The following is a 60,440-nucleotide window of genomic DNA, read 5'->3' as shown; positions in this document are numbered from 1 at the left end:
AGAGGACCAAACGCTAAATGGTGCTGTGACTCGCACAGAGGAACACACGGCACAACATTCACGAGGGGCTGAAGGGCGCCTCGAATACTCTAAACCAAAAGGGCAAGAGGAGGACGACGACGTCAAGACGAAGTTGCTGGAGGGGGAAAAACAGCCCAATGGTGCTGCGAGTCCTACAGATAAACCTCCAACACAGTAAAGTGGCGTCGAGCGAACTCCTCCTAACCCTTGAGGAGGGTTCGTTTGACGTGGCGCTGATCCAGGAGCCGTGGCTCTCATCGGGAGGAAAGGTTTCTGGACTTAGCGCGCGCGGGTTTGGCGTTTACTACGCACAAACGGAAGGACGGGTGCGAGCTGTAGTAATGGTAAGGAAACAGCTGCATTCATATATGCTGCCTAATTACACCACCGAGGATCTCGTAGCGGTGGCCGTTGAGCAAAAGAATAAGCAGGCATTTATCCTGGCGTCCTGCTACATGGCCCATGCTGCGGAGGTTCCACCGATGGAGTGCAAAAGGCTAGTACAGGAGGAAGGGCGCAAAGGGCGGTTGGTCATAGGCGCAGATGCAAATGCGCACCACAATGCGTGGGGAGGAGCAGATACGAACGAGAGAGGCGAATCTCTATTTTGTTACATCCTGCAAACCAATTTGCAGATAGCCAACAGGGGAAATGTTCCTACATACATTGGTCCAACATCCAGCAATGTTCTGGATATTACATTGAGCTCCGAGCGTGATATATCAAGGTATGATTGGATGGTTCTCGATAGACCATCCTTCTCCGACCATGCGTATATAAGCTTCAGCATCACACTAAAGAGGGTAGAGAAGGGAGGAATCTTTAAAAACCCTAGGGCAACGAATTGGACTAAATTCCAGAAACATGTAGAAACGAAACTGGGACAACCCAAAGAGGTTGCTAATGTAGAGGAACTGGAGGAGTCGAATGAATTCCTAACAAGGACGCTTATGACTGCGTATACCAAAGCTTGCCCTCTAAGAAGATTCAGAGGAAAAGCAAAGCCGCCAAGGGAAACATAGTCCAGGGACTAATAAAGAAAGAGAACGGGGAATGGTCACGTGATAGTGAGGAATCCCTTGAGGTGCTTCTCGATACACATTTCCCATCGGGAGACGGTTTAGAAGAACCAGCAGACATCACTCACACTTCGATCACGGAGCTAGTGGTGCCGGGCTTGGTGACCGATACCAAGATCGAGTGGGCAGTGAAGACGTTTTCTAAGTTTAAATCGTCGGGCCCAGATGGTATATTCCCGGCCATGCTACAAGTCTCAAGTAGGGCGGTCGTGGAATGGCTTCAAATAATATTCGATGGGTGCATAAGACTGAATCATGTACCGCACTCTTGGAGAACTGCTCGTGTAGCTTTTCTACCAAAGGCGGGGAAGATCGGTCACGTGTATCCCAAAGACTATAGACCCATTAGCTTAACATCATTTCTGCTCAAAACCTTTGAGAGGCTGATAGATGTGTACATAAAGTCCAACGTGGATGAAAAGCTGCTCTCCACAACACAGCATGCGTACACCAAAGGCAAGTCGGTAGACACCGTATTGCATAGGGTGGTAATAAGCATAGAGAAATCCCTGGAATATAAGGAGTATGCTCTAGGAGTCTTCTTGGACATTGCCGGGGCTTTCAATAATGTTGCAAAATGGGCGATTATGGATGGTCTTAATTACATTAAAGTACATCCTGCCTTAATCAGATGGATCGGCTGCATGTTAAATTGCAGGAAGATTACATCACAATGGGGATTGTACGAGGCCACGAAATCAGTGGACAGGGGCACGCCGCAGGGAGGGGTGCTATCACCTCTGCTGTGGACACTGGTCATCAACCAACTGCTCAGGCAATTCGATGAGGGACCCGTAAAACTTACGGCTTACGCAGATGACGTTGCAATTGTCATAAGTGGAAAATGCCTTCCAACGATTAGTTCTTTGATGGATCGGGCGCTTCGGGATATTCATACCTGGGCATCTAATATCGGGCTGAAAGTCAATGCGGAGAAGACGGATATGGTCTTGTTTACAAAGAGGTACAAGGTCCCAAATTGGACCAGGCCTAAGTTAGGAGCGGTGACCTTACAGGAGAAACCTTGCACAAAATATCTAGGAATCATCCTAGACAGTAAGCTGTCATGGAAGCTCAACGTGGAGGAGAGGGTCAAGAAGGCCTCAACGGCACTCTATGCATGTAAAAGAATGCTGGGGTGTACGTGGGGCCTATCGCCCTCTCTTTCTCATTGGGTTTTTACAGCGATTGTAAGCCCTATTCTATACTATGGAGTTCTTGTTTGGTGGAAAGCCACACAAAAAACAACATACCTCAAAAAATTAGAGGGGGTATGCAGACTATCGATGCTTTGCATTACGGGAGCCCTGAAAACAACCCCGACGGCTGCACTGTATGCCATTCTGCACATTCCACCTGTAGACCTGGTAGCAAAGAACAAAGCGTTAACGACCGCAACCAGGCTCGATGCTTCGGGGCAGCTTGAGCGCCGACCATATGGCCATAGTAGTATAGCGTCCTCAGTCACAAGACGAACAGACTACATGATTCCCTACCTGCACTTTGAGGGAGATCTTAAGGCCACAATAGAGGTGGACGGTTGGCGCAAGGGTGCGCAAATGGCGGACGAGGCGATACATGTGTACACCGATGGTTCCAAAATAGTGGAAGGAGTAGGGTCTGCGGTATACTGCGCTGATCCGGAATTAAGCAGATCCTACAGGCTGCCGGATTACTGTAGCGTTTTCCAAGCGGAAATATTAGCCGTAACCAAAGCAGTAGAAACCCTGGAAGAGAATAGCTTAAGCTGCAACCGTGTTAACTTTTATATTGACAGTCAAGCAGCAATTAAGGCAATAATCTCGCATAGCACAGCATCTAAATGCGTGTTAGAGTGTAAGCAGTCTCTGGAGAGAATCGGGACAGGGAGAAGCATACATCTATATTGGGTCCCAGGGCATATGGGAATAGATGGGAATGAAAAAGCGGACGAATTAGCTAAAAAGGGCGCATCCCTTGAAGCTTGCTCCGTAGACGTCCCAATTAGATTGGGCGAGATTAAGCGAAGGCGAGAGGTGCACATGATCGACCAAGCAGAAAAGGCGTGGGTTCAAGCGCGGGGCTGTAAAGTGTCGAAGATTATGTGTAGGTCTTACAACCTTAGACTAACACAGTTGCTTCTATCATTAAAAAGGGAGGACTGTAGACTCATGACGGGTATTCTGACTGGACACTGCCTTCTGGCGTCACATGCCTTTAAATTAGGCTTGGTCAGTGATAGCAGGTGTAGGAAGTGCGGGTTGGAGGAGGAAACGATCGAGCACGTTCTGTGATCGTGCCCTGCACTTGCCAGGCTAAGACTCCAGCTATTAGGAGTGATACAGCTGTCAGATCTAGAAGCAGCAAGTGGCTTAAGTCCTAGGAAGCTTCTAGTATTTGCCAAGAGGACGGAGTTATTTTATAACATAGGTCCTGGTTTTTGATAGGGTTTTTCAGTTTGGTCGTTAAAACAAACTTCTGGTAACACTACGGACTCAATCAGTCTATGTGAGGTCCTCATGGACCGGCCAGTTCAACCTACCTACCATACCTACGAACTATAAATACAGGACAAATGACAACAACAGATCAGAACGAAAATCGACACTGATGATGGCACAACGCCGAAACCGGTTTGTCTCAAAACCAAATTTGACAAGGGATGACGGAAAATCGTTCCAATACACGTAATTCTTTACTTTAGTTCACATCTGCTAAAACACGTCCAAAAATTTTGCGAGGTGTCAAAAACGCGTTATGAACCCAGGACCACGAATCCGAAAGCGGAAATTAAATAATTAGTTTCTGTCAAAAGATATTTCCAAAACCGAAAAATGGCCCTGGGGAGTTCCGAAACCGGGGGTGGGATCCAAAGTAATTTTGCGCAGAACACCTTTCCTGGGTGGGTTGTTGTTGTTGTAGCAATGCTCGCCCCACCTAATAGCCGCGACCGATCACAAATTGTCATCAATATCCTCTAACGGGAGTCCAAGGAAACTTGCCGTTTCAACAGGGGTGGACCATAAGGAAAGGGGTGTTAGAGGCGTTGGTTCCACATTACAATTAAAGAGATTGTTGGTGTCATGTGGGGACACATTGCAAGCGGGGCATACATTTTGTATGTCGGGGTTGATTCTGGATAGGTAAGAGTTTAACCTGTTACAGTATCCAAAACGAAGTTGAGCAAGAGTGACACGCGTTTCCCTGGGGAGTATGCGTTCCTCTTCTGCGAGTTCTGGATATTTTTCTTCAAGTACTGGATTCACCGGGCAATTCCCGACATAAAGGTCCGACGCCTGTCTATGGAGTTCACCAAGGACCTGCTTGTGTTTTTTCGCTTCATACGGCTGGGTTCTCAGGTGCCGTATTTCCTCAAAATGCTCACGGAGATGACTCCTTAGGCCCCTAGGCGGTGCTGGTTCGTCAATCAGATGTCTGTTGGGATGCCCAGGTTTCTGGGTATTCAACAGAAACTGTTTGGTCAGCATCTCATTTCTCTCCCTGATGGGCAGTATTCTCGCCTCATTATGCAGATAGTGTTCTGGGGACAAAAGAAGACAGCCCGTGGCGATTCTGAGAGCAGTATTTTGGCAGGCCTGTAGTTTCTTCCAGTGGGTGGTTTTTAGGCTTGGCGACCATATGGGTGACGCATAGTACGTAATCGGCTAGCTAATTGCTTTGTATGTGGTCAAGAGCGTTTCTTTATCTTTTCCCCAGGTACTGCCAGCAAGGGATTTGAGGATTTTATTACGGCTCTGAATTCTTGGAACAATTGCGGTTGCGTGCGCACCAAAATGTAGATGCTGATAAAACGTCACACCCAAGATTTTGGGGTGTAGGACAGTCGGTAGCGTAGTGCCATCGACGTGGATGTTCAATATGGTCGACATTTGGGGCGTCCATGTTGTAAATAAGGTCGCGGAAGATTTAGTCGGTGACAATGCCAGGTTTCGCGAGGCGAAAAAACTGGAGAGATCAGGGAGATAGCCGTTTATTTTATTGCATAGCTCATCGATCTCTGGGCCTGGGCCTGTGGCCATTATTGTGCAGTCATCGGCGTAGGAAACGATTGTGACTCCTTCCGGTGATGAAGGTAGCTTAGATATGTAGAAATTAAACAAAAGCGGGGATAGGACACCACCCTGTGGCACCCCTTGTTTAATTCTCCTTTGTTTTGATGTTTCGTTTCTGAATTGCACCGATGCCTGCCGACCACCCAGATAATTTGCGGTCCACCTTTTAAGACATGGGGGAAGGGTAGACCCTTCCAGGTCTTGCAGTAACGATCCATGGTTGACCGTATCAAAAGCTTTTGATAGGTCTAACGCTACGAGTACTGTTCTATGGTGGGGATATTGATTCAAACCGCAATTTATCTGGGTGCTAATGACATTTAGCGCGGAGGTAGTGCTATGGAGTTTTCTGAAGCCATGCTGATGAGGGGCTAGCTGCAAATGTGCTTGGAAATAAAGGAGCAAAATGGCTTCAAGCGTCTTTGCCACTGGCGATAGGAGAGATATCGGACGATATGACTCACCTACGTTAGCTGGTTTCCCAGGCTTTAGTAGCGGGACCACCTTGGCCATTTTCCATTTCTCGGGTATGACAAAGGTGGAAAGAGACAGGTTGAAGACATGCGCTAAATATTTGAAACCCTCTTTCCCTAGGTTTTTAAGCATCGGCATGGCTATGCCGTCTGGGCCCTTTGCTTTGGATGGTTTAGCGCGACCAATGGCGTCCTCAACCTCTCTAGCGGTGAAGGTAATTGTTGACGCGCTGAGTTTGTGTTTATGTGCGTGTCTATTGGCTCTCCGTCTATCTTTGTCGACCGTAGGATGCATTATATATTGTCGGCAGAAAGCGCTCGCGCATTTTTTCGCATCCGACAGCACCTTATCGCGAAAGGCGATGGAAACTTTGTCTTTGTGCTTAGTCGGATTCGATAGGGACTTTACGGTGGACCAAAGTTTACCTACACCGGTAGAGAGGTTACAACCTCTTAGGTGCTCTTCCCATTTCGCCCGCTTGTGTTCGTCCACAAGCAATCTGATGCGTTGGTTTATATCCCTTATTTGGGGGTCGCCTGGATCAAGCTGTCTTATAAGGTCGCGTTCCCTCGCTAAGCTCGCGGCCTCCGCCGGGAAGTGGGGCCGGATTTCGGGAATTCTCCCGGCGGGAATGAAAATGTGCCGAGGCGGATTCAATGACCTTACGGAAGGCACGCTCCCCTTGGCGGGCATCAGTCGGGATAGGGAGGGCAGCAAAGCTGCTGTCTGTTGCAGATTTATATTCTTCCCACTTTCCTTTTTTGAAGTTTATGAAAGTGCGTTTTTCGGTGACGATGAAGTCGGCGGTACGCTCGAACGAAATAAGTATGGGCAGGTGGTCGGATGCCAATGTTACCATCGGCTGCCAGTTGACGCAGTTTACGAGTTCTGCGCTCACGATTGAGATATCTGGCGAGCTATGACAGCTTCCTACCATACGTGTGGGGGCGTCTCCGTTTATTGTGCAGAACGTCGTTTCGTCTATTTGATCCGCCAACATCTCACCCCTACTGTCCGCCCGCAAGTTTGAATGCCATAGGTCGTGATGGGCATTGAAATCGCCTAAGATAATGCGATTCTTGCCAGTGAGTAAGGTCTCGATATTAGGGCGGTATCCACTGGGGCAACATGTGACAGGAGGGATGTAGATGTTGATGATTTCTAGATTTGCATCGCCTGCCCGGACAGATAGGCCTTGACGTTCTAAGACATTGTCCCTGCGGTCGATGCCAGGATCAAATATATAATATTGCACAGAGTGGTGTATAATAAACGCGAGGCCGCCTCCATTTCCGCTCTCGCGGTCTTTCCTGTGGACATTATAACCAGAGCAGGTCTGCAATGCAGATCTTGCTGTGAGTTTAGTCTCTTGAATCGCAGCAATGCGGATGTTGTGCCGCTTAATGAAATCGACTATCTCCGTAATCTTCCCAGTTAGTCCATTACAGTTGAACTGCAGAATTCTGAAGTGCATGAGGGGTGATGCCGCCACTCTAGGGGTAAGTGACGGGTGACTACGCCTAAGTTGTGGAAGGCCAGGACGCAATTGCTGTTGTGGCCTTGGGACTGGGCGCCCTTGGGCAAGCATTGGGGTACCCGGATGATTTGGGTTTGCGACCTGGCAACATCGCGGAGACCAGAACATCTAGGAAAGTGGCACCACCCAAGGCAGGAGCTGCATTGAGCGGATGTCGCAAACCTATATATTCTGTGCTGGCAGACGGTGCAAACGGAGGCAGGGACTAAGAGTCTGTTTCCCTGACCTGCACGATTGCTGCCAGAAAAGAGGGGGGGAGAAGTAGACGGGGGCAGGGGCTGATGCTCAGCATTGCTACCAGCTCTACTACGAAGGTAGTAGTTATGAGTGGTATCAGCTGTTTGAGTTGTTGGCGCCGTGGGGCGCGAGCAGCAGCGGGTACTTGTTGTGGCTTGCTGAGCAGCGAAGCTGCTGGAAGGTAGTGGGGATACGCTTAGGCGTAGACTACGGGACGCCCTTGGGCGTGAGCAGCAAGGAGCCACAAAAGATTTATAAAAGTTACGTGGACGTCGGGTTTTGGGATCAAGCCCAGAACAACCTGTCCGATGCAACCATCCCTTGCACGAGACACACTGAACAGAGTATGACCGTCCTAAAAAGATTCTTTTCTGGCAAATGCAGCAAAACCATTTCTCAGGACCGGGGTCAGGAGACGGACCCGGTTGGGTTCGATACCTTCCCGGAATAAGAGAATATGTAGCAGTCCTGCTGCAAGGAGCTGCTGGGAGGATGACAATTTGTGGGAGGGACGAAACAAATTAAATGGGGTCACACTGAAATGACAGTCCTTGGTCGGGAAAAATCCCGAGTCGCTCCGGTACATAGAACCGACTGCCTTGGGTTGGTCCAACACCGGTTTGGAGACCAAAACTATATCTGCGCAAAACATTTTTACCCAGCTTTCTTGTGGGTTCAACAAAATCATCAAAATTACAACAACCACATGAAAATTTTCTAATTTGTGATCCTGGGCCCAAAGCACGTCTTTTGACACCCCTCCCAATAATTTTGCACGTGTTTTAGCAGTTGTGAGCTAAAGTAAAGAATTACCCTATGATTTAAACAAATTATATATTTGAAACAATGGAAACAACTGAAAATGTTACACGAATACCACTCTTATGATTTGCCCAAGTGAATCTGATTCTCAGGCTCCAAATAGTATTTTTTTTAATATACTTGTGCATTATTTTTTTTACAATGTAGCTATTGGTTACTGTTAATTATACTTACCAACAAAGGCTTTTAACTCATAGTCAACGCCACAAGATTTACCCGTATCGCCAGGTGCGGGTTGTAGTGACACAGAAACTGGACAATAAGGAGGAACTTCAAACGTTCAGTTTGTTGTGTCGGATATATTTGCTCATGCGCTAAATACAAGTCTTTACGAAATGTCAGACCAAGCACGTCCAAATCCTCACGTCCATATCTGAAAGCGGCAAGTACTTGTCCAAACACCTTGCGATCTTTTTTCGGGATCGATGAAAACTACCCCGTCGATAGGATCAACATGTGAAATGTGGTCGACGAAATCACGATGGGACCTTTTGGTGGTAAAGTTCCTTTAAACTTAATTCCTATTTTGGAATTCTTAGAAATATTGCAATCACCACCTTGATTGACCCACGGGTACCTCCGTAACGGGGGGTGGAATCCATAGTATTTTTGCGCAAAACACCTTTCTGCGTTGGCGGCCTTCGGCACCGCTTATAAAAAATAACCCTGGGCTACGCCATGCCAAGTCCGGGTGTGTGGTATAACCGTGGCTACCGCCACGGTGATGCACAATTTTTTTTGTGGGCACGAACACAACAACAACCACATGAAAATCACCAACTTCAACTGCAAATATCTCCGGACAGAGATACAATTTTTACTTTCCGCCTTCGGATTATTGTTCTCGAAATTAATACGCGTCTTCTGACACCTCTCTCGTTATTTTTGGTAGCGTATTAGAAGTCGACCCCTCAACTAGACTATTACCATAGGGAAAAATATTCGCAACGACCACCTTCATCAAAGCAGCGATAGTCACATTTTTCGCAATGTTCATTTATATACAAAAACAATTACCACACCGGATGCTGAGCGACTATTTTTTCTTGGCTTTCCAATAAACATGCATTAAAAGACAACATAAATTGAAACATTTTCTCCACAACATCTTTTCCACAATCACAAAAGAAATTGCATGCACGAATTGAATTATTCACTGTACGCAGATGCTACCAAAAATGCAATAACCTACATCCATTAAAACTCACTTGATTTTGGTTCCTTTGTGGAAAATCTAAATGCAAATACCGTAGCGCACACAACACTTAATTTAAATTTAGTTTTTATTATATCCGAAATTATTTGTAAATAAATTTTTATTACTCTGCTGTTGCGTTTCAAGCTGAAAATAACAAATGGCGGATTCGCAGAAAATTTTTGTGACGTATTTGAGGGTACATAGCATGTAAGAAAAGACAAGCATATATGTATCGGGCATTTCAATTAGGCCATCTCATTCTGCCATACTAACAATTGTTCTCTTGACCTGCGATATAAATCGAGCACTATTTTATATACGTGAGACTAATAAGCTCACTTTGGTAACAATCAAAACCGCTCAAGTAAAAAAAATATGCTACCTGGAGATCACTTACACCATGGTGGAATAACCAGGTGAAGTAAGCCGTCAATTGTCTCGCTCTAAATTCTTCTTTGTTCTGTCATTCGGCTATCTGAAAATTTGAAAATGTTGTCCCCGAAAAAGTGTTGTTTTTTTGCATTTTTCAGGAGCAAAATATGGTAGTTTTAGTACTTTTGCGTGAATATCGATGGACCTTTACCGGATTTAATTACAGAGATTCATATTTTGGTATCTTTGGTGTGGGGTTCCATAAGTAAGGTCGTGCTTAACTATTGCGTTCATATTATTGAAGTTCTCATTATATAAGTATGTTTAATTTGTTCCAAAAAAAAACTGTCGCATTACACCTTATGTCGCATTACACCTTATTTATGTAAACACTTCGCTAAAACAATGGATTTCTAAATACAATTACAAAAAAGTGTTACTCATTATTGTTGCTTTGGCCTAAAAATTAGACCACTAAGACAAGAGGAATGTTACAGTTATGGATTGTAATTTAGAATATATGAATCCGGCTCGATCGGATTAGCACCTTCTGGTTCTAGGCCGACTGCGATTATATCCCCTGATATATTTTGGTAATTATAACTTGAGAACATTAGTCATACATCATGAATTAACTATCAAGAGCTTATGGGAGATCTTCTGATCAAGTTTGTACGATATATTCTTAAGTCATATGTTTTACTTCCGACTCTCAATGTCAAATCAACAGAGCAGATGGAAAGAGCAATGGATTTTTAGAGATCGAAACACATTTAAAAGTATTACGATCATTTCCAAGTGTGACTGTAAAACTTTTCAACAAACCCAAAATCCATTTAAGTGCGCAAAGTTCCTACAGTTCAACTATATAATGGATAACGCCTCTCCCACTTATGTCCGGTTTTTCGATAAAAGCTTCAACTGCAGTTGAAGTTGAGGTCAGTTTACTTTAGACGCATTATTGAATTTTACTACTCATCGCAGTTTAAGTTTTTAATTTTATTCGATGCCTAAAGTAATATATGCTCGCACTGGTCCCGTGTATCTCTTTTGTATTGGCATTAGGTTGCACTGATATGCTGAAAAAAACAGTCTGTAATGGCTTTCGTAGCAAGGCATTTGTTTTTCTACTCCTACTTTTCCAAAGCGGGTAAACATTTTACCCTCTTCTGACCGTTGAAAATACATCCCTACCGTTTCAGATAGCGTGCATCTTCTATCTCTTTTTATTTACTTCACCTGCCCTACAAGAATACTGACTATCATATGACTATCATCTGATTGTCAGCAATGTCAACCTAACGTTCAGCGCCTCATACAAACTTTCTATCACAAACTTAAGGGGACTTGCGCAAATGTGATGTAAACAACTGTGTACGTGTGAGCTTTTGTCTCTTTCTTATACACCAACATGGCCTACTGATTAAGTATATAGCCGTACTGCCCCCTCTCATTCATTTTCCTGGATCAGTGCTGACACTCTAACAATCAAAAAGTGTCATAAATGATAGTTTACTGTAGATATCAGGTTTGACTGTTATACTATCATAAATGACCATTATTATATTCCGCCAAAAATTAAACAATGCTTTTTGCTTTTTATTTACTTTATTTCATTACGTTTTTAATTTTGTACGTGATAAAAGCATACGTGTTTCTTATTTGTTTAAAATAAATAGTTTTATAAGAATTCGAGTTCAGAATGTTCAATTTAAATTCAGAAAATAACAAAACAACAGAAGAGCGCTTTCCTCAAGCGGAAACACATTTAAAAATGAATCACCACTAACCACTATTATTTTTCGCGTATCAATTTTTTGAGTGCGCCCCACACATTCCGACAGCTTTTTGTATTTTTTAATATTATTTTCGATTTTTTTTCTTTTAGCATGGAGCTTTGAAATGATCTCTTTTTAATTTTTTAAACTTATTTTTTATATGGTTTTCGTCGGTTGAAAATCGCGGAATTTAAAAAATAACAAAACAAGCGTGATAATCATTTGATTGTCATATGACAGTCAGTAGCGACAATTTGATTAAATCGGATAAACTGTTCCCGCATACATAAAATTCCGTTGAGAATTATGTATCTGTCTCATATCCCAGTTTGAGTCCTTTTTCATGATTTTAGGCTGTCGTTGGGTACATGCGGACATGCGTGAGCGAACAAAGGAACATGCATAAATTTGAGTATCAATGTTTACGTCATCGCAGGATCAGCATTGTCAATTACAAGTGTGAGTGTATTAGTAAAACTATCAGCGTTTCTTGTAGGGTGGTGATTCCACCATGGTGGGATATTTTGTTGTTGGTCGCCATCTTTGGTCACTAGATTTTTGCTGGGAAATTACACAAGAAGATTGCGCATTGCGCAAGTAAACATTAGATCAGCTGTTTTGATGACGTAATAATTGCTTATTTTATTTTAGCCGCTCTTTTATATACGTATATTTGATGTTATTTGGGAGAGTTTTAATTAAACAAATCTGCATTTTTCTGTGTTTGGGTGAATATAATTATTAATAGCAGCCTAAAATAAATTTGATACATGATATCCTGTATGGAGTCTTTATTTCTGTTTGTTGTGTAAATGCTGGTTGTCCAGTGGATGTACCCGCTGCTGAATCTGATTTTCGTGTGTCTGTTTTTCGTGGTCTAATTGGTAAATTTTCTCGAAAATTTCACGTAAAACACGAAATTTGATTGGTTCTCCTATATTCACGAATAAATCATGCTTAGCACCATCTTCTAGTGGATATTTCCATACCCAAGCTTGTTCAGCTTCCTCGAAGGATGTTGTAGTGCAGATGGCGGTATTAATATATCATCAAATAAGCCGAGGGTATGTATGTATGGGAAGCGCCATTCCCCTGTAGGATTATTGAATCTTTAAGCGATAGATATCTTTGAGCGCAATGCAGAGACCCAAATTTAATAAAAACTGTTACAATAAAATGAAAGTTTAGTAATTTAACATACACATAAACATAGATTGAACTTTATTGGCCAATTTTCGGTTGATCTCATCCCTATTGCCAATTCCAAAAGAAATTGACCCGGTGCTATTCGGATGGTGTCCTTCAATTCTCCGCTCTGTAAAAATTAAAGTGGTTATTAACAGTGTGTAGGGCATTAATAGGCCCCTCCAAAGATAACCTAAGAACAGGACACTGTAGACTGAACAGTCACATGCAAAAGCTGGGTATAATATCGAACAACACATACCGATTTTGTGATAGAACAGGGGAGATGGCGGACCATATCCTCATGGAGTGTGACGTTAGTTAAATTTCAAACTCGGAATGCAATTTTTCCTAACTTCTACTACTTCTCACTAGCCAACAGATTTTACCCATCATTGGATCAACTGAAAATTCGGTCATACGTCTATCTAATTTCGTTAGTTCACCATGATGGTTGAGAGTACCCAAAGCGTATAATTGTTCTAAAGCTAAGACGAGCGTTTCATGTGGCGGTGGATCTAAAAAGTTAAAGTGAATTAGATCATTTATACCAAGTGCTTTAAGCATAAGCAGAGCATTCCTGTCGACGACGATGAATAAAATAATGCGAGAGTTTTTAATATGCATTTAAATTACCTTTAATTAAACACGATACAATTTAAAATAACATTCAACAAATTTAAAGGCAAATTAATTTGACATGGCGCTTTAAAAAAATTGCTGCCCTTGCTGGCCACTCGATTCGTCTTCTTTTCGATAACTGTGCTGCTACTCAATTTGGTCCCACACAATGCACAATGAAAGAACAGCAAAATCATACAATTATGCCGCTATGCATTGAAATTGCAGTAATGTTCAAAGCAATAAACAACATTAGCATGTATTTGTTATTGTATGGTTTTCTATGTTGGAAAGTGAACCGTAACTTGTATTAAAATAACTGAGCAAACCCATCAGACAATTAGATCAGCTCAGAAGCCCAGTAATATATTTTAATTTGCGTTGTTTGCTAAATTTATTGTGAAATGACATTCCACCCCCGGTGGATCCGCATGAGGATTCACCAACCATTAAAGCGGCTAGCTTACTGGCTGGTCGACGTATTAATCCGGATGCGGTTCAAACCACAGCACTCCGTACTTGGCCGTCTTTCGCATTGAATACCTCAGTCACCCGACCTCGCAACCACTTGCTTCGTGGTACAGTGTGATCACATACAATCATTAATGGAGGGTTTTACAATCTATACTTAAGTTGAATATAAGTTTTTGGTTAAGGAATATCTTAGCCAAGCACACCTTAAGTTTTTGTTCAAGTTTGCGTTTTACAATGCATACTTAAGTTTAGAAAATATTTAATGGTGAAATATGGTAACACTGCAATGAAGTGCTTTGTTGATATATTTTGACAGCTGTCATTGTACAAAAAACAGAAATTTTTGAAATTGTATGGAAATAAAAAGTTATTAAAATAATTGGTTGAAATGAAAGAAAGTAAAAGACGACAAAATTTTGCGGGAAAATTTTAGAATAGCACCCCCCGAGTTCGGGGTAAAACTTGGTATCAAATGAAAGAGGGAGTTATCCCGATCACAAATATATATATTCTAAAGTGCGCAAACTTATAATTTAAAAGTTATTTGTTGTTAAAGTTTGCAAATTTAGCAAATTTCTATAGCACATTAAATTACAATTTACATATCTTTCAAAACCTTAATCCACATACATATCTATATAAATTGGCAACGATAAACTTAAATAGCATTTTTGTATATTTCACATTTCATTTTTGCATTGTTTTTACTTATTATAAATGTTTTTATTAAATCAATCGCGCTTTTGTAGCAGCATGCACATTTATACAGATATGCATATTTTATTGATGACATTACAAAGCTGTGCTGCCACATAAACAAAAAAAAAAAACAAATATAAATATTACCTTACCACCTTTCAGTTAATAAAGAAAAAGGAGAATATATATTTTTACTACTCATTTTGAGAAGTTGAAACACCTTTCCGCGTAGGCGGCCTTCGGCCGCGCTTATAAAAAATAACCCTGGGCTACGCCATGCCTTCTGCGCAGAAGGGTGTACTACGCAGAAGGACATCGCCGTGGCGGTAGCCACGGTTATACCACACACCCGTACTTGGCATGGCGTAGCCCAGGGTTATTTTTTATAAGCGCGGCCGAAGGCCGCCTATGCAGAAAGGTGTTCTACGCAGAATTACTGTGCATGGCGCAGCCGGTGTTGGATCGGCTAACATAACAATAAACAAATTTTCGGTAAATAAAGACTAGAAAAGTTAAGGATATATATACATCAGATGAAAGGTATTTTCATAAGTTATTTTTAGATTCTGCACTTGTTCCGTTTTTTAGATGTGGCAGAACAGATATGTAATGTCATAAAATATATATACGTGTACACATATAAAAGTTGTATAGAAATTTGCAAACTTTAACAACAAATAACTTTTAAATTATAAGTTTGCGCACTTTAAAATATATATATTTGTGATCGGGAGAACTCCCTCTTTCATTTGATACCAAGTTAAACCCCGAACTCGGGGGGTGCTAAACTAAAACGCTGCCAATTTTGCTCCAAGTGAAATTGATTTGCTTGTCACTCGTGTAGCTAAATATAAGAACATAATTGAGTGCAAGAAATCGGATGTGGCGGTGCTAGGAAAAAAGAAAGCCGCCTGGAGAAAGGTCGAGGAGGATTTCAATTCTCAAAGTGAATCTTCTTTATTCCGGGATGAAAACTCGTTGAGAAAAAAATATAACAAAATAAAGACAGATTTGAAGAAAAAGGCTGCAGCAGAAAAAGAGTCAGTGTATGCAACAGGGGGTGGGCCGCCTTCCACACAACTCACAGATAAGCAAGGCATGCTTCTATCCATTTTGCATGAAAAGCAAATAAATGGAATGGAAAGTCAGAATTTCAAAATTATTGTTCAAAAAAAGGATTTGAAAATAATTTTGTTATTTTAAGAACAAATTTTTTATTCTTGAAGTTTTCAGTTTGAAATGTGAAATGAACAAATTTTTCTTGGCGCTGCGCATATTTATAACATTTCTAATACTTCAATATTTTTCTTCAAAATACATTTTCAGATAACATAACATTTTTATCAAGTAACAAATATTAAAGTATGTTAGATATTCAATAGTATTTTAACAATGTGTACAAAAGTCGGGACTTATACCATAGTGGAATGATTAACTAAGTGATAAACAAAAATAATCTATAATCTTTTATGATTCATATATAACACCACCCTCCGAAGATGCGTTCCAACTATGGAAATATTTATAAGTCACAACTTTTTCACACGATCTTTACAATAAAAATGATTATATTTAAAACTGAAATTGAGATTAATGAATTGTATTAAATTACATAGTTTCTTAAATAATTAGTATCAGTAGTTTTTGTAATATTATCAACATATACTATACTATATACTATTAAATAGTTCAATTCATTTAAATACATGTTGGATATTTATATGTACATATGTACATTAACTTCATATTAAAATCTTATTTATTTTATAAAGCTAAATATTTGTACGTATAAAGGAATTTTTAAAATGTGATTCTACATAGTATTTATATGTTTATGTTGATTTGTTGTTAGGTAAAATCTTTTGTTTCAATTTCATTAGTATTTTTTTTAGTTTTACACTCCCCTTGCACTAGTTCTTTGTCGAAATAGTTTGTCCAATATTTTTCCTAAAAATATTTTAACCTCACTTATCATTTATTAATTATATTTAAATTGTTAAAAAATTTGTTATGCTATCGAGCCTCGATTTACAATATTAGATTCATTGTCATCATTATTTCCAACATCACCTATAAATTTTGTGGAAGTATTTTGATACCTCTTCAGTTTTCTGAACTGATCTTTGTAAAATTTAGTAAGTTTAGCATGCCTAGAAATTTGAACTTTATATTCTCTATCCTGTTTTTCTATTAACTTTGCTTCCAAATATTTAGGTGCAGTTTTATTTGCAGTGCGCGCTTTATAATCGATTACCATTGTTTCATCAATAGGTTTGTCTGCCCTATTTTGCTTCTCATTAATTTTGTTAATTACTTGATCCTTTTTATTTTCTAATCTTTGATAAATAACTTCATTATTCACAAATCCGTGATGAACATTAATTGGGTTTTCTTTGGTAGATAAATGGATTAAGTTATTATAATCTGTCAGTGCTTTGTAAACATTGTTTGTTTTTAAAATTATGTCATTTATTGATTCTCTATGTTTCAAAATTCGAATATTTTTATTTAAGGTACTATGAAATCGCTCTATGTCGGAATTACCGGTATGTCGATTGGAGTTGTAAAGTGATATTGAATATTAAGATTCTCAAGAAATTTTAAGAATGGTAGTGTTTTAAATGTTGTTTCATTATCGAGAGTAATCAAGTTGGGTTTATTCATATAAGAGAAAATTTTAGTCATGATATTGATTAAATTTATGAAATTGTTTTCATCGTAAAGCTCTATAGCCGCAAATTTAGAAAATTTATCTATTATAGTAATATATTTTTCGTGATTATTAAGGTACCAAATGTCCATGTGATAGTGTTGAAATGGTTGTGTAGGAGTGGGTGTTTTCTCATATGGTAACTTAATTGCATTTCTTTCAATTTTCTTTGAACATATTTTGCAATTGTTAACAATTTTAGTGATTTTTTCTTTTAGATTTGGAAAATAAATTTCCCTTCTTAATTCTTCATATGTTTTATCTATGCCTGGATGATTATATGTTTCCCTGTGTTTTTGAAGAATTATTTCATATGTTTTTTCTTCTGAATATTGTGGTAATACCTTTCAACACCTATATATTTTATTTGGACAGGATTTTAGATCATTACATAATTTTTGAAAATATCTAAATACATCATCGTTATCAATGTATATGCCTGTGTTGTTTGTTCCACAATTTTTCAATATTTCCTTCAACTGGTTTCTAGAGTATGTAGGTTGTTTAAATATAAGTGTATCGCGGAGCGATAAATCTTCTGTGGTTAATACTAAAATTCGTTTTTTAAACATATTGAGCGGCTTTTCACTTTTATAGAATCATCCTGTGCGCTATGAACAGTTTCTAATTCTTTGGTTTCTTGTCTATTGCTCTGATTATGTACTCGTATCATATGTTGTCTAAGTGTATCTATGCGCTTATAACGTTTATTACATAAACATAAGTATATATTTTATTATTTGGGAAAAATTTAAACAACGTGACATCAGGACGGACAAGGCGACAGCTGTTTCGATTATACCTTGTAAATCTCTTCAAAGCCTTTTCTCCCGGGAGTGGGAGTCGAACTCGCACCCCTACGATAGTTGAAATGGTTGTAAACGCATTCAGCTACGTCATGCCTGTTGTGAAGTCTTTCCCAATTGCCTTCTTTTTGCATATTTTAATCTTTTACACATTGCATACTTCGTATTCAATTATGTGTTAAAGCTATGCTTGGTACGGCGGTTTTCAAAGAAATTTTGGTTTTGTTGCTGTTTTCGTTCTATTTATAGAACTACAACGAATTAACCAATTTTGTCTGTTTGTATGATTTTTAATAATCGGGGATTGCCCATATTGCTTTTTTTTTTTTAAATGTATGAAAACATTTATTTGAAGCAATTTTTTAATTTTATAATTTATTATTTGGGAAAAATTTAAACAACGTGACATCAGGACGGACAAGGCGACAGCTGTTTCGATTATACCTTGTAAATCTCTTCAAGGCCTTTTCTCCCGGGAGTGGGAATCGAACTCGCACCCCTACGATAGTTGAGATGGTTGTAAACGCATTCAGCTACGTCATGCCTGTTGTGAAGTCTTTCCCAATTGCCTTCTTTTTGCATATTTTAATCTTTTACACATTGCATACTTCGTATGCAATTATGTGTTAAAGCTATGCTTGGTACGGCGGTTTTCAAAGAAACTTTGGTTTTGTTGCTGTTTTCGTTCTATTTATAGAACTACAACGAATTAACCAATTTTGTCTGTTTGTATGATTTTTAATAATCGGGGATTGCCCATATTGGTTTTTTTTTTTTTAAATGTATGAAAACATTTATTTGAAGCAATTTTTTAATTTTATAATTAATTATTTGGGAAAAATTTAAACAACGTGACATCAGGACGGACAAGGCGACAGCTGTTTCGATTATACCTTGTAAATCTCTTCAAAGCCTTTTCTCCCGGGAGTGGGAGTCGAACTCGCACCCCTACGAAAGTTGAAATGGTTGTAAACGCATTCAGCTACGTCATGCCTGTTGTGAAGTCTTTCCCAATTGCCTTCTTTTTGCATATTTTAATCTTTTACACATTGCATACTTCGTATGCAATTATGTGTTAAAGCTATGCTTGGTACGGCGGTTTTCAAAGAAACTTTTGTTTTGTTGCTGTTTTCGTTCTATTTATAGAACTACAACGAATTAACCAATTTTGTCTGTTTGTATGATTTTTAATAATCGGGGATTGCCCATATTGCTTTTTTTTTTTTTAAATGTATGAAAACATTTATTTGAAGCAATTTTTTAATTTTATAATTTATTATTTGGGAAAAATTTAAACAACGTGACATCAGGACGGACGAGATTTACAAGGTATAATCGAAACAGCTGTCGCCTTGTCCGTCCTGATGTCACGTTGTTTAAATTTTTCCTAAATAATAAATTATAAAATTAAAAAATTGCTTCAAATAAATGTTTTCATACATTTAAAAAAAAAAAGCAATATGGGCAATCCCCGATTATTAAAAATCATATAAGTATATATTGTTACGAATTTCACATTCTTTTTCATGTCGAACTTTACTTTCATCATTTTCAAGTTTGGCTCTGCAATACTGGCATTGGTATACTTTTTTTTTGTGCAAGATTATGTGGTTATTGAAACTATGCCTATCTATAAAAGATTTGCTACATTGTTCACATTCGAATACATTTACTTCATTTAAACTAATTTTTACTCTAGACAATGCATCTGCTACTTTATTCTCTTTACCTTCTAGGTATGTAATATCAAAATCATATTCACTAAGTAAGATTTTCCATCTCTGAATTTTAGAATTTGGCTCTTTCAAATTAGTTAACCAAATCAATGGCCTATGATCAGTTTTTAACTGAAACTTTCTTCCCCAAAGATAATGTCCAAACTGCTTAGTCGCCCAAAAAATTGCCAATAATTCTTTTTCAATAGTAGAGTAATTAATTTCATGTTGATTCAAAGTCCTAGGTATAAAAGCTATTGGTCCATGTGTTTGAGATAACACATCTCCTATCGCAAATTCACTTGCATCTCTAGTAAGTGTAAACTCCTTTTGAAAATTGGGATATTGTATCACTAAATCGCTGGATAAGAGACATTTTAATTTTTCAAATGCTTCCTTAAAATCTTTATCGTTAATATTAATTTTTGTTCCTAAAAAAATTAAATTAATTAAAAAAAATAAAAAAAAATAAAAAAAAATTTATAAAAAAAAATTAAATTTTTAATATATCATTTCCTATCAGTCCGTCAAATTTGGAATGAAAATCATAAATATGAAAGGTGCAATCATTTTTTAGTAAAATAATGTGCGAGTTAGAAGTATCTCAAAATTTACCCCGAATTTTCAGAATTTTTTTGCCGACGGTTTTGAGTATTTCTTCCATACAACTCATGAACGAAAAGTGATTTTTCAATCAAAACATTGGAAAAAATATTCAACACCTCAACCGAAAGCCTATGCTTCTAGCGCTGCGTTATTTTTGTTTATAAATTGTATTATTATATAAGCTTTTATAAAATTAAAAAAATTAAAAATATTCAACACCATCGGCAAAAAAAAATTCTGAAAATTCGGGGAAAATTTTGAGATACTTCTAACTCGCACATTATTGTACTAAAATAGAATGAGCATACTCAAAAAGTTGTTTGAAATTCGGATAAAAAAGTTTAAATTTTTGATACAAATTTTTCAAAATTTGATCCATTGTCCTGAATTCTAAGTAAGTCGTAGGGATTTTATTTATTCAGTTTCTACTATAGATTTCTCTATATTTTAAGTGAAAATTAGAAAAAAACCCATAAGTAAATATACGTTACGAATAAAATCATTTCCAATTTTGTACCTATTAATATGAGCCCACGCTTCCCAAGGCAGTCGGTTCTATGTACCGGAGCGACTCGGGATTTTTCCGACCAAGGACTGTCATTTCAGTGTGACCCCATCTAATTTGTTTCGTCCCTCCCACAAATTGTCATCCTCCCAGCAGCTCCTTGCAGCAGGACTGCTTCATATTCTCTTACTCCGGGAAGGCATCGAATCCAATCCGGGTCCGTCTCCTGACCCCGGTCCTGAGAAATGGTTTTGCTGCATCTGCCGGAAAAGAATCTTTTTAGGACGGTCATGCTGGTGGTTGCATCGGACAGGTTGTTCTGGGCTTGATCCCAAAACCCGACGTCCACGTAACTTTTATAAATCTTTTGTGCCCCCCCCCCCCCCCCCACTACCTTCCAGCAGCCCCGCTGCTCAGCAAGCCACAACAAGTACCCGCTGCTGCTCGCGCCCCACGGCGCCAACAACTCAAACAACTGATACCACTCATAACTACTACCTTCGTAGTAGAGTTGGTAGCAATACTGAGCATCAGCCCCTGCCCCCGTCTTCTCCCCCCCTCTTTTCCGGCAGCAATCGTGTAGGTCAGGGAAACAGACTCTTAGTCCCTACCTCCGTTTGCACCGTCTGCCAGCACAGAATATATAGGTTTGCGACATCCGCCCAATGCAGCTCCTGCCTTGGGTGGTGCCACTTTCCTAGATGTTCTGGTCTCCACGACGGCAACCCCCCCGACGGGTTTCATCGCGCCATGTTGCCAGGTCGCAAACCCAAATCATCCGGGTACCCCAATGCTTGCCAAAGGACGCCCAGTCCCAGGGCCACAACAGCAATTGCGTCCTGGCCTTCCACAACCCAGGCGTGGTCACCCGTCACTTACCCCCAGAGTAGCGACGTCTCCCCTTATGCACTTCAGAATTCTGCAGTTAAACTGTAATGGACTAACTGGGAAGATTACGGAGATAGTCGATTTCATGAAGCGGCACAACATCCGCATTGCTGCGATTCAAGAGACTAAACTCACAGCAAGATCTGCATTGCAGACCTGCTCTGGGTATAATGTCCACAGGAAAGACCGCGAGAGCGGAAATGGAGGCGGTCTCGCGTTTATCATACACCACTCTGTGCAATATTATATATTTGATCCTGGCATCGATCGCAGGGACAATGTCTTAGAACGTCAAGGCCTATCTGTCCGGTCAGGCGATGCAAACCTAGGAAATCATCAACATCCCTCCTGCCACCTGTTGCCCCAGTGGATACCGCCCTAATATCAGGACCTTACTCACTGGCAACAATCACATTATCTTAGGCGATTTCAATGCCCATCATGATCTATGGCATTCAAACTTGCGGGCGGACAGTAGGGGTGAGATGTTGGCGGATCAAATAGAAGAAACGACGTTCTGCACAATAAACGGAGACGCCCCCACACGTTTGGTAGGAAGCTGTCACAGCTCGCCAGATATCTCAATCGTGAGCGCAGAACTCGTAAATTGCGTTAACTGGCAGCCAATGGTAACATTGGCATCCGACCACCTGCCCATACTTATTTCGCTTGAGCGTACCGCCGACTTCATCGTCACTGAAAAACGCACTTTTATAAACTTCAAAAAAGGAAAGTGGGAAGAATATAAATCCTTTACAGACAGCCGCTTTGCTGCCCTCCCTATCCCGACTGATGCCCGCCAAGGGGAGCGTGCCTTCCGTAAGGTCATTAAATCCGCCTCGGCACATTTCATTCCCGCCGGGAGAATTCCCGAAATTCGGCCCCACTTCCCGTCGTAGGCCGCAAACTTAGCGAGAGAACGTGACCTTATAAGACAGCTTGATCCAGGCGACCCCCAAATAAGGGATATAAACCAACGCATCAGATTGCTTGTGGATGAACACAAGCGGGCGAAATGGGAGGAGCACCTAAGAGGTTGTAACCTCTCTACCGGTGTGGGTAAACTTTGGTCCACCGTAAAGTCCCTATCGAATCCGACTAAGCACAAAGACAAAGTTTCCATCGCCTTTGTCCACAAAGTGCTGTCGGACGCGAAAAAATGCGCGAGCGCTTTCTGCCGACAATATATAATGCATCTTACGGTCGACAAAGATAGACGGAGAGCCAATAGACACGCACATAAACACAAATTCAGCGCGTAATCAATCACCATCACCGCTAAAGAGGTTGAGGACGCCATTGGTCGTGCTAAACCATCCAAAGCAGTGGGCCCAGACGGCATAGCCATGCCGATGCTTAAAATCCTAGGGAAAGAGGATTTCAAATATTTAGCGCATGTCTTCAACCTGTCTCTTTCCACCTTTGTCATACCTGAGAAACGGAAAATGGCCAAGGTGGTCCCGCTACTAAAGCCTGGGAAACCAGCTAACATAGGTGGGTCGTATCGTCCGATATCTCTCCTATCGCCAGTGGCAGACGCTTGAAGCCATTTTTCTCACTTATTTCCAAGCAAATTTGCAGCTAGCCCCTCATCAGCATGGCTTCAGAAAACTCCCTAGCACTACCACCGCGCTAAATGCCATTAGCACCCAGATAAATTGCGGTTTAAATCAATACCCCCACCATAGAACAGTACTCGTAGCGCTAGACCTATCAAAAGCTTTTGATACGGTCAACCATGGCTCGTTACTGCAAGACCTGGAAGGGTTCACCCTTCCCCCATGTCTTAAAAGGTGGACCGCAAATTATCTGGGTGGTCGGCAGGCATCGGTGCAATTTAGAAACGAAACATCAAAACCAAGGAGAATTAAACAAGGGGTACCACAGGGTGGTGTCCTATCCCCACTTTTGTTTAATTTCTACATATCTAAGCTACCTTCACCACCGGAAGGAATCACAATCGTTTCCTACGCCGATGACTGCACAATAATGGCCACAGGCCCAGGCCCAAAGATCGATGCGCTATGCAATAAAATAAACGGCTACCTCCCTGATCTCTCCAGTTTTTTCGCCTCGCGAAACCTGGCATTATCACCGACTAAATCTTCCGCGACCTCATTTACAACTTGGACGTCCCAAATGTCAACCAGTTTGAACATCCACGTCGATGGCACTACGCTACCGACTGTCCTACACCCCAAAATCTTGGGTGTGACGTTTGATCAGGATCTACATTTTGGTGAGCACGCAGCCGCAATTGTTCCGAGAATTCAGAGCCATAACAAAATCCCTCGCTGGCAGTACTTGGGGAAAAGATAAAGAAGCGCTCATGACTACATACAAAGCAATTAGCCAGCCGATTACGTGCTACGCGTCACCCATATGGTCGCCAAGCCTAAAAATCACCCACTGGAAGAAAGTACAGGCCTGCCAAAATACTGCTCTCAGAATCGCCACGGGCTGTCTTCTTATGTCCCCAGAACACCATCTGCATAATGAGGCGAGAACACTCCCCATCAGGGAGAGAAATGAGATGCTGACCAAACAGTTCCTGTTGAATACCCAGAAACCTGGGCATCCCAACAGACATCTGATTGATGAACCAGCACCGCCTAGGGGCTTAAGAAGTCATCTCCGTAAGCATTTTGAGGAAATACGGCACCTGAGAACCCAGCCGTATGAAGTGAAAAAACACAAGCAGGTCCTTGGTGAACTCCATAAACAGGCGTCGGACCTTTATACCGGAATTGCCCGGTGAATCCAGTACTTAACGAAAATTATCCAAAACTCGCGGAAGAGGAACGCATACTCCCCAGGGAAACACGTGTCACTTTTGCTCAACTTCGTTCTGGATACTGTAACAGGTTAAACTCTTACCTATCCAGAATCAACCCCGACCTACAAAATGTATGCCCCGCTTGCAATGTGTCCCCACATGACACCAACCATCTCTTCAATTGTAATGTGGAACCAACGCCTCTAACACCCGTTTCCTTATGGTCCACCCCTGTTGAAACGGCAAGTTTCCTTGGACTCCCGTTAGAGGATATTGATGACAATTTGTGATCGGTCGCGGCTATTAGGGGGGCGAGCATTGCTACAACAACAACAGCAGGAGTGTATATTTGACTGAATAACTTTTCAATTTCTTTAAATGAACTAAGAATTAAATTATCCGTAAAAACTGACATAGGTGTTTTATTGAACTAAAACTGACATAGGTGAATATTAAACCATTATGAATTTTATTTAAAATTGAACTTTTTACATATCCGCAAAGTAGTTATTTATCAAAGACGTTGTTGTGGAGCTGCAGAACCTTTGATCGGCTCTAGAACGATTGCAAGGTACAGAGAGTACATTATTAACCGCACTCTCCAAATCTCCTGATAGTTGCGGGCTACCTCATCCCGATTGTCACAGCAAATATTATGCAACACAGCAGTTGCTACAATAATGCTCCCGTATGTGCATACGTAATCCTACTGATAGATAGCACTGGAAACCGGCGCTTCCAGATACCATATTACCGCTCTATACAGTTTCGTGTGCGAATTAGGGATGCATTAAACAAGTTTTCAGCTGGGGTATTAACCTGTAAGAGTGGTGTAATAACTCTATTAGTATTTTCGTATCCACTGTCGGCGACAACAAGTCCGTTTTTAAACTCCCCAGATTCTAGGCGAAAATGAATTCTTGAGTTTCGAAATATCATTGCATCATGGGTTGAACCTGGCCATCGAGCAACAATATCTTGAATGCGAAGCTGGCTGTCACAAAGCGTCTGAACATTAATGGAAAAAAATCCTTTCCTATTCCGGAAAAGTTCCGCATCTTCGCCGCCTAAAACAAGTATTTGACTATATAGTATATGTATATCAACTATTAAGATATTTTATGTATTTAAATTTACCAGGAGATAAAATCTTAATGCGTGTACAATCAATTGCGGCAAATACTCGTGGAATTTAAAAAAATTCTTTTGACACTCTTTCATTCCTGCTCCTTTCGGAAATTTTATGAAATATTTCCCTAAAAGTGCAAAGTGGTGTGATGTTAATGTTATTGCCTTTGACGCAATTGCTTTGGATACCCCAAATAAGTCGTCTCTGGACACAAAGCATAGTTCCTGAAAAAAATAAGATAGCTCATATGCTTCAGGAAATAGTACGAAAGGCAAACACGAACCTTTAAGTTTTATGTTTTATAGCATTTTAATTAAATTGAGGACACTCCAAGCTGTTTGTTTGCTAAGTCGAAGCGGTCGCGGAAATCTTTTTCATCGTATAGTTGGAAATATTGTGGACGCTCATGAATTATTTTTATTCTCTTTAACACAACAATATTTATTACTTCCTCATATTCCGAGTCACTGTTTTCATCGCTACTCCAATCAAAATCCATATTTTAATAAATTTGTTTAAATTGTCTCAATTAGATCTTCCCATTTGTATTTTGCAACATATAGTCAGCTGTTAATAAAGATAAGAACAACTTAAGTTGTCAAAGTTGGAGACTTAAGTTCAACTAACGAAAATGTTGGTTAAACGCAAAATCTTAAACTATACTTAAGTTCGACTTAAAAATGCATTGTAAAATCAGCCTTAATTGCCCCGGTTTTAAAGGCGTTGTCTGATATCTCCATTTAGAGCGTCGTAAAAGTTGAGGCAAGTATTCGGTGGTCCATCTCTTCCACAGTCAATCTTTTATGTTTTGCGATATTCGCCATTGTTTTCGAAAGCATACATGCTCGTCGTTTGCGTTGAGGTTAGGCATCCTAACAGAAAGTGGTTGGGTGTCAAAGGCTCCTCGTCTTGTGGCGTTACAGGCAGTTCAGTTAGCGGGCGACTGTTAACGATGTTTTCGGCTTCTATCAGTACGCTTCTGAACGTTACCAGTCGCGGAGCTTCTTCCTTTAAGACCCGTTGTAATAACCTTTTGATACATTGTACGAGGCGCTCCCAGCAACCTCCTACTGATGGGTTAGATGGACAATTGAATACCCACTGAATATTTTGGCGAGACATTTCCTGTTCAATAAGATTAAAGTCAAATAAACGGGTTTCTTCATTAAGTTCTTTTTGGGCTCCCACGAAGTTAGTACCGTTGTCGCTTCTAATCTTCACTGGCACTGCTCGGCGGTTGACAAAATTTCTAAAGGTAATAATAAATGCGTCAGTCGATAGATCTTCCGCTATTTCTAAGTAAATGGCTCGTGTTGTCAGGCATGTGAATAGTGCAACCCATCGCTTCTCCCTTCTTCGACCAATTGCAACAAAAAATGGCCCACAATAGTCGACACCGGCGTAAGAAAATGGGCGAACGTATGGTGTAAGGCGATCTGTTGGCAACTGACCCAGGAGTGGTGTAACTGGCTTCGCATTGTTGTAAATGCACACTGGACACTCCCTCTTGATGGATTTCAATACGGCACTTAGGCGTGTAGCCCAAAATTTTTGGCGTTTTTCATTTATTGTCAGACGATCATTTTGGTGATGCAGCTTACTATGATATTGCTGGACGATTAGACGCGTGATGTGGTGATTTTGTGTCAGAATTACAGGACGACGCGCGGAAAGAGGTAAACAATAGGCGGCATCAATTCTACCGTTGACCTTCAACAAACCATCATCGTCTAAAAATGGCGTTATCTGATAATTAGTTACGTTCCATTGAGACTTGAGCGAGATACGGATAGAAATTTAACATGCAAATGCAACAACAACGTTGTGATCCTCATATTTATCTGGTTCAATTTCTGATCCGTATAGCAGTTCTGTTCGTTTCGTTTTCTGTAGTAGATTTTTTGACAGCTAACCACTTTTGAGTTGGTAGCACTCATGGCTCAACTATATGGTTGGCTCATCTCTACAGCAACAACACACCTTTGTTCACATTGCCAAAATCAGCATGTAGGTGTTAGACGAATGGAATGGAGTGAAAACATAAAACTTAGCAGCATTTGTATGTAGTAAGAAAATGTTGCAAATTCGTTGGTTTCATTTTAAATTTGCCATCTCCTTCTGACAATCCCTACTCCAGTGAAATGAAAAAAATGAAATCAGCTGGTGAGATGAGCGAACCATTTAGTTGAGCCATTGTAGCCTGAACTAAATATGTGTACATTTGTGTATACATACAAGATTTCGCAATATTTAAAAGCAAAAACAATGACAGAGTAAACAACTTGAAGATGATGTAAGGAAAATAAATAGTTTGCTTACGTGCAAAACTATTTAAATGTTAATAATTCTATCAGCATCTTAAAATTTTGTGTACGTTTATACTTATTTTCAACAAAACAGATGTTTTTTATTAGTGCTGCTCTCATAAAGTTGATCCAGATCGTTCCAATGAGATTTGAGCCAGAGCCAGAGCTCGATAAACCAATGGAACGGCCCTTATGACTGATGACTTCGATATTGACTTCTTCGTTTTAATAGGATGTATTTCTTCGGCGAATGATTCGGTTTGAACTTGACGTAAAACTGTTTTTTCCGCATCTACAATTTCTAAGGCGTATAATTCCCCCTTGTGGCGAATATCACATCTGGTGTTTTTAGCGGACCCTAATACCCAGGCCAGAACTCTGTTGAGCTTTAAATATAAATAAAAATTACAAAATTTGATTGTGCACTCCCCTTGGTTTGTAAGCATGCCTCTTTTAGGTGCTTCCTCCAAAGCACATTTTTCAGACATAAATTCGCATGTTTCCCGTGGCCAGCGTGCTTCTTCTTCATAGAGAAAGGATGGACAATTCAGCCATCTCGACCGTGTACCGTACTGAAATGTTGTAGACGTTCTCGTTGCTTCGTCTGCTACGTTAAGCGCTGTAGGAACCCATCGCTATTGATCTGATGTTGTCGTACTTAAAATCTCAGCTATGCGGCATGCGATAAACTGTTTGTAAGTTCTGATAGTTGAACGAACCCACAATATGACAGTTTGGGAATAGCTCCAAAATATTGTACTATTGATGCCAAAGTCGTGACAGTGCACCAATGATTCTTTTAGGCGACACCCCAAAACTGCGGCTTGTAGCTCTAAACGTGGTATTGTCATACCCTTGAGTGGTGTGCATCTTGCTTTGGCCGAAACCAGCGTAACATCGACCTCGTTCCCTCATTTTATTCGGAGATATCCGACGGCGGCATCGTGAAATTCTTCACCGACTGAAAACTTTCCCACCATATCTTCCATTGGTGTGCCAAGTCGCCATAATGACTGAACTAACAGCTTCAAAAATATGGTGATGTTTGCCAGAAGTCCGAATGGGGCATAAATTGACATAGATATGCCTAACAATTATCGATTTTGTAAAACTGAAATTGAAATTCAAGAGCATCATTAGTGGTATTCCAATACATACCAAGCACCTTTTCAGTTTTTGTATTGCGATCCATTTTGACGAGTTCCGAGTTACTCTCTAAATTTTCTCCATTTAATTTGTATGGAACCTCTTTATTGTTACATATAAAATTGCGTAATTTAAAACCCGGGGTGGCATTTATTTTAATGGCTTCATATGTGATATTTAGAGCTTCTTTGGCGCTATCAAAGCTTATGACCAGATCGTCAACGTATGTGTTAGCTATGACAGCATGACTACCACCTGGCATGGCGGTCTCAAATTTAGCGGCCTTGACGTTCTTTATATATACGGTGGAGCAAGGTGAACAAATAGCTCCAAATACCATCGACGACATTACATAGGTAGAGATTGGTTCGTTTGACTTACCATCTCGCCACAAAAAATGTTGAGAATCGTGATCTTTATCAATTATTCGTACCTGAGAGAACATCTCTCGTATATCTCCGGCTACCGCATTAGTACCTTGGTGAAATTTATGGATGATCTCTATAAGCGGTTGCGCTGGTTCCGGTCCCTTCAGTAGTGCGGAGTTTAACGATGTAGAACTTGTAACGGCGGCTGCGTCAAAGACAATACGCAGTTTTCCCGGTGAAAAAACCTCTTGGGCTTCGATAGCTCAAGTGAGTTCCCAAGGGGTTTTTGCGCTCGTTGAAAAAAGAGAAAAAAGGAAAAGAACACACAGCAGTTTAAATTCAAGAATTTAACAATTTAATTATTTTCAGTTCAAAGCTAACTCACAATATATATACAAAAGCTAATTCACAGTTTGATTAATTATACATAGGTTAAGTTATACAAGTGAAAAGAAAAATCTTACCTATAACAGGGCTGATGGCTGCAGTGATCACGGAGCGTTCCAAAAAAGAAGTGAAAGAGTTTCTTTCTTGTAAAACGCGTTCACCCTTCAATTCCGTCGAAAAGCGGTTTTGAGGGGTAATTGAGCGAAAGTAAGTTAAATTTGGAAAGTTAAATTGGAAAGTCGCGCACCAACACGTACACATACGCCTGCACGGACATATATATAGCCGTTGGTGTTAGTGCGCGAAAGTAGATAGAAGCAAACACAGATAGTTTACATTAGGCTGGGTCACTATTGGCCGTGCTCATTCTTGGGTTTAGCTTGATGGCCTAAACATGCCGGCCCCCCTTGCTCGAAGCAACATCGGTAGATCTCTGCGGCCATCTTCCCTGATCAACTTAATACTAACTAATATATAAATGAACGAAATTCATGGATGTCCCAATAAGGACAGCGGCATGGCGGTCTTTTGCTTGACACAGAAATTAGTATTTCGGGTCCATCCGTAAATCATGGAGCTGTAGTAAAGAAAAAGTAAACGTTAGGAAATAGTACCTGGTTGAGTTAAATTTTTTGCACCTTTTTTCACACGAATGGCACGTGAAGCTAGTTCGAGGGTTGAGGAAGACAAAGCAGCCTTCTGTTTAACTACCACGTTTTCTCCGGGTTGTTGAAAATGCCGGCTTTGTTTCCACAACGACAATGAAAACACGTCTAACATTTGTAAACAGATTGATGCAACAGCAGAGGAGAAATCTCTAAAAATCATGATAACAGAAGAAAAGGATTTTATATTAACAGTCAAATTATATCTAGAGCTTTATAACTGTTATAAAATACATGGACTCAAAGAGCATAAAGACAGCGACGAAAACTGGAAGAGGTTTGCGCGAGAAAACAAATTCCAGAGTGGTAAGTGCTTGTTGCCCTTCATTACTTGATATGACCGCACTTAAGCTCTCCCCTCTTTCAAGATCCTGCAGCAGAATCTAAATGGCGAAAATTGGTTGCAAATTACATATCGTTTTTAGTTTATGGTACATCTTTTGCATATGAAAAAGAAATGCAATTTATGCAAATGCCACTACTGAGCGCCATGCATCTAGGGTAAGTCTTCAAACGCAAATCAAGCTAGTATGTCTGATAAACACATTATTTATAACGCTTGCAGCGATGATGACACACAATCTGAGTCCGATATTGATGAAGAGATGTTGAAAACTGTGTTAAATACTTACGAGGACGACGATGGTCCAACAGATAACAAAAGGCAATGCATTGAAGCAGCAGACGTTAGTGCAGAAACGTATAATAATGAAAATTTTAAAATCGTGAAATTCGATTATGGGGAGGAGAAGCAGATTACACATTCTTCCGAAGTTACAAATACAACTAGTAAAGTACATGCACATTTAATAGAAAACGCATTAGCAGATAACAATAAAAATGTAGAATCTCATGGTGGTGAAGATGGCAAACTTAAAAAGATTGAAACGTTCGTTCAGCCAACTATTGAGCCACCCACAATATCTGCAAACATCGCCGATGATACGCAGAGCATGTCTGGTGGTTTTACAAATTTGACTTCATTGGAACTGATATTTTTGGGCTACGCCAAGGTATTGCAGCGAATGCCCAAACGTCTACAATTACAGACTAAACGCAAAATAGCAGATATAATGGATTATGCAGAATTGCAAATGCTTGAAGACAGAGGCAATGTAAATTTCATTAATTAGGTAGTTTAAGCTAATTAAGCACTTTGTTTTATATACTACATATTCTTCATCGAAGGGTCTTCAATACATTTGTTAATATTTCTTGGCTGTGTTCTGGTGATATTGGCTACGTTGTTGATAAGGGTTATGTATATATCACAGGGCGTTCTAAGGAGATAATCATTACAGCCGGTGGTGAGAATAGATTCAGCGAGGCTGTGCATCAATGCCACAAGGTAATATTTCTGGCTGTTAAATAATTGCGCTTTTGCTTTAAAAGTTTTAGGGACGTTTTCTGAAGTAGACTTCAAAGATTTTTTCAAAATGTGTGCTTATAAGGCAGATCAATTTTTAAATTCATATAAGAAAACGGCCTTAGTTTTAATTTTTTTTGTTTTATGCTTGTGCTCAAACAAATATTGTTTAACTTTGCAACATCGTATAAAAAGGAAGGTAGTCCACTCAAAATTTTTTGACGTATTTGGGGATTTTTGAAGTTTCATAATGTTTGTTGTTTTGCTAAAAGCATTGGCATACCATTACGGTTTAAGTCGAAATTGTGGTTTTCCGGGATTGAAATTTTCTTCAGGATGAAAACGCCATGGTCGTCTGAGACAATAATAATATGCTTTAGCACGATTTATGTGCATATATATCGATTGAGAATACAGTAAAACATGCAAGTTTATTGAAAAATAGTGGCTAATGACTCATAGCTTTATGGCAGCTTGACCCCTAGACAGAAAAAAAAAAAAATAAATACACGAAAAATTCTGTTGTTCTAGCATGGCCCTATTATCAAGCCTCTACAGTGGACATTTCTCAAGGCATGTTTAATTTGTTACGTTAAAAAAGGGCACAGAATATGTGTCGGTGGGGGCTTGCCCCAAGGTGCCCCTGGTACAATGGGCAAAATAACTCTCATAATTAGTGGCGAACCTGCAGAACTACATGGCAATGTTCTCCCTGAAAACTTGGTTTTAGTCGCTAACTTCAGATTTTGGGACTGTATTAGAAGTTCTAAGTATACAGTTTTTGTATACTTTATTGTCGCACAGTGTAATCAAGACAAATTTTATTCCAGAAATTTTATGCAAATAACGAAGCGAACTCTGATATAGGACGCACGAAATGTCACTCAATGGCAACTCATCACTATATTTAATCGATTTACGTGCAGAATGGTGCTTCCATATAATCTCGTGAGCCAATCACTCTGAATTACAAGATGTATAATGACAGCAATTCCTATTTAAAATGTATTATGTAAGTATTAATTAATATTATATTTCCATTAAATTGCATCTGGTTTTTGATTAAAGTAGTATCTTTTATCTGCATGCCAGTTAATAACTAGCATGCAGCACAACAGATAGATATATCTTTGGGAAAAAAAAGGGGGGGGGGGGGGGTGGTTGTTGTTCGTAGGTTGTATGTTTCGGGTCTGGGTCGTGGGTTCGGTTACTGCTCTCTGGATCCCTGATCCTCTTCGCTGGATGGGAGTAGCACGAGTTTAGTGAGGGGTCTTGTAACCTTTCCCTTTGCCGTCATGAGATCCTCTACTCGTACTCGTCCATCCGATCCCGGATGGAGGTTTATAACCCTCCCGAGCCTCCACTCATTGGGTTGCAGGTTGTCTTCTTTGATGACAACTAGATCGTCAAGCTTCATATTTGCTTTAGGTTGGCGCCATTTGTTCCTTTTTTGAAGTTCGACGAGGTATTCCGTCTTCCATCGTCGACAAAAGGTGTGGTGTAGGGCTTTTAGTCGCTGCCATCTATTAATAATTAAAAAAAAAAAAAAAAAAAAATGTAAGGCGCGATAACCTCCGAAGAGATCTAAGGCCGAGCTTCTCTTCCAATTTGCGTCGTGCTCCTCTTGATTTTTCCCTACAAATTGGCCGGACGGGACCTACATGTTTTATGCCGACTCCGAACGGCATCTGCAAGGCAGATGAGTTTTCACTGAGAGCTTTTCATGGCAGAAATACAATCGGAGCGCTTGCCAGACACTGCCGAGGGGCGACCCCGCTTAGAAAAATTTTCTTCTAATTGAAAAATCTTATTTCTAAAATTTTGATGTTGCTTTGCCCGGGAGTTGAACCCAGGGCATACGGTGTGATAGGCGGAGCACGCTACCATCACACCACGGTGCGGGGTTTTCGTCCGCGTCTGGCTCCGGGGGTGCTAATAGGTGTCCCCCTATTAAAAAGTGCTCCGGGGTTAATGGTTCTAGGTCGGACGGTTGATTTGAAGAGGGCGTTAGGGGGCGGGAGTTGAGGCAGGATTCTATCCTGCAAAGCAGGGTAGAGAATTCCTCAAAGGTGTATTTGGGGTTGGATGCTATCCTTTTGAAGTGAAATTTAAAACTTTTCACTCCCGCTTCCCACAATCCCCCCATGTGAGGAGCAGACGCAGGGATAAAATGCCAGTTCAGATTTTGGTATGTATAGGTTGTTATTATCTCGGCGCGTGAGTCAGCCATGAAGGTTTTGAACTCCGCCCTGAGGGCTCTGGATGCCCCGACAAAATTGGTTCCGTTGTCGGAATACACATTCTTCGGGCAGCCTCGTCGCGCGACGAATCTGGCAAAGGCCGCCAAGAATGACCGGGTGCTCAGATCGGTAGTCGCTTCCAAGTGGATGGCCTTAGTGGAGAAACACACAAAGAGGCAGACATATCCCTTGGTCACGCGACAGCCTCGCCCTTGATAATTCTTTATCTCAAAGGGGCCGGCAAAATCTACCCCGGTGTTAGTGAATGCCCGGGTATAGGTGGTTCGCTCAGTCGGTAGAATGCCCATCAATTGTGTTTGCGCCTGTTTCCTATGCACTGCGCATACCTTGCACTTGTGAATTTCTGATCTTATCATATTTTTCACGCGAGGTATCCAGTACTGTGTTCGGATCAGGCGCAGCATAAGCTGATTCCCCCCATGTAACGAGATTTTATGGACAAATCGTGTGATGAGACGAGACAGTCCACTATGATAGGGCAGAATTATGGGGTGACGTTCGTTATACGAGAGGTCCTTGGACGCCGCGAGCCGCTCCCCGACTCTGATTGTCTCGTCCTCATCGAGAAATGGGTGCAAGGGCTGTAAATCGCTCTTTGGCTTGATTGACCCTTTCTCTTTGAGTGTTCTGTACTCCTCCGCATAATGGTTTCGTTGAGCATTGACGATCAGTCGACACATCGTTGCTTTGATCTCAATGGGTGAAATCGTCAGTGATGTTTCATTGAAGGAGGTTTTGAGATGAGTCCTTTTGTAGAATCGTAGGACGTATGACACAACTCTTAAAGCCCGGGAAAGGTCGGAAAACCTGTCTACAATATCTTCGTCTTTACGGTTAACCGAGGTTGTGTGGACTTGTAACCTTTTTTCTTCCATGGTTGTGGTGTAGCTTATTTCCTGGTCTGGCCATTCTTTGCCATCTTGCTGCAGCCAAGATGGGCCTTCCCACCACAGGGAATTGTTCACTAGCTCTTGCGCTAATAGCCCTCTACTGGCTAAGTCTGCACGGGTTTGATGCTGAGTCCACGTGACGCCAGTCCCTGTTCCCAACTTGGTCTATTATCTTTGTCACACGGTGGGCAACGAAGGTTGACCATGAACACGGAGGTTTCCGTAACCAAGCTAAGACAATAGTTGAGTCAGTCCATAATAAGGTTTTATGTTTGCCTAAATTAAGGTTCTTGTTGATAGATTCTAGGGTTTCTGCAAGGAGAACTGCTCCACAAAGTTCTAGTCTTGGTAAGGAGATAGTCTTTACGGGCGCGACTCTTGATTTGGCTAATAGCAGACTTACAAATATTTGCTCATTAATATTGACGCGCAGGTAGACGGTGGCCGCGTATACTTTTTCTGACGCGTCACAAAATCCGTGGATCTCCACTGTGGCTGTTGGTGAAAAGTGTACCCAGCGTGGGATCTTAATTTTTTCTATGTGCTGGTAAATTTCAATGAAACCTTGCCACCGATCCAGCGAGACTGGCGACACGGTTTCATCCCATCCTGTTCCCTCTAACCATATGCCTTGCATCAACATTTTTACGGTAACCACGAATGGTGCCAGCCACCCTAATGGGTCAAATAATTTTGCTATCGCCGACAAAATTTTCCGTTTTGTAAAGCTAGACTGTTCCTCTATGGGTTTCGTTTTGAAGTAAAAGGTATCTGAGTGGGCGTTCCACCTGATGCCAAGTGCTTTAACCATACTGGTATCCTCGAAGTCTAGGAAATCTTCGTTTAGGAGGTGAGCCTTTGGTAGGCCTTTAAGTAGTTTGTTCGAGTTGGCGGTCCATTTCCTCAGCGAGAATCCTGCTGTCCCCAGGGCTGTAGTTATTTGATGCCTTGCTTTAATGGTGTCGGTAATAGTGTGGCCTCCTGCTAGCACGTCGTCAACGTACATTGCATTTCGTAGTATATCTGATGCTATAGGGTAGCTGTGTTCCACGTCGTCCGCTAACTGGAGCAGTGCTCGTATTGCAAGGTACGGTGCACAGTTAACTCCGAAGGTGACCGTTTTCAACTCATATAGTTGTATAGGCTGCGTACTTTCTGTTCGGAATACAATCCGTTGGTACTTAGTGTGATCATCGTGCAACAGAATCTGTCTGTACATTTTTTCTATGTCGCTGTTGAAGACATATTTGAAGAACCGCCACCTTAATATGAGAATGGTCAAATCATTCTGTAGAACTGGCCCCGGATGGAGGATGTCGTTGAGGCTGACTCCGTTTGCAGTTGATGATGACGCATTGAACACCACTCTCACTTTGGTTGTTGTGCTTTCTTCCTTTTTGACGGCATGATGTGGTAAAAAATAGGTATCACAGTCTTCAGCGGGGATGTGTGTTGGTACCCGGGACATATGCCCCAAGGTTTCATATTCTGCTAAGACCCTGTTGTATTCTGACTGTAATGGTGGGTCTTTAGCTAAACGCGTTTCCATTCGGAAAAATTGTGAACACGCAATTTTTAATGAGGGACCTAATTGTTTATATTTTGGAAATTCCTGTTTAAAAGGCAAGGATACAATATATTTACTCTTATCATTTCGAATAGTTGTGTTCTTATACAATTCTTCACAATACTTGTTATCATGGTTGTACGTTTTGTCCTTGGGGACTTCCTCTGTTTCCCAAAATGATCGTAGCTCTCTGTCTAATTGCACTTCACTGACAAAGGACACATATTTCTCGCTGGGTGAGATTGTTTCGGTTTGGCCGGTCAATATCCAGCCGAATACCGTCTCTTGGGCTAGCAGTGTTCCTAACACGTCTTTTTTTATTCCCCCTAACATCACCCCTGCATAAATGCCGCCTCCTAATATCAGGTCGACTTGCTCATTGACAAAAAAACGTTTGTCAGCTAATACTAGGTTCGGGAAGGCCTGCATGGTCATAGCATCCACCTTGCATGTTGGTAGATTGCCAGTTAGTTGCGGCAGCACAAGCGCGGTGGTGGCAATGTTTATTGTCGGATCAATTGGAGACCGCAGTTGTATATGACACGCCTCCTTTACTTGTGCTGACACTTGATTGGTGATGCCTGAAACATGCGCAGACATCCGCTGAGATGGCAAATTTATGCGACGTTTAAGTCTTTCAGTTATAAAAGTACATTCTGACCCCGAATCTATAAGTGCCCGCGCGGAGAAGTTGGTGTTCTTGTAGAATATATTGATGCGGGCCGTACCTAGTAAAACCCCTTTACTTGTGTTTGTAAAGCAGGCTTTGAAGTGGCTATTTCCATTGCTTTGGTTATTTCCAGTGCTTTGATTATTGGAATAGGTGCGCCTTTGTTGAGCTTGGGCTGATGGGCCAGGGTGGGTGTTATTGTTGTTTGCGTTTTGGTTGGTGTCCGTTGCCTGAATATGTAGGAGCGTATTGTGTCTTTGTTTGCAGGTGGCGCAATTGTAGGAGCTTGAACACCTAGACACAGTATGTCCTGAGGATAGGCAGTTAATACACCCTTTCTTGTTTTTAATGAAGGTGATTCTATCGGAAACCGCCAATGTGCGGAACCGTTGGCAATGTTGTAGTTTGTGCTCAGTGGATTTTAACATCTTGCACGCACCTTTGGTTACACTCGTCTTAAAAGCACCTAGCTTTCTGTGAGAGTTTTCAATGGATTGTCTACCATTATGGGTTTTCGGGTTCTTGGTTTCCAGGCTATCCTCAGTTATGCCAGAGACTGTCTCAAGTGTCTGGAAACGGTTCTGTAAGAATTTATCCATGTCTTCCCACTTGGATATTTCTGTTTTATTTTGAACCGTTTGCTCCCATAAGGCTAGTGTGCTTTTTGGTAATTTCGTTGAGCATATATAAGTTATAATCGCATCCCAATTTGACACATCGATTTGATGTGTCTTTAAGGAGGCGATACAGTTGTTGATGTCTCGCTGCAGCTTTTTAATTGAAGTGCCGCATTCCTTTTCGACCGCCTCTAAGCTGAACAGTGTCTTCAGCTGAGTATTCACTAGTATGCGTTTGTTTTCGTATCTGTCTACCAGATTTTGCCACGCTATACCGAAACCTTCGTTTGTGAGTGGGCACTTTTGCATTATCTCTTTAGCCTCACCCTGGGTCTTTTGTATCAAGTGGTACAATCTCTCTACCGGGGTGAGTCGCTTATTTAAAATATATATGGCCGTAAAGAGGTCTCTGAATGTAGGCCAAGATAAGTAATCTCCCTTGAACACATCAGTGTCACACGGGGGTAGACGCATATTTGTATCCCTTTCGTGCTGTTCTTCGGGCTTAGGGTCGGGTTTGTTGAATGTGGCCTGTCGCGTTGATATGTTTGACATGCAACGCAAGTAGACTGCGTAAGCACTTTTGTGTTTTATCTTAACAGCTGATATGTTTTTTCCCTCTAGAGTGTCCCCAGCTAATATTTCATCATTAGCTGTTTTTGCTTTTTTCCACTATGCCTTTAACTCTTCTTGCTGGATAGCCAGAGTATACTTGGTATGCTCAGAGTCGGGTGTGGAGTTGAAGTCGGCTTCAAACTCTATGACTTCATCAGCCATCCTGATGTAATTTTCCATCGCTTTCGACATGGTATCAGTACTGAGATTAAGGGCAAAATGGATCTAACTTGTTAATACGGTAGCTCACGAAGGCACGTTCAACTTAAGACAGGATGATGTAGCTAGTGGGTATATGCCCAATATAATGGATTGCTGCCAAGGGGTAAGCACGCAAATTATTCTCTGTGTATAAATTTTTTCAGCTAATTGTGCTTTATGCGAACGCTCTTGTCATCCAACTCACCGCAGTGTTAGTGTTGTGTGTATAAGAAGATAAAGTTAAGTGACTTTGATTTAATGGCAGTAACGCTGATTTATGTCAGAACTTAAAGAACTGGTTAAATTTATTACACTTATGTAAGTGTTTAATGGTTCTAAAATATTGGCAGTGACTTGCGATAAAGTGCGTTAAAGTGTTGTTGCAAATAAATTGCCACACTACAGTGAAAAGTGGGGTTATGTTGAATTTGTGCAGCTGGTTGCGATATTCCTCGAAAATATGCGCTACAGCAAACAAAATACCAAATCAAAAGACTTTATGTAAATCTGGGTGACTTAATTACCACGCATACGTATAATTGTTTGGTTTTTATTTATAAAATCGCGATATTGGTACGCCGGGAAGTTAGTATATGTAAATTCCCTACTTGTGCAAAAAACAAAAAAAACCGAACTCAAACCACGTACCTTTGTGCCTTTGTTTGACCGGTCGTTTTTGTTTGCTGGTGTAATGCTTATCGCTTTTGAAACGCTCAGGTGGTGCTAACTGCTAACTTTTGAAACGCTTTTGGGTGGTGCTGCTAACTGCTAGCTTTTGAAACGCTTCTGTGTGGTGCTGCTAACTGCTAGCTTTTGAAACGCTTTTGTGTGGTTATATTGATGGTTGCTTTTGAAACGCTTTTGTGTGCTGTGGTTATCCAGTTGGTCGCTGGTAATTCAATGGTTTATATAATTATTCCGGCGTAGTAGGACCATGAAAAAACCTCTTGGGGCTTCGATAGCTCAAGTGAGTTCCCAAGGGGTTTTTGCGCTCGTTGAAAAAAGAGAAAAAAGGAAAAGAACACACAGCTGTTTAAATTCAAGAATTTAACAATTTAATTATTTTCAGTTCAAAGCTAACTCACAATATATATACAAAAGCTAATTCACAGTTTGATTAATTATACATAGGTTAAGTTATACAAGCGAAAAGAAAAATCTTACCTATAACAGGGCTGATGGCTGCAGTGATCACGGAGCGTTCCAAAAAAGAAGTGAAAGAGTTTCTTTCTTGTAAAACGCGTTTACCCTTCAATTCCGTCGAAAAGCGGTTTTGAGGGGTAATTGAACGAAAGTAAGTTAAATTTGGAAAGTTAAATTGGAAAGTCGCGCACCAACACGTACACATACGCCTGCATGGACATATATATAGCCGTTGGTGTTAGTGCGCGAAAGCAGATAGAAGCAAACACAGATAGTTTACATTAGGCTGGGTCACTATTGGCCGTGCTCATTCTTGGGTTTAGCTTGATGGCCTAAACACCCGGGATTTTCAATAGCGGGTTCATCTTGTGTCAGCTTTCTGGCATACCCCTTTTCTACATATTTGGCGATTTCCTTTTTATAACTCTCAGCATAAAGGGCATCCTTCTGCATTCTAGACTCAGTACTCAATAAGCGCTGCTTCGCCATTGCATAACTCGACGGGAGTTCGGTATAATCTTGTCTCCAAAACAATCCTACCTCATACCTCTGGCCGATGTTTTTTGTGGTTTCTAACAAGATTTTCCTAGCTCGTTGATTTTCATCCGCTTCCAACACGATTTTGGTATTCCGGACTCCAAAGCTCTCATTTGAAAAACACTTCTCCATTAAATTGTTTAATTGTTTATATGATTCCAACTTACGTACATGAAGCACCCTGGGCATGTCAACGCTTGCTTGTTGGTGTGGTCCGTATACCACCCAACCCAACTTAGTTTCCTCTGCTTCTGGTTGATCATGTCCGGCTTCGACGACTTTGTTGGACAAACACAAATGACAATTGTCCAAACCCAACTGTAAGACTGGTTCGACATCTTCATAGTTCTCTATAGGCAAAGATTTTAAATGATTAAACTTACTTTTTTCAAATGGTTGCTTTGGCAAATGGAGACCTGTCATTTCATAATAAATTTAGCAAACAACGCAAATTAAAATATATTGCTGGGCTACTGAGCTGATCTTATTGTCTGCTGGGTTTGCTCAGTTATTTACCTTTTTAATACAAGTTACGGTGCACTTTCCAACATAGAAAACCATACAATAACAAATACATGCTAATGTTGTTTATTGCTTTGAACATTACTGCAATTTCAATGCATAGCGGCATAATCGTATGATTTTGCTCTTCTTTCATTGTGCACACATTTGTATTTATACAGGTACCAAATTGAACAGCAGCACAGTTATCGAGAAGAAGACGAGTCGAGTGGCCAGCAAGGGCAGCAATTTTTTTAACGCGTCATGTCAAGTTAATATTGCCTTTTAAATCTGTTGTATTTTATTTAAAGTTTTACCGTGTTAATTAAATGTAATCTAAATACATAAAAAACTTTCGCCTTTTATTTAAAGTCGTCGACATAAAAGTTTAAAAAAATTGCCCTTGCACTCGATCAAATCGTCACGGTAAAATAAATTAATGCAACAAATTACTTGTGAACGTGAACTGTGCCTGGCCTAAATCTTATACCACGGAGTTCTCCGCTTAATTTGGTGTTAACGTTATTGTTCTCCGTCAAGTGAACAGAGTCAACGTTCGTTTATTTGGTGGCCATAGTCAACGTCATCGTTTATATTTTTTGCGCATATCTCCGTCAAGTCAAAGTCAACGTCATCATTTATTGGTGTCAACGAAATTGTTCTCCGTCAAGTGGCCATAGTCAACGTTCGTTTATTTGGTGGTAATTTGTGTAAATCTCCGTCAAGTGGTCAAAGTCAACGTCATCGTTTATTTGGTGTCAAGATTGTTCTCCGTCAAGTGGTCAAAGTCAACGTCATCGTTTATTTGGTGTGGCCATAATCAAAGTCATCGTTTATAATTTGTGCAAATTGGTCAGGCCATAGTTAACGTTCGTTATTTGGTGGTAATCTGGGCAAATCTCCGTCAAGTCAACGTAATTGTCCTCCGTCAAGTGACCATAGTCAACGCTCGTTTTTTTTTGTGGTAATTTGTGTAAATCTCCGTCAAGTGGTCAAAGTCAACGTCATCGTTTATTTGGTGTCAACGTAATTGTTCTCCTTCAAGTGATTATAGTCAACGTCATCGTTTATAATTTGTGCAAATATCCGTAAAGTGATCATAGTCAACGTCATCGTTTATTTGGTGTGGCCATAATCAAAGTCATCGTTTATAATTTGTGCAAATTGGTCAGGCCATAGTCAACGTTCGTTATTTGGTGGTAATCTGGGCAAATCTCCGTTAAGTCAACGTAATTGTTCTCCGTCAATTCAAAGTCAACGTCATCGTTTATTTGGTGTCAAGATTGTTCTCCGTCAAGTGATCATAGTCAGCGTTCGTTATTTGGTGGTAATCTGTGCAAATTGGTCAGTATCATAAATGCGTAAGTTACAAAGCAAGTAAATTTGATTCAAAGCCTGTTGGAATTTCGCCATTAATCCATTTACATTAAATAAATCGTTCGTTTTATACTAGGAGTTTTTTCAGCGTTACAGGTGTAGGGTGTCAAGGCAGTCGGAAGTATAAATATAGGCTAACATATACAGGTTTAGGCAACTGTTCGGCACTGTTTCCTCAGAAATCTTCATTGTTTTTTTTTTAATTGGCTTTTAATATGAACACTCGTCAGAAAGTAAGGACTACGTCCGGTCAAGCGAATGATAGCGACACCGGGTCCGATGGAGAAACTACGGCAGTGAACATAGGTGAGGGCACCGCAGCATACACACCGACGCATGGTGCAAAAGAAACGCTGGCATCTTTGGTGGCAAGCATTGCATCGCTTCGAGACTCTGTAAAAGAACTTCGAAACGAAACGAGTCGTAGTCAGATAGAGGTGCAGCAGCTTCGACAGCGGATCGAGGCAGAGGCTAGTAATGTCGTTCCAACTGCGGGTACATATACCAATTTTTCACAGCCTCCACCGACAGCAACGCAAAGAACAATACCACCAGCGGAGTTGCAAGCATCGTCGTCATCAAACCCAATGTGGCTGGTAGAGAGTTCCGCCGTAAAATTACACCCACTACCTACCTTCGATGGCAATCCAGAGGATTGGCCTCTATTTTTAGCGAACTTCAGCGACAGCACAGCCCAGTTCTCCTACAACAACCGGCAGAATTTAATGCGACTGCAGAAAGCACTTCAGGGTAATGCAAAGCGGTCAGTAACGTCAATGCTAATATACCCTGATGACGTTCCAAAAGTTATGAAGGATCTTGAATTCAACTTTGGACGCCAGGACTTGCTGATACGCTGCCAATTGCAGAAAGTGCAGCAGTTTCCTGCCATTAACGATAGCCACCTTGAGCAGATATTACAATTTTCAAATCGTGTCGCCAATATTTCAGCGTTTTTTAAGTCAGTCAAATGTGAGCACCATCTTATGAATCCCATGTTGCTGGAACAATTGGTTTCTAAGCTTCCTTCATCCAAACAATTTGAATGGAGTAAGTATGCCGCTAATGTTCCCCGTTTCCCCACTGTTGACGTATTTTCAAATTGGTTGAGCGATTTGGCAAAAGTAGTGGCGACTATGCCCGGGGTTAGTAACAGTTCTCTGCGTTCGAGCCAACAACCATTACCACAGCCACGATATAATGCACAAACTAATCGTCAGTCCGGACCAAATGGAGGGTCGGCTCGCAGAGTTCTTCATAGCAACCACGAGCAACTGGCATGTCCTTCATGCAACGATGCTCACGCTTTGCCAGAATGCCAAAGATTTCAGTCGCTCGACCTAGTCAACAAGTGGTCACTGGTCAAACAACACCGTCTTTGTTTTGGATGCCTGGTAAAAGGTCATAGCCTTTTAAATTGTCGTCGCCGCAAGCAATGTTCCATCAACGATTGCAAACGTATGCATCATAAGATGTTGCACAAGGATATGGGATCATCATCTACGTCGTCGTCCGACCGGGAACGAATTTTGAATTGTCGAAAGGAGCAGGTAACCAGTCTTTTTAAAGTTGTCCCAGTTACATTGTCAGGTCCTCGAGGAAAAATGTCTGTCTACGCGATGTTCGATGAAGGGTCATCAGTGTCGCTTTTGGAAGAAGATGTCGCAACACAGTTAGGTCTACGAGGTCGTGTCATGCCTCTCACTCTTCAATGGTACGGTGACAGCCAGACAACAGAAAGCTCCAGGAAATTGTCTCTTGAAATAGAGAAGTAAATAGTCGCCATACATACTCACTGAAAAACGTCCATACGATAAAGGGTCTCCATTTGCCAAAGCAATCATTTGAAAAAAGTAAGTTTAATCATTTAAAATCTTTGCCTATAGAGAACTATGAAGATGTCGAACCAGTCTTACTGTTGGGTTTGGACAATTGTCACTTGTGTTTGTCCAACAAAGTCGTCGAAGCCGGACATGATCAACCAGTAGCAGTGGAAACTAAGTTGGGCTGGGTGGTATACGGACCACACCAACAAGAAAGCGTTGACATGCCCAGGGTGCTTCATATACGTAAGTCGGAATCATATCAACAATTAAACAATTTAATGGAGGAGTATTTTTCAAATGAGAGCTTTGGAGTCCGGAGTACCAAAATCGTATTGGAATCGGATGAAAATCAGCGAGCCAGGAAAATCTTGTTAGAAACTACAAAAAACATCGGCCAGAGGTATGAAGTAGGATTGCTTTGGAGACAAGATTTTACCGAACTCCCGTCGAGTTATGCAATGGCGAAGCAGCGCCTATTGAGTACTGAGTGTAGAATGCAGAAGGATGCCGTTTATGCTGAAAATTATAAAAAGGAAATCGCCAAATATATAGAAAAGGGGTATGCCAGAAAGCTGACACAAGATGAAGACGCTATTGAAAATCCCAAAACATGGTATCTCCCTCATTTTGGTGTTGTTAATCCGTCGAAACGGGGAAAACTGCGCATTGTCTTTGACGCAGCCGCCGTTACAAATTCTACATCGTTAAACTCCGCACTACTGAAGGGCCCGGAACAAGCGCAACCGCTTATAGCGATCATCCATAAATTTCGCCAAGGTATTATTGCAGTAGCCGGAGATATACAAGAGATGTTCTCTCAGGTACGAATAATTAATAAAGATCAAGATTCTCAACGTTTTTTGTGGCGAGATGGTAAGTTAAACGAACCAATCTCTACCTATGTAATGTCGTCGATGATATTTGGAGCTATTTGTTCACCTTGCTGCGCCGAATATATAAAGAATGTCAACGCCGCTAAATTTGAGACCGCCATGCCAGGTGGTAGCCATGCTGTCATAGCTAACACATACGTTGACGATCTGGTCATAAGCTTTGATAGCGCCGAAGAAGCTCTAAATATCACAAAAGAAGCCATTAAAATAAATGCCACCGCGGGTTTTAAATTACGCAATTTTATATGTAACAATAAAGAGGTTCAATACAAATTAAATGGGGAAAATTTAGATAGTAACTCGGAACTCGTCAAAATGGATCGCAATACAAAAACTGAAAAGGTGCTTGGTATGTATTGGAATACCACCAATGATGCTCTTGAATTTCAATTTCAGTTTCACAAAATCGCCCGGGATGTTCTGAATAGCACGCGAACGCCAACAAAGCGAGAACTGTTAGGTATATCTATGTCAATTTATGACCCATTTGGACTTCTGGCAAACATCACCATATTTTTAAAGCTGTTAGTTCAGTCATTATGGCGACTAGAAATTGAGTGGGATGAGGTAGTACCTCAAGACTTGGCACATCAATGGAAGACATGGTGGGAAATTTTTCAGTCGGTGAAGAATTTCACGGTGCCGCGCTGTTATTCTGCATTATTGTCTGTTGCTGATGATATTCAATTACATATTTTTGTGGATGCAAGTTCCTCGGCATACGCCGCCGTCGGATATCTCCGAATAAAACGAGGGAACGAGGTCGATGTTACGCTAGTTTCGGCCAAAGCAAGATGCACACCACTCAAGGGTATGACAATACCACGTTTAGAGCTACAAGCCGCAGTTTTGGGGTGTCGCCTAAAAGAATCATTGGTCCACTGTCATGACTTTCGCATCAATAGTACAACATTTTGGAGCGATTCCAAAACTGTCATATTGTGGATTCGTTCAACTAGCAGAACGTACAAACAGTTTGTCGCATTCCGCATAGCTGAGATTTTAAGTACGACAACATCGGATCAATGGCGATGGGTTCCTACAGCGCTTAACCTAGCAGACGAAGCAACGAGAACGTCTACAACATTTCATTACGGTACACGGTCAAGATGGCTGAATGGTCCATCCTTTCTCCATGAAGAAGAAGCACGCTGGCCGCGGGAAACATGCGAATTGATGTCTGAACAATGTGCTGTGGAGGAAGCACCTAAAAGAGTCATACTTACAAACCAAGGGGAATATCCAATCAAATTTTGTAATTTTTTTTTATATTTAAAGCTCACCAGAGTTCTGGCCTGGGTACTAAGGTTCGCTAAAAACACTAGATGTGATATTCGTCACAAGGGGGAATTAAACGCCATGGAAATTGCCGATGCGGAAAAAACTATTTTACGTCAAGTTCAAACCGAATCATTCGCCGAAGAAATACATTCCATTAAAACGAATAAGTCAATATCGAAGTCATCAGCCATATATCAGCTAACGCCGTTTTTAGACGATGATGGTCTGTTGAAGGTCAACGGTAGAATTGATGCCGCCTATTGTTTACCTCTTTCCGCGCGTCGTCCTGTAATTCTGCCACAAAATCACCACGTCACGCGTCTAATCGTCCAGCAATACCATAGTAAGCAGCATCACCAAAATGATCGTCTGGCAATAAATGAAATACGCCAAAAATTTTGGGTTCCACGCCTAAGTGCCGTGTTGAAATCCATCAAGAGGGAGTGTCCAGTGTGCATTTACAACAATGCGAAGCCAGCTACACCACTCATGGGTCAGTTGCCAACAGATCGCCTTACACCATACGTTCGCCCATTTTCTTACGCCGGTGTCGACTATTGTGGGCCATTTTTTGTTGCAGTTGGTCGAAGAAGGGAGAAGCGATGGGTCGCCCTATTCACGTGCCTGACAACACGAGCCATACACTTAGAAATAGCGGAATATCTATCGACTGACGCATTTATTATTACCTTTAGAAATTTTGTCAACCGCCGAGGAGTGCCAGTGAAGATTAGAAGCGACAACGGTACTAACTTCGTGGGAGCCCAAAAAGAACTTAATGAAGAAAACCGTTTATTTGACTTTAATCTTATTGAACAGGAAATGTCTCGCCTAAATATTCAATGGGTATTCAATTGTCCATCTAACCCATCAGCAGGAGGTTGCTGGGAGCGCCTCGTACAATGCATCAAAAGGTTATTACAACGAGTCTTAAAGGAAGAAACTCCGCGACTGGAAACGTTCAGAAGCGTACTGATAGAAGCCGAAAACATCGTAAACAGCCGTCCGCTAACTGAACTGCCTGTAACGCCACAAGACGAGGAGCCCTTGACACCCAACCACTTTCTGCTAGGATGCCTCAACTCAACGCAAACTCCTAGTATAAACGACGAGCATGTATGCCTTCGAAAACAATGGCGAATATCGCAAAATATAAAAGATCGACTATGGAAGAGATGGACCACCGAATACTTGCCTCAACTTTTACCACGCTCTAAATGGAGAGATCAGGCAACGCCTTTAAAACCGGGGCAATTAGTGATTGTGTGTGATCACACTGTACCACGAAGCAAGTGGATGCGAGGTCGGGTGACGGAGGTATTCACTGCGAAAGACGGCCAAGTACGGAGTGCTGTGGTTCGAACCGCATCCGGATTAATACGTCGACCAGCCAGTAAGCTAGCCGCTTTAATGGTTGGTGAATCCTCATGCGGATCCACCGGGGGGTGGGATGTCATTTCATAATAAATTTAGCAAACAACGCAAATTAAAATATATTGCTGGGCTACTGAGCTGATATTATTGTCTGCTGGGTTTGCTCAGTTATTTACCTTTTTAATACAAGTTACGGTGCACTTTCCAACATAGAAAACCATACAATAACAAATACATGCTAATGTTGTTTATTGCTTTGAACACTACTGCAATTTCAATGCATAGCGGCATAATCGTATGATTTTGCTGTTCTTTCATTGTGCACACATTTGTATTTATACAGGTACCAAATTGAACAGCAGCACAGTTATCGAGAAGAAGACGAGTCGAGTGGCCAGCAAGGGCAGCAATTTTTTTAACGCGTCATGTCAAGTTAATATTGCCTTTTAAATCTGTTGTATTTTATTTAAAGTTTTACCGTGTTAATTAAATGTAATCTAGATACATAAACAACTTTCGCCTTTTATTTAAAGTCGTCGACAAGACCCTTTATCGTATGGACGTTTTTCAGTGAGTATGTATGGCGAATATTTACTTCTCCTATTTCAAGAGACACTTTCCTGGAGCTTTCTGTTGTCTGGCTGTCACCGTACCATTGAAAAGTGAGAGGCATGACACGACCCCGTAGACCTAACTGTGTTGCGACATCTTCTTCCAAACGCGAAACTGATGACGCTTCATCGAACATCGCGTAGACAGACATTTTTCCTCCAGGACCTGACAATGTAACTGGGACAACTTTAAAAATACTGGTTACCTGGTCCTTTCGACAATTCAAAATTCGTTCCCGGTCGGACGACGACGTAGAGGATGATACTATATCCTTGTGCAACACCTTATGATGCATACGTTTGCAACCGTTGATGGAACATTGCCTGCGGCGACGACAATTTAAAAGGCTATGGCCTTTTACCAGGCATCCAAAACAAAGACGGTGTTGTTTGACCAATGACCACTTGTTGACTAGGTCGACCGACTGAAATATTCGGCATTCTGGCAAAGTGTCAGCTTCGTTGCATGAAGTACATGCCAGTTGCTCGTGGTTGCTATGAAGAACTCTGCGAGCCGACCCTCCATTTGGTCCGGACTGACGATTACTTTGTGCAGAGTACTGTTACTAACCCCGGGCATAGTCGCAACTACTTTTGCCAAATCGCTCGACCAATCTGAAAATACGTCAACAGTGGCGAAACGGAAAACATTAGCGGCATACTTACTCCATTAAAATTGTTTGGATGAAGGAAGCTTAGAAATCAATTGTTCCAGCAACATGGGGTTCATAAGATGGTGCTCACATTTGGCTGACTTGAAAAACGCTGAAATTTTGGCGACACGATTCGAAAATTGTAAAATTTGCTCAAGATGGCTATGGTTAATGGCAGGAAACTGCTGCACTTTCTGCAACTGGCAGCGTATCATCAAGTCCTGGGGTCCAAAGTTAAATTCAAGTTCCTTCATAACTTTTGGAACGTCATCAGGGTATATTAGCATTGACGTTACTGACCGCTTTGCATTACCTTGAAGTGCTTTCTGCAGTCGCAACAAATTCTGTCGGTTGCCTCTGCCTCGATCCGCTGTCTAAGCTTCTGTACCTCTATTTGACTACGACTCGGTTCATTTCGAAGTTCTTCTACAGAGTCTCGAAGCGATGCAATGATTGCCCCAAATTATTATTTACTCATTGCGGTAACTTAGACGTCGAAGGATGACCAGATTGACGGAGCACACCAAACACCAAATAAACGATGACGTTGACTGTGACCAATTGACGGAGCTGCACAATTTTACCAACATATATACGATGACGTAGACTGTGACCAGTTGACGGAGATTTGCACAAATTATCACCAAACTAACGATGACGTTGTCTATGACCAACTGACGGAGAACACCAAATAAACGATGACGTTGACTATGACCAGTTGACGGAGATTTGCACAAATTACCACCTAATAAACGAGCGTTGAATATGACCAATTAACGAAGATTTGCACAAATTATAAACGATGACGTTGACTATGACCACACCAAATAAACAATGACGTTGACTATGCCCACTTGACGGAGATTTGCACAACTTATCACCAAATAAACCAACATTGACTATGACCAATTGACGGATATTTGCAAAAATTATAAACGATGACGTTGACTATTGACCACACCAAATAAACGATGACGTTGACCACGACTACTTGACGGAGATTTGCACAATTTACCATCAAATAAACGAACGTTGACTATGACCACTTGACGGAGAACAATGACGTAGACACCAAATAAACGATGACGTTGACTATGACCACTTGACGGAGATTTGCACAAATTACCACCAAATAAACGAACGTTGACACCAAATAACGATTACGTTGACACCAAATTAAACTGAGAACTGCATAATTTAAAATTCAGGCCAGTCGCAATGATGATAACAAGGCACAGTTCACGTTCACAAATAATTTGTTGCATTAATTTATTTTAAATTTACCGTGACGATTTGATCAAGTGCAAGGGCAATATTTTTAAACTTTTATGTCGACGACGATGAATAAAAGGCGAGAGCTTTTAATATGCATTTAAATTACATTTAATTAAACACGATAAAATTTAAAATAGCATTCAACAAATTTTAAGGCAAATTAAATATGACATGGCGCGTTAAAAGAATTGCTGCCCTTGATGGCCACTCGATTCGTCTTCTTTTCGATAACTGTGCTGCTACTCAATTTGGTCCCACACAATGCACAATGAAAGAACAGCAAAATCATACGATTATGCCGCTATGCATTGAAATTGCAGTAATGTTCAAAGCAATAAACAACATTAGCATGTATTTGTTATTGTATGGTTTTATATGTTGGAAAGTGCACCGTAACTTGTATTAAAATAACTGAGCAAACCCAGCAGACAATTAGATCAGCTCAGTAGCCTAGTAATATATTTTAATTTGCGCTGTTTGCTAAATTTATTGTGAAATGACAATTCCGAAGATTTATGCCCTGTATCTCTGGTACAGTATTATCTTCTGATTCATGTTTGTAAGCCCAAGCAGTATAGGAGCGAAAACATTTACCTGGCGCAGTGCGTCTAGCACGTTCTGCATGCTGATTTGCTGATGCTTCAGAAATCGGTACAACCATTAATGATTCCATACCATTAAGGGATTTAAAATTATTTTTCTTGGCAAAACCAGGATCTATCACATATATAATGTTGTCAATTGTGAGCGAAGTTTCGGCGATATTTGTTAAGATATGTTAAAATTATAGTTGACCAATAAGAATGATACAGTTCTCCGCTGCATTTACGGTGAAAAACATTTTAGTTAAATAATTAAATAATTAAATTATTAATTAAAATAAAATAAATTTACACAAAAACATGCTTTTGTACTTTGCAATAAAAACAGCATATTAGCTGTTCGCTCAAGTCAACTGTGACGTAGTTGCGCAGAACGAAGCAATTTTGAACTCGTGAATGCGCGATCTGGGTAGGTGATTTGTGGTGTCACATGATAGGGCAATTCTGGCTCACAATCCATATTGATGGATTTAAAAATTTCTGGATAATTTGCGATTTGGACCATGATCCATCAGTACAATACTGTTCATGCTGAATGTTTAGCATGAAATTCTGAAGGAAATACCGATGAATCGTGGTAAAAGTAAAGGTTGAAAATTTGACAGATTCTAATCAACGTCCTAGAGATGGAACATATGTAAACGCGTATTACGCATGTAAACAAAATATCAGCTGTTTTTATGGGCAGTTTTTACGTAATTTTCTTTTAGTTCTTGTTTTTTCTCTCTTTCTTTCATTCGCTCAAGCAGTCAAGTGTGACGTAGAAGCGCAGAACGAAGCAATTTTGAACTCGTGAATGCGCAATCTTCTGATTGTGATTTGTGTTCTTACACATGCACTAATCTACAACAAATCCGCAATAGATAATCTACTCGTTTACATATGTTCCATCCCAGGAACTATAATATTTTCTGTCAAATTTGCACGTTTGTCTTTTATTTCGTGTTTACAATTAGAGATTACACGCTAGAGGTGGAAGTTTTTTAATAAAAAAATACGCAGCTCCAAAGTTTGTTCATTATTACCGATTATCGGGAAGGAAAAACTTTGTATGGGAAATCTAGTTACATAATTAACGAATAGGAGCAAAGAGAATAGATATAAAAGAGGGCGCACTTTAGAGTTGCAACATGGCGCTGAAACAGGTTGGTGTTCCTTTAGTAAATCAAGATTAGGAGTTCACCACACGTTTTGTTATTCTGTTCGGACCGCCATTTTCATTTCTTGCTTGTTTTATTCGTGGCGCGTGACTTTTTTTGACAGACTCGTTTGTTTATATTTTCATTTAAATAGTTTGTTATGGTTATCCAATAAAAAACACAGATTTTTAATTGATTGGTCGATTATGATTTTGTGATACTGTCGATAATAAAATTTTACAAGGTGAATTTTAAAATGCAAAACAAAAATTGTTAAGTGATAGTGCAAGTATAAATTCAGATATTTCAGAATCGCAGTGGGTTTCGTAAACTGCTCCCAACTCTACAGTGCGCCCTCTTTTATATATATTCTCTTTGATAAAAAACAATAAATAAAATCTACAAAAATTTAATAAACCCTCCAACTCAAATATTTTTAGGTTATTGATATGGCGAAAAATCAAAAACCTGTGATATGGTTATGGCTTTAGCGTTATGGTATGGCCATTAATCGATTAAATTGATTTCCATAAGGTTGGTTCGATCAGCTGTTTTATCTGGTTATGGTTATGTCATCATTAGCCGGCCCTTTAGATTTTCGCATCCGTTTTGCTATCTGGTTGGATACCAAAACCACCTTGAAATAGGTGAATTCAAAGAAATGTCAAAAATAGGCAACGAACAAAAAACAAATTGAGAGGAATTTTTAGCGAATACTGTGATAAAAACTGAATTGTATCGAAATTAATAGCATAATTATTGAAATGTACTGGTGGAAATAGAATACACTAAAATTTTCAAGCGTATTTGTAGGAAAATGAAAACAGAAACCAAATTGTAAGCAAGATGGCAAATGAAAACAAAATTAAATATTGCCGGTCATGGTGGAATAACCAGGTGAAGTAAGCCGTCAATTGTCTCGCTCTAAATTCTTCTTCGTTCTGTCATTCGGCTATCTGAATTTAGTTACATCATCATTTAGGGTATATTTGGGGTTGGCTTCCATAATTAAGGCCGTGCTAAACTAATACTTCCATATTTTTGATATTATCATTATATACATACATATATTTAATTTTTTCCCAAAAAAATTGAACAGGTCTTTGTTAAAACAAACTATTTGCATTCACGTCATATTCAACCAAGGATCTTCCCCTGTATAGTACTACAGAAGACTTTCGAAGAATGTTTTTCTCATTCCTACAAGAACCCCAAAATCGTCGTATTATACATTATTTTGAAAAAACTTCACATAAACAGTGGTAGTCTAAATATACAAAAAAATTTAACTCACTGTTGCTGTTTGGCCCTAAAAATCAGAACACTAAGATGAGAGGAATGTTACACTTAGGATTGTAATTTAGAATATATGAATCTAGCTCGCTTCGGATCAGCATCTTATAGTTCTAGACCGAATGTCACTGGGCTAGACTATCCCCTGATATATTTTGGTAAATAATAACTTGGTAACATTAGTAATACATCATGAATTCAACTGTCAAGAATTTTTGGGGGATCTTCTGATTAAGTTTGTTATTAGCCGTGTTTTTTTTTACACGCGTATACGTTTCGTTTGCGCGTGAAAAAAACGCCTATCCTCGCTTAGATAATGCTTAGGAGACCCATCTAGCGGCTGTGGGTAAACATCTAGCTACAGCAACAGGGTGTACCGAAAATCGGAGGCACATCGCTCTGATGGCCATAGGGTATAACATATAACTGAATCAGTTGCGATGAATTGTGGCCACACATAGATTACATAGAATTAGTGTAGAGGGTGAAACAAAGACACATATTTCAGTTACATCTGAGTATAATGCGCATTGAAATTTAGTAGGACAAAATTTTTGCGCAGCAATTTCAGAGGTGTATTTAAAGTTTGTCGCTTAGCAGTCCATATAAAGTTTAAGCGTAAACGGATATACGCGTGTTAAAAAACACGGCTATTATATATTAGAAGAGTATATGTTTTAATCCCGAATCTCAACGACAGAATTTTAAGAGACGGAAACACATTTAAGACTATCAGGATCACTTCCAAGTGTGACTGTAAAACTTTTCATCGAACCCGAAACCCATTAAAGTTTCGCCAAATCCAGAAAAGTACAACTAAATAACTGACGTACATATGTACTTTATATGAATAACACATGTTTCTTTTCTGTCCAGGTTTTCAATGAAAGTTTCAACTGCAATTGAAATTGAGGTCAGTTAAAGTGAACAAATTGAATTTTTTATTTTTATTCGATCCTAAAGTAATGTTAACTCCCACTGGTCCTTTGTATTCAATTTTGCATTGGCGTTAGGTGGCACTGATATGCTGAAAAAAGCAATTTCTGTAATGGCTTTCGTAGCAAGGTATTTATTTTTCTACTCCTATTTTTCCAAAGCGGGTAAATATTTTACTCTCTTCTGACCGTCGAAAATACATCACTACCGTTTCAGATAGCGTACATCTTCTGTCTTTTTTTATTTACTTCACCTGCTGATTTCCATAAAAAAAAGCGTGTGTTTTTATTTGTTTATCTAATATGTTAAAGAATATGTATGTAAATAAATGTATAAAAAATTCATCCGTTCTATGCTCGGCGGAACCATATAGGTGATGGCTGGAAATTGGCTGATCAGTAACTTTTTCATCTAATTTGACGCTTTTAGAGCATTATTTTCCCACAACACACAATAATTGCTAAGTTTTATGTTTTCTCTCCATTCCATTCGCCCAATACCAACACACAGATTTTGACATTCTAAACAAAGGTATGTTGTTGCTGTAGAGAAGAGCCTACCATATAGTAGAACCATGCTCCGACAGAAATACTAAGCAAATTTTTTTCATTGAGTCCGCCGTTCAAAATTTATTCAAGATAATAATTACAGCATGGAATGTATAAATTGTTTAATAATGCTAATAGAGGACTTCAAGAAAATAAAGGGGTTCATAATATGAATATAATGGACCTTAATGGTGACATAATTTTATTTTGTTCATGTATTACCCGAAAGAAAACTTTGAGGGTGCCCAGAATAAAAATGCACATATTTATTTTTTTTAACAGTCTACTTTATAGACTTCATCGTTGCGCGAACCGAAGGACTAACTCGTTATTACGATTGATTTCATAGTAAGTAACTGAACTTCATTCATAAATTCGTCATAAAAATGGAAGAAGAAGAGATTGTTGATACAAACCAGGGATGCACCTTAACGTTAAGCTAATCGTTTATCAAAAAATGTCCATCGTTTCCGTTGAAACACTTCGAAATATTATCGATAAAGAAATTATCAAGATTAATTGTATCTCGTTTTTAACGGAAACGAAAAGCTTTCGCTAACGTTAAAAACGTTAACAAAAACGTGATACTTCATGTTTGAATTGTGCTGGCAATGCTATAGCCATGGTAAAGCCGTAAGGTGGCAACAGCGAGCGGACATACACACAAACTGCATGTAATTTGTTTGTGTAATTCGTTGGTGATAATGTCAAAAATACTCTGAGAAATGTTCGTACTGTCAAAATTCATGAGAAAAGTTGCAATCAGCTTGGCTAATGCTTTCACCTTTAATGACTCCGCCATCAATCAGCTTTGCCAACATAGTTTGAAATTAATAATCAACATAAACGATTTGATTTCGTTTTGATACGGCAGAAAACGAAACAAAATCATTTCGTTAATTTGACGTTCTTAACGTTAATAAACGAAACGAAATGACTTTGTTTCGTTTATTAACGTTAATTATCGTAACGAAATGATATCGGTTCGTTGGTTAAGCATGCCTGATACAAACTTCAGCAAAAATAGAGGAAAATAAGCAAAGTTGGTGTGTTTCTTTGGAAATTTGGCAACATGGGATGACGGCTTGAGCTGAATTTTTTTAAATTTCAACATTTTTAAGTTGATGATGTCGAAGCTTTTGGACGAGGGTATGCGGTAGCAGAGGACAATGCTATGAAATTTGGCAACATTGCGAAATATTTTCAGATCGGCAAAATTTGTAAATTCAATTCGGAGATGTGATCGTTGAAGGCAAGGGTGATGCGGTAGCAGAGGCGAAAAATACTTCAGTGTTAGATTTGACTCTAGCTTACGGGAAATATTTTTAATGCATGTACTTTAGTAAATTGTGTTAAGATGTTGATATTCGTAGATTCTAGTGGCCATTGATCGATTTTTTCTAGGTAGAACATTATTCTCCATGCTCATCAATTAGGGTGGCCCTTTTTGGCTTGTCCTTCACTAATCCTTCCTTCATTCTTCGAGCAGTGTCATAGGTTGACTTTGTAAGGTTGTGTCCCTGCAGCTGATGCTGGGTGTTAATAGACTATATTGCACGGTATGGTGGGTGATATTTGCGAGGCCACCTTCATTACCCCTCACGCGATCTTTCCTACAGATGTTGTAATCATCGCAAATTCTGAGGTCCGATCTCGCTGTTAGCTTGGCACATATATTCAATTGCGGCTATACAGTTATTATTTTTATTCATGTTATCTTCACCATCTTTCCGGTTAAACGGTTGCGATTTCATTACAGAGTTATGAAGTGCAATGGGGGGCAGTCGTCACTCTTGGGGCGAGAGATGGGTGGGCACGCCTCAAAGGAATATTTTTTTTTTAAACATACATATACCACACAATTTTAATGCTAGTGCATTGTTTGTTTGAAAAAATTATAGTTTGTCTTTAATTAAGTCGAAAACTGAAAAATTTTCTTGCTATTCTGGAGCACATTTAACCATAAGTGGGAGTTTAGATGAAAACAAACTTTTGCGCATACATACATACTATCTATATATAACATATACAAAGAATTTGTTAGATTTTAATTAGTAGTCAAAAATAAAGGCAAGCTTTCCTTACATTACCTCTGTAGCCCGTTTCTATATCCTTGCGATACAAATTATGTCGCAAAATGGAAACCCTGATTTATGGTTATCGCAAGGTAGTGTTTCTGATTGAGTGGTGAGTATGTATTTTAGATATATCTTGCGATATTCATATCACTACCTCCGAAGGATGATAGTATACATACGTTAAAAAGAAAATGAGTGAAGTTCGTTTGTTTGTAACTGATTTGGATGTTTTGTTTTCTAATTAATTTTTTATTTTATAGAAAAAAAAAAACAGAAGTGGAAAAACTCAAAGAGCGCAAGGCGAATTTGTAAAGTAACTTGGCCCGAATTAATTCTCTATGCATATATGTACATATTTACCTACTTTTAGCTCCTCGGTGGACCGAGTCTTCGAATGTTAGTAGAGTGGGTAGTTTAGTTCTGAACTTGTTCAATTGACCGGGGCTCTCAACTGAACAAGTGAACTAGATCTTCGATTTCGGTTCTATTTGTTCTTTTAGTTCCTTTGTTATTTTAGTTCGTTTTATCTAATGTTATTCTTTCCCAATTCTCATTCGCGAACACTGTAAATTTATACATACATACGCAGAAAATCACAGTGAGCATGAATGTCGATGATGCCACTTACACTAAAGATATGGATGGTCATCTTTGTGTGTGGCACTGCTACAAAAATATATGCATGGACTACCCTGCAAAAATCGCGAGTACTCAATGCATGCATGTATGGAGTACTCGCTATGGACCAACCGAGTACTCCAAAATTAACCACAATTCATACAAAAAATATGGTCCAATTAACATTACGATGTCCTAGGACTGGACTATATACTCCAGCTCCGCATTACATCAGAGTAATCCATGGAGTACCCACAGTCAAATAAACATCGTGTAGTGATTACAATCGTTAAAAAAGAGCAATGATCGGCTTACAATGTGTTCGTGTAGAAACATGAGTTGGTCCATTGCTGCATTACAGAGGAGTATAAAGGTAAGTACTCCAGTGGGCCACACGATCCAACGATTTTTGCAGGGTACTTATGAAAAACATCTTTTGTAAGACACTAAATATTACATTTATTAACCTTCATGTGCCCGGGATATAAAACCACGATAATGTTTAGAAAAAAGTCTTGTATGTTGATTATTTGACATGTACGTGTGTACTAATGTTTTTATTTAAAAATATGGAATTCAGGTAATAATTTTAAGTCAAAAAATGTATTAGTTTTCAGGAATTGAACAGCATTTTCCCAAAGTAGATGTTTCGGCATGAGCATCGCACACTGCTTTTTTACACCAACTACAGATTTTGCGTGTACTTTTACGATTTTCCATTTCACAGTGATGTCAGCGTACAGGATAAGCTGGTTGTTTGTCGCTGGAAATATCAGGTAAAATGGATGAATCGCCTTTAGAAGTGGCAGCAAGGGATCCATCTATACGGTTATATGGATTGTTTTCCGAGTAAATGATGAATGATGCAAGTGCACTTATATCTAGCATGTTATAAAACATGGCCAAGGGCCGACGCAACGTTTTACGTTTCGTTGAATATGCAGAAAGCATTTTATTCATTGCGTCGACGCCTCCTTTGTTTGCATTGTATTCAAAGATATATTGTGACTTGTTTTTCTTTTCAACTACAATTGAAGCTGTCAAAGGTGTACTGGCAAGTATTATGACTGCTCTGCCTCTTTTTGAGACATAAGATACCAAAGAAAACTTTCCATCGAGAAACCCGAAAAGGGTGTACTCTTCTGCTCGATTGCGGTCAGCCTTCATTTCATTTGGTACAAAAGTCTTATTTTGGCGAAGAGTACCAAGAAGAGCAAGACCTTTGGACATTAAATACTTGCTCACGTTTAGCGATGTGAAAAAATTTTCACGAATTATAGTCCTTCCGGTGTTCTCCCAATGGCATACTAACCTTTGCACAACACCTTTTCCTACGTTGGTTGCCCGACTAGCATTTGATTTCTTTCCCGTATATATCTCACATTTGAGTGGATAGAACGATTTAGCATCGCACGCAAACCATACCTTTATCCCATACTTGGAAGGCTTAGAGGGTATGTACTGGGTAAACCTAGTTCTGCCGCGATAAGCAAATAGTTGCTCATCCACAGTTATTTCTCCAGACGGTTGGTAAGATTTGCGTTCATTTGCATCTACAGTGCAGATATTGGAGCAGCTTTATCGCCTTCTAGTCTAGCTGCTCTTGTAAGCTCGCTGTCAAATCTAATAAATCGAAAAATGTCTTTGAAACGTGACTTGGGCATTATTGCACGGTTATAGCAAACGCTGTATGGGCTCCATAGCACATCCACATCTTCGCCATTCGATTTATTCATACCTGCTAGTAACAAAAGGCCAATAAATGCTCTTTTACATTTGTAGTGGAGTTTTTTCATTCCAAGTCTCATAGACTTTTCGAGCTTTTTCATTCGTATCTACAAGTATTTGTTGCAGCATTGATGGAGTGAATATCAACTCAAAGACGTCAGACTCAATTAGACCTCGGGTAGCCCGAGTTGGGCCCACACCATTGCTCCGAAATACATTATGGTCACTTACGCGAACAGATTGACTAGGCAAGTTCATAAGCCATGCAATTTGATCTTTAGCGATCAACGCATCATGTCGTTGCGTAATGGGTGGTTCTCCTGAATCAAAATCATCCTCGAAATCTGCTTCGTATATTGCGCCCTCTTCCTGCTCATCATCGCGAATGTCATCTTCTTCAATAACTAATTAACTTTCAGAGTCGGATTCTTCAGTATTGACACAAATCAGACCACCTGCGCCAATATCGTTTGGGTTGGAACTCGTATGATCGCCGGTATTCCAATCAAAAATTGCGAAATCGCGTTAAAATTTTCCATGCATGTACATATTCGCACACAAACGTACTTGGGTAAGGCAAGCGTAGATGCAGTTGCAAAAAATCATGTTGCGACAAGCTGAAGTCAACTATATAATGATATTTTGCATACATTTTTATGGTGACTACAAATGTAGACTACCGGCTGCAAGATGATGTTTTTTTCAAGTAGGGTCTGGGGGTCAGGCAAATAATAGTTCGAGTGATATTATGCTCTTAATCGCCTTAGAATTGCTAATTAGGAAGCTACTGAAAACCTCGGGCATTCTTGTTTCGGAACTTTCTGTTTTATTTGAATTTTCCCCAAATTGCTACAAATGTAGACTACCGGGCACATGGAGGTTAAACTTGAAAAGTTCATATTTACAATTTGTGTCTGTACTCTTTCAATTTCCTGGATCTTCCGAAATTTGTAACTTTTTTTGAAGTTAATTATACATATATATATTTACTTATTTATTCATAACACATTTAAATATTCCTACACAACGCGTTGCTGCATACACACCCCCATCTATACTTGATGGCTTTTTTCGCGGATGCGAGCAGCAGTGAACAAATTTGCTTGAAAAAAGGGAACAGATGAACAAAAAGAACAACTTGTTCGTTCATCAGAAAAAGAACGAAAGAACCGAAAATGAACGAAAAAGCACAACTCTAAATGTTAGAATAAAAACTTAAGGTAGGACGATAAAAATATAACAATTTGTATGATTTAATTTTTGTTATTATACCTTTTCGGTATC

The 60,440-nt window shown here is 40.1% G+C and overlaps 1 protein-coding gene and 1 long non-coding RNA gene across 6 annotated transcripts; one reads left to right on the top strand and one right to left on the bottom strand.

Moving 5' to 3' along the window:
* The first annotated feature begins 15,154 nt into the window (after positions 1 to 15,154).
* LOC137239938 (uncharacterized) lies at positions 15,155 to 41,147 on the top strand. Of its 5 annotated transcripts, none has more exons than XM_067765751.1 (8): positions 15,155 to 15,589; positions 30,682 to 30,862; positions 30,925 to 31,057; positions 31,122 to 31,671; positions 31,745 to 31,904; positions 32,454 to 32,692; positions 32,753 to 32,934; positions 41,107 to 41,147. In XM_067765751.1, exons 2-5 carry the CDS (start codon positions 30,718 to 30,720, stop codon positions 31,763 to 31,765), a joined length of 849 nt encoding a protein of 282 aa, XP_067621852.1. In that variant the 5' UTR covers positions 15,155 to 15,589; positions 30,682 to 30,717; the 3' UTR covers positions 31,766 to 31,904; positions 32,454 to 32,692; positions 32,753 to 32,934; positions 41,107 to 41,147. The 5 variants fall into 5 exon arrangements, with proteins under 5 accessions (XP_067621852.1, XP_067621851.1, XP_067621855.1 ...); XM_067765750.1 differs by having other exon boundaries at positions 15,155 to 15,595; XM_067765754.1 differs by having other exon boundaries at positions 15,155 to 15,595; positions 31,122 to 31,689.
* On the bottom strand, positions 29,964 to 39,998 carry LOC137239942 (uncharacterized). The gene is made up of 3 exons (XR_010949560.1): positions 39,392 to 39,998; positions 30,530 to 30,708; positions 29,964 to 30,468 (listed from the first exon to the last, which is right to left on the bottom strand). It is a non-coding gene; the product is annotated as an uncharacterized lncRNA (long non-coding RNA).
* Positions 41,148 to 60,440: the final 19,293 nt, after the last annotated feature.

This window comes from Eurosta solidaginis, chromosome 2, assembly GCF_040869045.1.
Source record: "Eurosta solidaginis isolate ZX-2024a chromosome 2, ASM4086904v1, whole genome shotgun sequence".
NCBI classification, from domain to species: Eukaryota; Metazoa; Arthropoda; class Insecta; order Diptera; family Tephritidae; genus Eurosta; species Eurosta solidaginis.
Note: the sequence above shows the minus strand (reverse complement) of the source record. Positions and strands in the feature narration are given on the sequence as shown.

Excerpts from the sequence above, each read along its gene's own strand:
- LOC137239938 (XM_067765751.1), top strand. The coding sequence starts at position 30,718 with ATGATAACAGAAGAAAAGGATTTTATATTAACAGTCAAATTATATCTA. Across the intron at positions 31,058-31,121 it reads CTGAGCGCCATGCATCTAGG|CGATGATGACACACAATCTG; the intron begins GTAAGTCTTCAA and ends TAACGCTTGCAG. Across the intron at positions 31,672-31,744 it reads TGCTTGAAGACAGAGGCAAT|GGTCTTCAATACATTTGTTA; the intron begins GTAAATTTCATT and ends TCTTCATCGAAG.